Source organism: Curcuma longa, chromosome 18 (assembly GCF_044706935.1).
Source record: "Curcuma longa cultivar G26 ecotype Majalengka, Jawa Barat chromosome 18, ITB_CL_G26_1.1, whole genome shotgun sequence".
In the NCBI taxonomy this organism is placed as follows: domain Eukaryota; kingdom Viridiplantae; phylum Streptophyta; class Magnoliopsida; order Zingiberales; family Zingiberaceae; genus Curcuma; species Curcuma longa.
Genome location: NC_133878.1, coordinates 100,516 through 172,604, shown reverse-complemented (window position 1 = coordinate 172,604; position 72,089 = coordinate 100,516). Strand labels below are relative to the sequence as shown.

The 72,089-nt window shown below is 37.1% G+C and overlaps 4 protein-coding genes and 1 pseudogene across 4 annotated transcripts; 2 read left to right on the top strand and 3 right to left on the bottom strand.

Annotated features, from left to right (window-relative positions):
- Window positions 1-7,403: 7,403 nt before the first annotated feature.
- LOC141812264 (mitochondrial import receptor subunit TOM9-2-like) lies at window positions 7,404-8,058 on the bottom strand. Its single transcript, XM_074700317.1, has one exon. The coding sequence runs from the start codon at window positions 8,046-8,048 to the stop codon at window positions 7,701-7,703; it is 348 nt and encodes a 115-aa protein (XP_074556418.1). The 5' UTR covers window positions 8,049-8,058; the 3' UTR covers window positions 7,404-7,700.
- Window positions 8,059-29,760: 21,702 nt separating this feature from the next.
- On the top strand, window positions 29,761-30,603 carry LOC141812292 (uncharacterized; annotated as a pseudogene).
- Window positions 30,604-35,413: 4,810 nt separating this feature from the next.
- Window positions 35,414-37,569, top strand: LOC141812262 (enolase-like). The gene is made up of 8 exons (XM_074700316.1): window positions 35,414-35,519; window positions 35,633-35,719; window positions 35,808-35,888; window positions 35,964-36,065; window positions 36,147-36,227; window positions 36,300-36,374; window positions 37,039-37,101; window positions 37,183-37,569. The coding sequence occupies exons 2-8, from the start codon at window positions 35,666-35,668 to the stop codon at window positions 37,318-37,320; spliced, it is 594 nt and encodes a 197-aa protein (XP_074556417.1). The 5' UTR covers window positions 35,414-35,519; window positions 35,633-35,665; the 3' UTR covers window positions 37,321-37,569.
- Window positions 37,570-39,175: 1,606 nt separating this feature from the next.
- On the bottom strand, window positions 39,176-43,084 carry LOC141812291 (polygalacturonase ADPG2-like). The gene is made up of 9 exons (XM_074700337.1): window positions 43,073-43,084; window positions 42,830-42,964; window positions 42,425-42,559; window positions 41,491-41,640; window positions 41,256-41,279; window positions 40,881-41,170; window positions 40,652-40,760; window positions 39,528-39,641; window positions 39,176-39,409 (listed from the first exon to the last, which is right to left on the bottom strand). Exons 1-9 carry the CDS (start codon window positions 43,082-43,084, stop codon window positions 39,176-39,178), a joined length of 1,203 nt encoding a protein of 400 aa, XP_074556438.1.
- Window positions 43,085-45,732: 2,648 nt separating this feature from the next.
- On the bottom strand, window positions 45,733-56,288 carry LOC141812220 (U-box domain-containing protein 33-like). Its single transcript, XM_074700266.1, has 8 exons — window positions 55,897-56,288; window positions 53,502-53,626; window positions 53,129-53,250; window positions 52,312-52,416; window positions 49,541-49,964; window positions 48,968-49,108; window positions 46,751-47,281; window positions 45,733-46,659 (listed from the first exon to the last, which is right to left on the bottom strand). Exons 1-8 carry the CDS (start codon window positions 56,180-56,182, stop codon window positions 45,967-45,969), a joined length of 2,427 nt encoding a protein of 808 aa, XP_074556367.1. The 5' UTR covers window positions 56,183-56,288; the 3' UTR covers window positions 45,733-45,966.
- Between the last annotated feature and the right edge of the window lie 15,801 nt (window positions 56,289-72,089).

Sequence of the window (72,089 nt, the reverse complement as noted above, 5' to 3'; positions counted from 1 at the left end):
CATGATTTTTGAGAAATTCATTAAGGGTGATATTGTGTTAACATGAACTCCGATAGATACGAATCAACATCTATCAAAAAATCGAAGAGAGAATATCTCTTAGATAGAGTTCTTCAGAGTAATTAAAAATCTGATGTACTTGATGAGCTATGCGCGACCAAACTTAGCCTATACAGTGAGTAAACTAAGTTGATACATGAGTGATCTCGATATTGAACACTGGAAAGAGATAACGAGAGTACTAAGATACTTGAGGTATACTCATGATTATGAACTGCATTATACAAGTTTATGTTGTAATCGAAGGACACATCGATGTGAATTGGATATCTGATGTGAAAGACTTAAAGTCTACCAGTGGGTATTTGTTCACATTGGGAGGTGTAGCTATTTCGTCGAAATCTTTTAAGTAAATCGTAATAATTAGATCTACGATGGAATATAAGTTTGTAGTCCTTGACAAATGTAATGAAGAGATGAATGACTACAACAATTCTTAGAAGATATCCTAGATGACCAAAATTTATGCTGGAAATTTACATATATTGCAATAGTCAATCGACAATTGGCCGAATATAGAGTCATCTATATAATGGTAAGTCTAGACATATACGTTGCAGACACAATACCATTAGACAACTACTCTCAATAGGAGTACTATTAACTATCTAAAGTCAAAGGATAACCTAGCAGATTTATTAACCAAAGGGTTAAACAGAGTCAGTTACAAACACAACCTATGCGGAATATGTTTGTGCAAAGAACCCAACCTATGCTGATTGGAGATCTTAAGAATTAGGTTCAATGAAACAACCTAATTGCACTAACTTAAGTAGATCCATATGGGAGAATTATCCAATGAATTACTTTTGAGAAATCACCTATATGAGAAAAAATGGAGCTTTTTCAAAGAGAATTGAAAGACATAATTCTTATAACTTTTCACAGAGTCAGGCGTATTCATGAACAAGAGCAAATACACCCATGAAAACTGAGTTGTATCAAAGAAAGTCATGAGTGGGATACATAAATGCTTACATAAACAACGAACAGTTTAAGGACATCACATCTATTAGTCAACTAGTAAGTATACATGTCTTCAAAAGAGAAGGTTCAAAGGGTAAAATGTATTTGTCATATACAAGACTCAACTATTGAATGCTATCATATACCCTATTTCCATTCATATGGAGGATTGTTAAAAAAATGTGAATGAAAAAATAATGAATGGAGAGTCCATTGTGAATGGGTTATTAGTTCCACATTAGGAGTTTTTGACCCGGTCGGGTACATTGTGGCTATGAAGTTGTGAACATAAATGATGTTTATGCACATAGGGGGGGGTGCAAACCCAAGGCAATAATTGGTCATTACTCAGTCATTCAATGCAATCAATGATATGAGCTCTTATATAAGGAGGCTCCTCCTTGGACAGAAAGGCAAATGTATAGAGAAGCAGAGCAACCAAGTAGTGAAAGTTCCATCCATTTTCCCATGTTCTCTTTCTCCCTGTTGGGTTGCTTAATAGGTCTTTCGTGATAGTGCTCAAGTACATGCTCAATTCGCAACGAACAACTAATGCTTGGTTGCCTACGTAATCATGTCATTGTATTATGGTAAACAAACGTCCAACGTAATCTCAAAGCACTGTTGAAGAGGATAAATCTGTTTTAAGGACATTATGTCCAACACAAGCCTCGATAGTGTTCTGCACACCTTCTTGCTCGGCATCATCACCTCTCGTCCAGCAGCCGTGCCTCTCGCCTAGCAGCCCAGCCTGCTCGGTGATCTTGCCTTAACACCTCACTACCTAGCCTTTCGACTCGATAGTTCAGCATAGCTTCGCTCGGCCTCCTGTTGGGAAGCTCTTTGCCCAGACATCTATTTCGGCCCGCTCAGATCATAAGGGAGTTGACCGCTTAGGGCACTCGGGGGGCAGTCCACTCGGGTCACTCAGGAGATAGACCTACTCAGAGGAACTCAACGACTACTAGGGAGGTAGACCCGCTCGGGACACTCAACAACTTGACCTGTTCGAGTCACTCAGCATACTCTAGCAACTCGATTTTCCTAGTAGCTTAGACAACCCAACAGCTCGACTTAACCAGCCCAGCCTCACAGTTTGAGATCATCAGCTCAAATCATCTTAATAGATAAATCTTAAATCTGATTTCAATTTGTAATTGTAATTTAGACTATTCCCTTGTAACTTCGACAACAATCTTGAAAGAAGCAAGATTTGTAATAGTCTTAAAACATAGTAAGATTATCCATTAAATTTCGTAACTTGACTATGAGGCTAAAGCAGTTGATGCCTAGCCATGATCGACTTTGCCAATATAATAATTCTACATGGGTCGCTAATTTTTTTATTTTATATTTTATAATAAAAAAGGAAATATGGGTGCACAAATAAAGCAGTAGACGAGAGAAATAATTGTGAATTGTATGTTATTTGAAGTTCCTTTTCTTGATATTTGTGGAGTGTGAATGAACACCATCAGTCAAGTGATTCCACCTTAATAGTTGACTGGTCCACTATTCTTGAAACCATATTCACAGTGATCGTTATTTCATCTAGTTGACTCAACTCGACCATTAATCGACTGATCATTCTTCAATTGACTTGACTATATTCTAGTCGATTAGTCTAGATCATACTTTCGACATGATCCATTACTTCATGATTGTTTCATATGGATCACATTCAATTTACTTGGATTTTAACTAGTTCTTCCATTGTCTGTCATCATTCAAATACTTTGTATCATTAATTGATTGATCTAGATATCTTTCGACGTTGTTACTTCTAGCATGGAATCAATCAACTCTAAGTCCTCTGCCCTAGTCAAATTCGCTTAAAACTTGCAAAAAAAAAAGTCAAATGACAATTTCTAATTGAATTCAAACATATCGGTCAACTCAGGAGTAGACTCCAGTGATACTAGTCGACTGAGTTCAAAATAGAAACCCTTTTTGTTCTTCTAGCAATATGTTGTCGATTGATCACACAGTCTAATTAGTTGATTGATCTTGCTTGACCTTAAGCAATCTTGTCGACTTCAATGTAGAATCCATGTTCCCTGGTTGAGTTTACGCCTAAGTAGAGAACTTATATATATTAAAAAAAATAGTTCTATTGAACTCTCATCTCACATGTCTTCAAGCGGATTCTACTCTGTCCCTTGAGATCTCCTCAACAAGCCTTCCACCTTTGAGTGTTGCCCCCCCCCCCCCAACCCCCCCCCCCCCCCCCCCCCCATGTAGATCTTGAACTTGCTAAGAGATTCATATTGCTTTATTTTGACTCTGTTAGGGTATTATGACTTGGTAAAGATCAGTCTTAGGTCGGGATACGTAGGGAAGGTGACTTGTCTGGACACGTTGCACAGGCGGAGAAAGGCTCACGATTGACTTGACCGATTAATTGGACCCCATTCGACTCACTTAGAATCCCTACTCGACCACTCATTCATCTATTTGGACATAGCCCTCATCTATCTTGTTTCTCCCTGACGGTTACGGTTTGCCTAACTCCCAGTTCAGCTTCTCATCTTGTCCGAACTAAAGGTATTGACAAGAGTTCTATGACTCACCAAGCTCGTTGCTCCTATACTTTAACCGTGCTTATTCTTCCTTCTCCAAACTGGCCAAATCTCTCAATCAGTCACAATCAAATCTGTCAGAAATGTCACATCATCATCGCCAAAAAATTCTAAGACATAACAATCTAATGATGTGAAGCTATGCCTAGTGAGGGAGCATTCTATTCGTAATGATCGCGACAAGATGTTTTCCATACCTGAGCCATCTCCTGTGACAAGATCTTATCAATATTCTACCTTAATTAATGAAAGATGTCTCATTTGATAAAACCTCACTGCGCATATATTCTCCTTAATTAACGATAAGACAAGCTAATATATTTTGACCCGTCTATATAACCTCCTGATATTGCATGCACAGGTAGGCAATATAAAATGTTAACCCGCTTCTTCTTTCACATTTCTTCTTCTTTCTTTTGACTAACTTAAGTGTCAAGGAGTGGTCGAGCCAAGGACACCCTGACCTTTAATCTCATTGTGTTGGTGTTGGCATTAGCGAAGCTCCTCATCTTCTTCTTCCTCCTGAGGACAACTTGGTGCTGCGTGGCTAGTGACAACGAGGCGATCTCAATCAAACTCTTTTTGAGCAATTAAGGTATTTTAGCCAAAACATTTTAATTAAGAGTGTGAACAAACTAAATCATTACGAACTATTTAGATCTTGATTTAAAGAAAAAAAATTCATTCAATTCATTTGATTAAGCTATCAAATCAAGCTCAAATTTGATTTCGAACTCAAAAACATTATCAAACCGAGCTCAAACTTAATAGTATTTTCAATATTTTTCATAAACTCACGAACATATATATATATATATATATATATATATATATATATATATATATATATATATATATATATATATATATATATATATTAACAAACAAATTCGAACTAAACTCGTTTAACTTTTAAACAAACCATTTTTGAATCGAACTCGAAGCCATTCGTAAACTATTTAATTTCATTATAAACCAAATTCAAATTTAAAAATTAAAATTTAAATCAAACTCGAACCAAACTAGAACTTAGAAAAACAAACTGAGCTCTAGCCTTTATTGTTCGACTCAGTTCGATTACAATCCTAACTTTAATAGCTTTCCAAGGAGACAAAATTAAGATTATAAAACTTTAATACATTTCACATTTCGATCGATCCTAAGGATGAAATGATGTTTTTATGAGATGATTTTGACTTATTTTAGGCTATTAAAGTGTTTTGACTAAAACATTTTGAGTAAAATTATTAAGGACAAATATTTTGAAAGTCAATTTTTGAACGTGCATAAATTGCGCTTTGGGAGAAAGTCACCTATATATTATCAAAAACAGAAAAAAAAAAGAAAGAAAAGCCAAACCTAACCAATCCAGTCATCTTCAACTCTTCACTAAGTCTAGTATGCTTTATAAAATTCATCTATTTTCAAAAGACAAAATTAGATAGTTTTTCCATCTATTAATATGTTTTAGCAGAGGTAAAAACTATCAACTTTGCATTTGAAGCCTCTAACTAGGCCCATGAAGTCTCCCATTAAATCTAGAATTCTTTATAAAATTCATCCACAATCTCATAATAATAAAAGTTAAATTTGTTTTTGTCTATCCAGGTGTTTTGCTCAAAACACCTTAATGGTTGAAAGTGTTTCACTGTCTCCAAGATGCTTCAAAGAATTCAATCATGTCAAATTTAGACAGTTTATATCTATCAAAATATTTTGGCTAAAACACCTTGACAACCGGTTTAAGGATGGTCACATGAAACTTTCCATTTAGTCCAGACTACTTCAAGGAGGCCAGGTATGTCCTCAGATGTCACATTTAGTCATTTGGATTACCATCAAGGCATTTTTAACCAAAGCACCTTGACTACAGATTAGTTTGGACAAGGATTTAAGGACAATTTAAGCAACGAGCCAATTTTAGGTTGTTTTTGTGATAAGTGAATGTGCATTTTAGATAATATCAAACTTTGGATGCGTAAAAAAATAAAATATTATTTATATACCAATGGTCCAGTCCAGTTTTTATGACTATGATTCCAAATACACATGGGTTGAACTCCTCACTCATAATAATTGGTAACCTTCCATTTGATATCCCTTACAATCATACAAGAGAGAAAAGTAATGATAATATGCATTGATATCATAGGACAAAAAACACAAAATAATGCAAACAAGAAACCATAATGGTATCAAAAAGGCAATAGAGTTGCATCACAAAATCTAGTCTCACACAAGGTCAAACTTGTTTACAATGGAACATTACAGCTTTCTTCATTGAGCAAGAACTAAAAGATGTGTCAGTACAGATCTATAGAGATGATATCATTTTTGGATCCATGAATGGGATATGCAAAGAATTTGTAAAGCTTGTTAACTTTAAAATGAGTATGATTGAAGAATTGAACTTCTTCTAGGCCTTTCAAATAAGAGTATCTATAGAGGCAACATTCATCCATCAAAAACGTACACAAGACAATTTTCCTAAACCCTAAAATACCAAATATTTATAATTCTGATCTTCTAGACTATTCCGATATTGGCTTTACAAACTATCCGAGTTGACTTAAATTGTGCCTGAGCTACATTCCAACTATTGAATAATATGTCAGTATTTGGGTGATGTGAAAAGGTAGAATTGAATTGCTCTGTTGATGGCAGAAACAAAATGCATCGATATTTCTAGCCATTGCACAGAGAAGAAAGTCTACAATGACAAATAGTTGCGTCAATTCAATAACTAGAATTAAAGAGTTCAGGAATTTGCATTGTCTACTCTTCAGCTACAACATAATCAATGCATTATGATGCATGCCCTATATAATATGAAATTTTATGCAGTGTTTCACAGGCTGCTCAATTGTTCACCGCACTGGAAGTGAAACATGGAATGTGAGCTCAACAACCAACTTGTGTCTTCTAAACAGCAAATCACATTGAGGATAACATACATTCGAGATACTGGCAACACCGCAGGCTTAATGCTATCATAATTCTAAGAAAAAATAATCTCTTAGTATTATTGTTCAAACCTAGTAAAAGATTACGACGTTTCATATCATAATTTATTCCACAACCATGTCATTCTCAACATTGTATTCAAAAGGTAGACATTTGAATAAAAACAAGATGCGCAGAAAAAAAAATCAAAATATTGTTAATGAGGCTTTTGAATATGTTAAAGAAAATCAATCCAGTCCAAGTAACTAATCAGAAAGCTAAAGTTCTGCCACCAAAATATCTAATCAAAGTGACAAAAAAAAAGTCTAGTAAACCGATCGTTATATGAAAAAAATTAGGCCAACTTGAAACTATACTCTTGGAACAAATCAGTTAGGAGGATCTATAATTTTCAATCAACCTTGAAAGAATCATAAAATAAATAATGGAAGTTATCTGCCCCTAAAAAATCTTCGTAAATTCTAGATTGCTTCTATCAAAGTTATAGGGTATAGTACATGATATCAGTTCAAACAAACAAATATTACAAATCAAGATAATTTTATCTGCAATATAGTACAAAATAAGAGAAAAACAATCTAGTTGAATATGTAAGTTGCAATAGCTAAAAGTAGTCATCAATCAATCTTAAGTAATCAGAACTATGATACCAGATAATACCCTTCTTCTTCTTTTTGTTAATATATAACAATTGGAAGGACATGATGACTTGGTTATGTATAGTGTATAGATATGAAAATTTAAACACCTATCTTTCATCACCAAAAGATGTAAAATGTAAAAGAAGCACAACACATAAGATACTACTAAGTAGTATCTGTTTCTAATACAGGATGCATAGCAATACTGAAACTTGTTAAGAGATCACCAACCATGTTCGATCATTTATGAAATAAGTAATATCATAGAAATTCATCTATCTTGATTCTTGGACACTGTTTCTACCCTCATCAGAAGAAATGACTGAAAAATAGGATAACCCTCAACCATCCTCATGAAATGCAAGATTCAATTCGACAAGAACATCGAAGCAGTTTTAACTCATCAAATTTAATGCGACTACCTTAATAGGAATTCCCACTACCACCGATCTAAGCATCGGATCAGATCGCAACTCTATCAGTCCTTCTCTCACTTGGATGGCGCGGCGGTGGCGTAGAGGGGAGTCGGGGTGGTGGGGGCGCCAAGGAGGGCCGACTGCTGCATCTCCAACTCGTTCAGCTGTTGCTCACGGTCCATCTCAATGATAAGGGGAACTACGAGAACGAGAAAGGTGGTGCCAGCGATCCACGCAGCCTTTCCGGTGCTACGAAGGAGCTTCTTGGTCACGGTGGCAGCCTCGCCGGCGGCGGCCCTACCTCGCGCGACGATCGCAGACTCCGAGACGGAGCTCGACACGCGGGAGAGCAAGCCCTCGCCATTGCCGCTGCCGCCCCGCCGCGGAACCGAACTCCTTCCGCTCGAGGAAGAAGCCGACATTTTTGCGCGAGTGAGCGAAAGAAGAGGAAGCAGATGCCAGCCATGTAAACCCTCAAAATAGGCGGATTCATACTCTTAATGGATAAACAAGTCCGATCCGTTATAGACCATCGCCCGATAAGCATAAATGCATATTAGACATTCTTAATGGACTAATCATGGCATCTTAAATATTTATAATTTCTATCCTTTTTAATCTTAAATATTTTATAATTTCTATCCTTTTATCGTGGATGAAATGAAATTTCTCTTTAATTTATTTTCTTGTTTGTATGAAGATTCTTTTAGAATCGTCAAAGGACTACAAAATGTTAATATATATAGTAGTTTTGACAAAAATATATTTCAAAAAGCCTTCGAAATTTATCCATATTTTAGAATTGTCAAACCATTCTAAATACCCATCTAACAATTTAGGCCAAAATTGTTAAATAGGGTATTTTTGCTCAATTTTGAAGATCCTAAGCGGATAAAATACTAGATGCAATATTTGAACCAATAATGTATTTATTTACATATCTATGTAGATAAAAATGTAAATTACATAAGTTATAAAATTACAATTTTCCTAGGTTAAAAAGTTATAATTTTCATTGTTGCATAGCTCAAAGATATGACTTGTCACTTTTGATTTCATTTACCAATGGTATTCACATTCTTGGTAGGAAGTTCTTAATAATCCTAAATTAAATTCTATAAAATTTTATGAATTCTAAACAGCTTCATGTATCTAGTTAACATTAAAATTTTATAATAGAAATTAAATAAACTAAAAGACTATGGACATGAATACAAGGTATTTATCATCATCTCAGCATCATCCACAAAATCTGAAGATCTTGGAAAGAAGAAATAGTAGAGACAATTCTTTCGTAGAAATTGAGATAACAATACCATACTCTCTTTACCAATGGTAAACTCACAATTAACATCAATTAGCAGAGAGATCTCAAAATTATCTAATCCTACGGGGATCACACCATATATATAATAGTGGGCCTGATTTTATTATCAACCTATCATTGATAATATAATATGGGTAACGAATTCTACACATATAAACTTGCATCCAATAGCATAAACTCACAATTAACATCAATTAGATCACATAATGAGTTTGTTCATAATAACATAAAATTCATGTGTTACAAAATAACATGTAAATCCACCAAATAGAAGATTAAATCTAATAATCTTCCACTTGAATTATATGTGATTTTATATATAACACATAAGTATAATTTTAGTTGAACTTAACCGTGTCAAACTTTACATATAAAAAAAACACCCCTTTAGAATAATTTGGTCAATTAATTCCATTGGTATAGGACTCAAAGGGTTATAATTATCATTACTATAACCCCCAATAGTAATCACAATATCAATTTCATTAATGACATAAATTAGATGTGGATGTGTAGTATAAGAATTTGCATGAAATATGATCTTCACATGCTAATTCTCAATTGGTCCTCCTAATAACCCAAAAGGATCCTAATCATATTTACAAACATCCTATGTTAAACCATGTTGGATTTTCATACCAGTCATCCCTAGTACCCTTTCAAAGGATTCCTCCTTCTGCCAAGGTGACGGATTTCATCTTTTTTAGAATTGAATATGTTATCATATTGCATTTTCATACCAGTCATCCCTAGTACCCTTCTAAAGGATTCCTCCTTCTGCCAAAGTGACGGATTTCATCTTTTGCAGAATTGAATATGTTACCATGTTGCATTTTCATGCCAGCCATCCCTAGTACCCTTCCAAAGGATTCCTCCTTGCGCAATATCAATCCTTGACTTCTACATTGTCGAGCCAATATTACTATTTATAATCAAATAACATGAAGGAAGTTCTTAATAATCCTAAATCAAATTTTAGAAAATTTTATGAATTCGAAAAAGATTCATGTATAGCATCTAGTTAATGTTATAATTTTATAATAGAAATTAAATAAACAAAAAGATGATGGACCTGAATACAACGTATTTACCATCGTCTCAGCGTCGTCCACAATTCTTTCGTAGAAATTGGGATGACAACACCATACACTTTTTACCAATGGTAAGTGAAGAGATCTCAAAATTATCCAATCCTATGGGGATCACACCTTATATATAGTAGTGAGCCCGATTCATTATCAACCTATCATTGATAACATAATACAAATAATGAATTCTACACATATAAACTCGCATCCAATAGCATAAACTTGTAATTAACATCAATTAAATCACATAATGAGTTTGTTCATAATGACATAAAACTCGTGTGTTACAAAATAACATGTAAATCTACCAAATAGAAGATTAAATATAATAATCTTTCACTGGATTACATGTGATTTTGTATATAACATATAAGTATAACTTTAGTTGAACTTAATAATGTCAAACTTTATATATAAAAAATACCCCTTAGAATAATTTGGTCCATTAACACTACAAAAAATCACCGATTTTGCGACGAAATTTTGGGACGAATTATTTTCGCCGCCAATCAGCAACGAATTTTGGGACGAACCAAAGTTTCGTCGCTAATCTGCAACAAAATTTACGATGAACAAATAATTAGTTGCCAATTTAGCAACTTAAAAAATTCATCGTAAAATTCGTTGTAAAAAATAATTCGTTGCTAAATTCGTCGTAAATTTGCAACGAATAATTTATTCATCGCTAATTGGCGACAAAAGATTTTTTCGTTGCAAAAAAACCATCGTATCGGCAACAATTTGGCGACAAATAGCCGATTCGTCGCCAAATTGGCGACGAACACAAAATTCGTCGCCAAATTTGGCGACGAAATAGGTATTCGTCGCCAATTTGGCGACGAATGAACGATTCATCGCCAAATTTGGCGACGAATACCTATTTCGTCGCCAAATTGGCGACGAATACCCGATTCGTCGCCAAAATTGGCGACGAATTTAGCGACGAAACATTTAATTCGTTGCCAAACAGATACAGGAGACAAATGTTGCTATTTTTTGGCGACGAACAGTGTATTCGTCGCCAATTTGGCGACAAATAAACGATTCATCGCCAAATTTGGCGATGAATACCTATTTCGTTGCCAAATTGGCGACGAATAACCTATTTGTCGCCAAAATTGGCGACGAATTTAGCGACGAAATATTTAATTCGTTGCCAAACAGATACAGGAGACAGGCTACACCATTTTCGGTGTTTGACAAAGGGGGAGAGGATGGACTTAAGTTTAGGAATTGGAGAGAGGATGGTTACTAAAGTTTGAAAATTATTCTCCAAAGCAATAAACTTAATTGATGTAGGGGGAAGATCTTGATCTCCTTACATATATGAACTTATCTCTTATTCCCAAAGTAATGAACTTAATTGTTGTAGGAGGAGGATCTTGATCTCCTTACATATATGATATCTTATTCCCAAAGTGATGAACTTAATTGTTGTAGGGGGAGGATCTTGATCTCCTTACTTATATGAAACCGATCAAAACTTAAATCGTGTTGTCAAACAACAAAAAGGGGGAGATTGTTGATGCAGTTTGTCCCGATTGTTGTTTTGATGTTGACACAGATTTAAGTTCATTTTAGTTGGACAAGAATTAAGTTCAATATTTTCAGATTGACCAATGACGGATGAGATCGGAGAGGGTTCGGTAGCTCATTCTCCGGACTAGGTCAGAGAGGGCTCGGTAGCTCGTTCTCTGGACCAGTGGAGTCGGAGAGGACTCGGTAGCTCGTTCTCTAGGTCAGAGAGGGCTTCTCCGGACTAGGTCAGAGAGGGCTCGGTAGCTCGTTCTCTGGACCGGATGGAGTCGGAGAGGGCTCGGTAGCTCGTTCTCCGGACTAGGTCAGAGAGGGCTCGGTAGCTCGTTCTCTGGACCAGATGGAGTGGGAGAGGGCTCGGTAGCTCGTTCTCCAGAATAGGTCAGAGAGGGCTCGGTAGCTCGTTCTCTGTACCGAATTATGGTCGGAGAAGGCTTGGTAGCCTATCTTCGGACCGGATCATTGTCAGAGTAGGCTTGGGAGTCTGTTCTCTGAATACATGATCCAATGTGGTTAGGTCGGGTGAGACCCAAGTTAACCAAGTGATTAGATTGCATGTGATTCAAATTCACTTTGGTGTAATCGATGGGTGAATTGATTAACCAAGGGTTAGTTGGTTAGTCGACCTGATGATCGATTACAGAGCATTCTGTAAGAATTTGAAAAACCCACAGAATACACCATAATCGATTGGGTAATCGATTATGGTCAATGGTAATCGATCTGTTGATCGACTACACGCTTTAACGAGAAATGGAATTAGCGATCGGTAATCGATCACCTGATCGATTACCATGTCTTAATCGATCGGCCGATCGATTAAGATATGTGGTAATCGATCACTGCTTGGACTTGATCGATTACACCGTTTACAGAGAAACGAATTATGACATTTAATCGATGGCCTGATCGATTAAGTCTTTTTCTGATCGTGTTCAGGGGCTTCTGCTCATTTCTGATTTTGCTCATTTCTGATTAGCCCCTGCTCATTTTTGATTTTGCTCATTTCTGTTTCTGATACTCTGATACTGCTTTGCTAATACACCTCTGAGTTTGCAGATGAAGTTTGAACTCGAATGAAGAACAGGGAGAGTCAAGGTTTGGCTTTGTATTGTGGCAGTTTGTCGCACTTTGATTTTCAGGTAAAAAGACAACGGGAGACTGAGCTGCAACAGGAGGATGATCAGTGTGCTGAGAGGAGCGTGGTCCAGCAACTGGAGGAGAGACCTCAGTGGTGCTGGAGAGCTCAGATGGCTCAGCAACTGGCTCAGTGTGCAGTGGACTCAGCGACCGTTGAACAAGCAGAAGAGAGGAGACTAAAAGGAGGAGATGAAGGAGTAGAGAATTAACATAACAAAAAACGAGAAGCAAGGCTGTGTTTGTGCTTGCTGTGCTGTGCTGTCTTCTCTGCTTGGTTCATTGCTCTTCTTTGAAGCTCTCTGCCTGAGGTGATGCAAGGAGCTGGTGCTCTTGCTCTCGGGAAGCTTCTGCTTGAGGTTTTTCTGTGTTGAGGTTGTGCTGTAAGTTCACTATTTTGTTGGCCTCAATCTTCTTCTTATAATCTCTGTACCTAACATATATCCTTGAGATTGGCTGTGGAGAGGTCACTCCACCGAGAAGGAGACATCATCTAGCCGGATTCATCTGGGGTGTGATCTACCGAAGATCAAGGGATCGTCCACCTTACGGACACGCCGAGGAGTAGGGGCAAGTTATCCCCGAACCTCGTATATCCTCGTGTTTGCATTGTTTTCGTTTTATTAGTTATTTTCTTCTATTTTCCGCTGCGTACTAAGTTTTTGTAGGAGAAAACTCGATAGTTCACTTTCTAAATCAGAGGCTATTCACTCCACCCCCTCTTTCTAGCCATCTCCTTCACAAGATCTTCGTTAACATCGAACAAGTTTTCATGTTTAAACTCTCAGATGAAGAAGAACAGATTCTTCTCCTTCTTTCCGGCGGTAGTGAGCAAGGATGATCGATGCTAAAGGTCTGGTGGATCCCTCCTCCCACACGGTCGGTGGCATCACGATCGGAAGAAGCCATGACCGGCGGTGCTGCCAACAATCAGGAGATGCCAAGGCCGGTGGTGCTGCAATCGATCAAAACTCTGCCCGATTAGAGATCTTCATCTCCAAGCTGCCGGCGACAAGGCTGGCGGCTCTGGCAGAGCCCTTGCGCAGATGGGAAGCTAGGCACGTCGGTGAGCACTCGGGAAGAACAGAGCTTCAGCTTGCTCCTTACCGAAAATAGGAATCTACGAAAATCCTCGCTTTTCCGGCCGCCCCTCCAGCAGCGCAGACGGCGTCACACAACGAGGTGAAGGGAGATGCGCACACCGATGAAGAAACGGGGTCGTGGTCGGCGAGATCGCGATTGAGCATGGGTCGATATTGCTGCTGAGCAGGGGAGCCCGGTGTCGCGCCGCGCAGAGAAGCAACTAGGGTCAGCCTCTTCACGTTCGCCGCCACCGCTAGCAAGGGTTTCTCTCCAGCAGCCTTCACGTGCGAGAGAGACGCTAGCAACCCCTTGCTCTAGTTTTTATCACGCAGAAGAAGCAGCAAAGGGGCGGCTTCGTGCAACCCACATGAGCCGGCAAGAAGACCAAACCTAAAGGAAAAACCAAGAAACCCTAAACCGGGTTTAACTACTGTAGCGAACCGAACCAGGTTCATTCTTGGTTCTCTTGGTTCAGCAATCAAACAACCTCCGATTTGATCCAAACCAGTTTTGTTCAATTCATCTTCACAAGATGAAGCTTTTCATTGTATCCGTTTTGCCAAAATCTCTTCCGTCACGAACCAAATCAATTTGGTTCAATTTGACTCAAAATCGAATCATTTGGTTCACTAACCAAACGATCTTTGATTTAAATGAAATTAGTTTCATTCGTTTCGTCTTCGCAAGATAAGTTCCATCATTTTGTCCATTGTCTGGTCCAACCAGACTTTATTTCTCTCGTTCTGAGAATCCAATTTTCAAACTCGTTTTAAGTCCTTCGGAGAACTTGTTGTGCGTGTGACCCAATAGGTTTCCGGTTATGTTGGCCGTCTATAATTAACAATTAATTACGGAACGATCATGAGTGACACCTAGTAGTATATCATGATCCCCAATTGATTAGAAAATCAATGATTGATTCCAGAACATCTTCTAAACCCTTCAGCAGCTCTAGTTAAACGTGTCTCGTTCCTTTCACCATCTTATACCTGCTTGGTTCAGGACATGGTCTATGTGTTGGTCCACACTAGGCTGACTACGTCACACCTAGCGCAAGCTGCTTTCTTGTCCTGTGGATTCAAGTTTCTCGTACACGTATCCAAGAGTTGACATGTAATGCTTTGGCCAAAGATTTTTAGTAACAATCCTGACAAGCGGCCGCAGGATATATATCTCCTTTTTTAAAGAGCGGTGAATCCTCTATGGACTATTTAAACACCTTCGGACACTTCGACTTATACCCAATCATCTTGGGTCCACACCTCCTCGGAGATGCTTACTTAAGATGTCAAAGTATAAGTCTCCATGACCAAGATGACTTGAATACCATAAGTCAAAGGAAAATCGCACTTAAGCTGCATTGAGATCTTCATTGACATATGAATCGAACCATATGAAGTGTTATGGCAGGTCACTCCAATGAACTGGTTACCTTTAACCAGCATCCACGTTTAACTCTCAACATCTAATGTTGACAGTAGTGAGATCAGCTGTTTGGCTAACCAAGGAGTTCAAAACGTGCTAGTCTCGACAGAATCGATAACGTCCGTGCTCATCAATCCTCGACTAGGGATAATTCCAATATATTCATAATTACACGTGTAGAGATGCTCACTAGTTATGATCCAATCACAAATTCTCTCACGCTATGAATCGTATTGCGGACATTCAATATTTGAGTTTAAGATCCAATCAAACACATATGGAATGTGCACTCAAATAGTGAATTGATATTTATCCAATAAATAGTATAACCATAAGGCAATTATCTTAGGACACCCCTCAAATTAACAATAATTTTTTGAATCAGCTTTGTCTTAGAAAGTGGTCATTGTTTCAATACCCAAAAAGGCCTTTGTGCCTCACCACGGCCTGAAAGCTGATCCTTGAAATATATGTTTAAAAAGTCGAACAGTTAAACTTGAATCTAACTCAAGGTTAATCAAATAATAGATACCTGAAAATCTAATTAATAAAATAAAACTGAAAAATTATCTCAGAAAACTTATAGGATTAATTGTGTGATAATCTAGACATAGGTGAGATGAATTAGGTAAAATTTTTTGAATTAATTGATGAATTATAAATCAATTTTAAGTTAACGTTCATTTTACCTTAACTTATTATACCTTAATTAAAATAATTTTACCTTAATTAAAATAATTTTACCTTAAATTAATTTTACCTTAATTAAAATAATTTTACTTTAATTAAATTAATTTTACATTAATAAAATAATTTTATCTTAAATTAATTTTACCTTAATTAAATTAATTTTACCTTAAATTAATTTTACTTTAATTTGCCTTAATAAATTTTTCTTAATTAATCTTAAATCAACTTTAACAAAATTACCAAATCTTTCTTAATTAATCTTAATCAAATTACCAAATTTTTTATTAACTACCTTAACTAAATTAACCAAATTAAATTTTACCTTAAATCCACCTTAACAAGAATTAATCAAAACCTAAGTTAAAATTTAATCAATTAAATCCAACCCAATTAACCCGAAACAGACCCAAAAAATATGGCCCAACCAAGTCCAATCACCTGGAAACTAACATCCAGTCGCCTTAATCGAAAAATCAGAAACCAACCGTAGTTTTCACGTACGCACTCGGGTTTCTGACTCCAGTCGACTAGATCGAAGATCCAGTCTCCTCACACCGCTTCCTTCCAGGTGACTTGATTCGTCTTCCAATCGCTTGGAATGACTTTATAAAAACAGTCGCCTGACCCACACGGTAATCACACAAAATCACCTTTCTACCCCCATTTTCTCCCGTCTCATGACGCCGACAACACTCTAGGTCGTCAGGTTTATTATAATACTACTAAAATACCTAGGTAATCTTTTAAAAACATCCCTAAATTAATTAATTTTATTTTTAGTAGTTAAAATTATAATTTTTTTATGCTTTAGATATATGAAAAGAGGGTGCGAGGCTCGCCTCTCTAGGGCACCCAGTACTGATCTCAGGTTCCCTACAGAGGAACTTAGGATTAGGTTTAACTCATTATCCTTCATTCCATTATATTCTAGGTATATCTATAGGATATTTTTTGCACCATCATGCATTCCCTCGGCGGAGGTCATAGAACATTATGACCTTCATCAACTAGTTTATTGTATTACTCCGATTAACACGAGTCTATATGTCGAGTTGTACAATAACCTAGTTCAAGTCGATGACCTAACCTACTCCACCCGAGTTAGGGGGAGGGACATTACCATCTCACCCACCATCATTAGTACTTTTTTAGGACTCCGCCCATCCCAGTGCCCAATTATATGTTACCCACCCAAGGATGCTCCTTTTGGGGATCCCTACTCCCACATTACATTAGACCTCATGCATATGTATTTCTTCCAGGAGGAGCGGGTTCCTACTGTGGTCCAGTTCTCCTCCATCAGACTTAGGGTACAGGACTATGTCCTGTATAGGATGATAGTTAATTGCATTCTACCCCTGACCAGTAGGAACATCGCTGTGATGCGACCGTTCCATACTTTCCTACTTTATGCATTCATATATAGACTTGATGTAGACATTGGTCTACATATGTTTCATACCATTATTTTTGCATCCTCAGTGACCACCAGCAGGAGAGTTCATATGCCCTACGGTCATATTTTGACTGGGTTATTAGCATCACTAAGGTTTGATATCACCGATGGTGATATCACACCACCTAGTGAATATGACATACTAGGAGTTAGGAATTTTGCATTAGTTGGGGTCAGGTAGATGAAGATGGAGTATTGTCCTAGAGATGAGGGCCCCAGTCTCAGCCTCAGCCCCAGCCACCACCACCAGCGGCCATTGACATGGATGATGATGATGACTTAGATTTAGAGGATCGGAGTTGCTCCAGCTTCTTGCACCTCCACCTTCACTTACTATCGATCAGCGACTGACCTGACTCGAGGAGACCGTCCAAGGTTTCTAGTAGACGGTGTTTAGTCGACTTGATGATCAGGATGCGAGGATGCTAGCCCAGCATGCCGATATGATCGATAGACACACACAGATGATAGATATGCTTAGGACTTGGACTATGGGTCATCCACCACCCCAGTAGACATTTTATTAGGCATGTTCAGACTTGTTGACATTATTATATACATTATGTATATTTTAGTATTTTTTACTTATCTGCATTTTAGTCCTTGAATAGTTTATTTATTTGCAATTTAGTCCTTGGTAGAATAAGAAAAAAATCAATTTTTAAAAACTCATAAATGTTTTTCAAATCTACTATTATATAGTTTTTCAAAAAATTTTAAAAAGCTTTTTTTTTTGAAAAAACCTATTTTCAAAGTTTTTTATTTCAAAAGTAAGCCAAAGAATAATTTAGCCTTAGATTAGAATCTTTCTCCTAAAAAGCATGTACCTATAGATCTAGGTGGAGCATCTCACAAAGCACATTAGTTACCTTGATTGTGATTGTGAAATTTAGAATGGTATGAGATGCATAAGATTCTAGCCTAAGTATCAGATGCTTATGTCAGTGCATCGAATCTTACTTGGATTCTAAACAAAATCTTGAATCAAATTAAGTATTCCTAATCATAAGCTCAATGGAATGATACACTTAAACTTGACCATCTGGGTCAAGCTACTACTTCTTAGTAGTTATCTAAGCGGGAAGTCCAACAAGTCCTGACAAGTCAGATAAATTCTTCCGAGTGGAGTGGGTAAGGGTGTGTTCCCAGAGTGGAATAGTAGACGTCGGTCTAACCCAAGGTTTCATTAGAAACCTGAAGTTAAAATCAATTAACAGTTTGAAAAAATGGTAATCTAATCTATTACTTTGGATTTTAGACTAACTTGTAATGTAGATTGGAGAAGCAAGGATTTTGACTCCAGGCGATTTTATCTGGAATCCAGTTGACCGGACGGTCCAGGCACCTAGAAGGTTGAATCAAGGTGACTCGAGTTTGGATAATCGCAATGAAAGTTAAAGTTCATCCAAATCCTCTACGTCAGCACGGAGTCGACTGGAAGGAGAATCCAAGTGACTGGAAGTGCCGAGTCAACTGCCAAGATGGTGGATCAGCGGTCTGCGTGGAGTTGCCTGAAAGGGGAATCTAGGTGATTGGAATGCCTTATAAAAAGACATCGAATAGAGGCTTCACAAGCTTTCCATAGTAGTCGTCATAATGCCAGAGTCACACCTCAAAGCTTCATCTACCTCTCCGGTTGTGGTAACGATTTACTTGTATTTAATATTAACTATGATAAAGTTTTATCGTATTATTTTTGTAATCGTTACAACTCTTTTCCATAAGGAAAGAGTTATATAGTGGATTTCCATACATAAACGATCAAAGATTGTGGGCTTTGGAGTAGCGGCCAGTGGCTGTAAACCAAGTAAAAAAGAAACCGTGTTCTTTATGCTTGTTATTCTTATTGCTTTCTGTTCCCGTCAAGATCAGCTTCTGGATGCGCGACCTCTCCTCAGCTACACACCGGACGGAAGGTGGATGAAGACGCTGCGGATCGCCGGAACCTGCGAGCACACACACCGTGAGAAGGAAGGCCGGGGTGATCGGCGCGACCACTCCGATGCCTAAGTCAGTCTCTGAAGTGAGGAAGAAAAGAAGTGAGACGAACGTGAAAATGAGAGGGATGGAGAATGCATACCTCGCCCCAGTGGGGGGCTTACCCTATATATATAGGGAAAGGAGGTAGTACCACGGAGAAGGTAAGGTGGGGGTTACTCTATAGGTGAGGTCCGTACGAGCAAGGGAGTGGCGTATTCATGGCGATTGTACTTTCGGGGACAGAAGTGTACTTCGGACGGCGCATCACCATACCTAGTCAGGAACCTGACCATCGTACAAGCGCAGGAAGGGTCGATGAGACCGAAAGGAGGACGTATGTAAGGTCGTCGAGTCAGCACGGCCTAATTCGGAGCGGTCGATAGGATTCGGCTCTATTCCGAGTGGACTTTCGGAGCGGTGTGGAGGCTTCCATCGGCTCACTCGCTAGAAGTTGGCTTGGACACACCCTCCGAACCCATTACGGAAGAGCCTGCCTTGGGGGCTCGGATCGGGCTTGCCCAGAGAGCTATCCGGGGATTCGGATTCGGGTTGCGGGACTCCAGTCGTACGCTTGAGGGCTGTTGACTCGGTTCGGGCGCCCTACGCAATCATATCCGCCTCTGTCTCTTACGGCTGTAACACCAGTCTTCCCACGAGTCTAGTCAAAGGAGACGTGTGTTCGACTGACTAGACCGAGTAGAGTCCGAGTCCGAGTCAAGTTCCGACGACTGATATTCCGGGGATCCGCCGCTCATGCGAAGCCACCACGTGTCGGTGCGACAGTGGCTAGTCCGGACGGCGGGCACGTGGTCAGCATGGTGCGGGTCATTTCCGAGGCATGGGTTAATGAGGCGGGGTGTCCGATGCGACAGACGAATCGCCGCAATAATGATGAAAATCTTGCCTAGGAAATGCAACTCATCGGACGGTCACGGGTCGATCCCGCCTTTTTTCCACTGCTTGATCAGACGGCTCAGAATTAGTAGGGTTCGGTATAAGTAGGCTGAAGAGATAGGCGCGTAGCGCCTACGTCGCCGCGTTCGTTCTTCGTCCTTCGCTAGTCTCCGCCTTCGCCAGTTCTTGTCTCACAGTTTCTTTCCTTCCTTTGAACCAAGTAAGCTTTCCTTCTTCCTTTTCGCCTTTGATTTCTTCTCTTCGTCGCGTTTCCAGAGGATAGTCGTGGGGTTAGGGATGTCGTCCGAAGAATCCGCTGGTCGTTGGTATGAGTCCATATCGAGTGCTTTTACTGCCAAGTCCCGGTCAGAGCTCCGGCTCAAATATGAGATCCTGAGTCAGTATAGGATCGAAGTTCCCAAGCGTCATCATCGACCACACACCCCTTCTCCCGGTTTCCTAACCTTCTTCCAAGGTCAGTTGGAAGGAGGACTCCAATTCCCGATTCCGACTTTCTTTCAGGAAATAGCCGAGTACTTCGAGATTCCTTTGAATCAACTAGCGCCTAACTCATTCCGACTCCTCTGCGAAGTCGTCTTAGTGTTTTGAATGTACCAGATCCCCCTAGATCCCGCTGTCTTTCACTTCTTCTTTTATCCGAAGATGAAGAAGGAAGGCATCTTTTTCTTCAACGCGAAGTCGGGTTTCCCTTTTCTGTGCGAGTACCCGACTTCTAACAAGGGATGGCACCCGAAGTTTTTCTACCTTTCTCCCCCAAGTCCCTTCGAATTCCCGACTGAGTGGCAGGAAGAGCTCCCGGCTCTACCCGTTCTGAAGCCCTATAAGAAGAACAAAGTTTACTTGGAGGCGTCCGAGTCGCTGAAGGGCCTTCAATTTGATGTTAACGAGCTGGTGGGGGAGGAAGGACTTCTCTTCCGAGCCGGCTTGAGTCCTATCGATGCCGAGCTTCCGGCGGCACTCGGTAAGTCGTATCTTTACTCGGGCTTCTGTAATAACTAACCCAGCTTTTCTTTTCCCCTTGGCAGACGACGTTTGGATAGACGCTTCAACCAACAAATTCCTGAAGTGGACTCGGGCGTCGTTGGAGGCACTGGTCACACCCACCAAGTCGACTACCGCTGAAGGAGCCGAATCGGTGGAACCCCTGGCGACGGTAATCCCTGAGGGGGCGGAGCGGCTTCCCGAGATGACGGAGCCTGAGACTTCCATTCGGGAGGGTGATCCCTCGACTGAGGGGCCGGAGGACCTGCGCCCTTCAGCAAAGAAGGGAAAAGAGGTGTCGAGGGAAGGGAGTCGGTCGAAGAAAACTTCTTCGTCTTCCTCCCACTCCAAGAAGAAGCACCACCGCTCTCGCTCACCGCATCATGAGGAGAAGCGGTCCAAGAAATCTAGCCTCATCCGCCATGAAGAGAAACGGCTTAAGAAGTCTCGAGCTTCCAAGGGGCATCCTCCTGCGCTAGGTACTGCGGGCGCCAACATGGGTGGTCCGCTTCTTGAAGCCGAGCCTCTGCTGTAGTCGGCACCGGCCGAAGTGAGGGACGTGGACATGGGCGCGGGAGGGACGGCATCTCCTGGCGTTGGGGCCGAGCCAACGGTAACCGAGCCAACAGTTGTCGCGGAACAGGAGGCGGCATCGGCGGCCGGGGCGACACCTACGGAAACGGTGCCACCGGCTGTGGCTTCGTCGTCGGGGGCCGAGGGACCAACGGGTTCGGGTTCGGCTGGTTCGGGGGCTGCCCGGCCTTTTTCCTCAGGTGCGAACTTTCGATCGATGCAGATGACCCGGGTGGCTGCCGACGAACCTTTCTCCCCAGAAGAGGTGATGGATATGATGAACCGGGTTGGCGCAATACGCAATGCCGATTCGTTCCAAGGGATCAACACCTCCGAGCTGAGTTATCGGGCCAACTTCCACATTTTGTGGGTAAGTGTTCTTTACCTCCCTTGATCTTATCTTTCTTTGTGATTAACCCGGCTTCTGCTTCTCGGACAGTTCTGGGTTGAACACATGGAAATGCACACCCGCCTCCTCTACTTGAACCACCAGTTTTCCGTAATGGACCGGCAGCTGCAAGCGCTGAGGGCTCAGGACGCCGAGCGGCTTCGTGAGCTGATGGAGACTAAAGCGGCTATTACCAAGAGTGCCGATGAAGTCGCGCATTACCGGGCCGAACTGCTAAAGGCCCAAGAGAAGGCGGAGAATCTCGAGCAAAAGACTGCCTCGGCTCGGGCTAAGGATCAGGAAGATCTGAGGCAGGCCCGAGACCAGCTAGCTCAACGGGACAAGGAGCTATCTCGAGTGCTCGAGGAATCGGCCTCCCTGAAGAAGCGGGCGGAGGACTTGGCGGAGGAGAAGAAAACCTTGGAGGGTGAGTTTGCCGCATATAAAGAGGGGGAGCCCGGGCGGGTGCAAGCTGCCAAGGAAGCCTGGCTGGCATCAGAGGAATACTTCAACCAGTTCCAAAAGAAGACTGCCCGAATGCTATAGCACGGCTTCGACGGGGCGTTGAAGCAGGTGCACGAGGCGGGTTTGTTTCCTCCCGACACCTCTCTAGAGTTTCTAGACATAGATAAGGTTTGGTCGGCGCTGCCCGAGTCGGAGAGGACAGGCTGAGAGATGATGTAATCCCCTTTTTGTACTCCTCCAATTTTGAAATCGAATGGAAGTTTTTTGCCTTGTAGTTTATCGTTAACCAGTGTGCTAAGACCATCGAGTGTAGCTCTTGTCTCCAATTTTGGAGTCGGAGTTATCTTCAAGCAATAAGTCTTGGGATCAGAAGTTTGATCCCGACTGTCCCGAGTTGGGGGAGATTGAACCCTGAGAAGGGCGATTACCGAAGGAGCAGGTCCGAGACCTGATAGCTCGATCCCGACAGTGTCCGAGTCGGGAGAGGTTGAACCCTGAGGAGGGCGATTGTTAAAGGAGCAGGTCCAAGACCTGATAGCTCGATCCTGACTGTGTCCGAGTCGAGAGAGGTTGAACCCTGAGGAGGGCAATTGCTGAAGGAGCATGTCCGAGACCTGATAGCTCGATCCCGACTGTGTCCGAGTCGGGAGAGGTTGAACCCTGAGGAGGGCAATTGCTGAAGGAGCAGGTCCGAGACCTGATAGCTCGATCCCGATTGTGTCCGAGTCGGGAGAGGTTGAACTCTGAGGAGGGCAATTACTGAAGGAGCAGGTCCGAGACCTGATAGCTCAATCCTGACTGTGCCAATTAATTCTAATTTCTGTGATTTAATGATTAATTTGATATTAATTGAGTTTGGTTGTTTGTAGGGTCCAAATTGAACCATGATCGAGTCAAATGGGACCGAGTCAAGCAAAAATTGGTCAAATTTGATGGTCCTAAAACTTCATGATCAAGATTAGGGTTCAATTGGAGCTTAATTGGATCAATTGGAGCTAAATCGGCTTAAATTGGGTTGAACTAGGGTTGAATCAAGTTGAATTTGGAGCAGACCCGTTAAGCTAGAGTAGCAGACCCGTTAAAACAGTAGCCCGTTTTAAAGAGGAATGAACAGTGTTTTGACGCGGTTACTGTAGCAGACTGTAGCAGCTTCGTTCTCGCCATTTTCTTCGCTGTTTTCTTTAGGTTTAGCGTAGGATCTTCGGGTTTTTCCATTTCAAATCAATTCCCAGCTTCTAGAGACGACTACGATCTCAGTTTGGTGTTGAAGGAGGCTCGATTTCTTCTGTTGAGGGTTTTCTTCAGAGGTTCGTTGCCGCCGCAGATTCCAGTTGCGATTTTCAGATCCAGGCTGATCGGAGCTATAAATTACACTCGGAGGCGTTCCTCGAGGGTTATTGAAGGTTCCTGAGCTTTAACTTACCAGCGATTTGAAGGATCACAGCTCGATCATCAGATTCTAGATTGTCTCTGTTTTGCAATTCAAGGGCGTTCCCTGTGGCTGATCAGATGCAACTTAGATCCAAGTGAGCTGAGAATTGGAGTTGTTCTCTGGATTTCTGATCATAGACCAGATCTAGTGTGACGGCTAGATTGGATTTGGTTTTGAAAGGGAAGATCCGAAGCTTAGTTGAAGTTTCTATTCTGTTTTGAATTCGTTTCTGATAAATGTTTTAATCTGTTGAATTGGATTTGAATTGTTTGATTTCTGAGATTCAGTTAATCTAGTGATTACATTGGATTTATTGTTGTTACTTTGTTGAATTCAGAAGCTTTAATAGACTTGATCATTTTGAATTTGAATTTTGGCACAAATACAGTTTAGTATCAAGTTACTGTTGCGTATTAGATTCCAATTGGTTTTGTATCAGATTGCTAGATCAATTAGCTTTATGCATGGCTTTTAGATTAACTACCTTTTATAAGATAGATTCAATTGTTGTCTTTTAGTTAATTGCATTAAATCTAATGTTGCTGATTTAGGGTTCTTTAGCTTTAGCTTTTGATTTCCTGCAATCTAAGGATTTTAACTCTTGCATTTCATAATTAGGGAATGATAAGTTTCATTGTTAGCTAGTTTAGGTTTTACATGCATTTTTCATTATCATCTTGAATTTGATTTACATTACCTTTGAAAACACCAAAACCCCCATTTCATATTAAAAACCCAAAAAGAACGACATCTTAGCTTGATTCATACAAACTCTCTACTTGTCCTTGGAAAATACGACTCGTGGCCCCTATATTTCATTTGTTTTGTGAGCTAAGGGTTTTCGATTATAAATTCTAATTTGAGGCTCATTCGTGACACTAGTTTTGGGCTTATCAAATTTTGGCGCCGTTGCCGGGGAATAACTAGTAGAGATTGTTTGAATTGAGCTATTTTCATTTTTCTTTATTTGCTTTGATCATTATTGGTTTGCAACATGTATGGAAATTCATTTTATCAGCAACCATCTTTCCAACAATTTGAACAACCACATTTTTATTTGCAGGAACCTTATCAAGGTTTTCAACAAGTGGATCAACCATTTCAAGCTCAAAATCAGAATTTTCAGGATGGGCAATTTCAACAAGGGTTTCAACAGCCTTTTCATCAATCTCAACAACAAAACAATCAATTTCAGCACCAAAACCAAGTATTTCAGCCTCTAAACAATCAACCACAGAATTTTCAGCAACCCTACAATAATTTCCAGCCAAGTTTTTATCATTCACAGCCTCAACACTCAAATTTCCAGCAACCGCAATTTCAGCCTTCAAACCAGAATTTTCAAGGATTTTCCAGCAATTTTCAGCAGCCTTATGGGAATTTTCAACAGCCCCTAAATCAAGGTTTTCAAGGAGAAAATTTTCAGCAACCTCCCTTGAACTTTCAACCAAGTTTTCAAGATCAAAATGCACCCTTTCAAGCCCAAAATCAATGTCAATCATTATTTTCTCAAAGTGGACAGATTTGTCATCAATTTCAGCAGCCCACTTATTTTGAAGATTCAAATTCAAATCAAGGGAATTATGGGAGTTCTAGTGAGTTGATTCAACAACAAAGGCTTGAGGAGATGATGCAACAAATGCTATTGCAACAACAAGCTCAACAAAGGGCAGCTACAACATTGCAAAATCTTGAGAGGCAATTTGGACAACTTGTAAGTAGCATGAATCAAATTCAAGCTCAAGAATCAAGTCAATTACATTCTCAGACAAGTCCAAATCCTGAAGAAAATTTGAGTGAACTAATTTTGGAGAGTGGGGAGCCTTTTTCAAATGCAAGCACTCAAGAATCAGATTTTCATGAAGAAATTTCAGCAGCTCCATTTTCATCCCAAATCAGCCCTAAATTGGATTTTTTAGCAACTAATTGTGGACCAAGTTCAAGTCCGAGTTCCTCCTCAATTGATCTTGCAAATTCAGTTGAAGAACAAGAGGAAAACAAAATTTCTAAAGACACTACAGCAGTTATACCAATTCAAAAATCAGTCCCTATTTCAGCCCTACAAAATTCATCTCAAGAAGAGGAACTAAAGGTTGATGTCAGTGTGGATGATGTAGAGGATATTTTGGCTACTGAGGCAGCTGATCTGGAGCTTATTTGCATTTGCAGTTGAAGATGATCACATGAGTGTAGGGGATTTTACTGAACCCCAGGGACCACCATTTTTGAGTGATATATTAGAGGATTCAGAAAATAGATATGAGAGTGTAGGGGATTGCACTGAGCCCCAGGGATCACCCATATCTATTGAGCAGTCACAGTTGGAGTTGAAGCCTTTATCAGATAATTTGAAAAATGGTTGTTTGGAAGAAAATCAGAGTCCACAAATTATTATTGCCCAAGATTTCATGTCAGAGCAGGAGGAAAAATTATTTCAAGATCTGAGGCAACAAAAGGAAGTTATAAGGTGGACAATGGTTGATATGATTGGTGTGGAGCCTACCATTTGGGTATATAGAATTTACTTTGAGGAAAATGTGAAATCATTCAGAAAACCACTAAGGAGGCTCAAATTATTAATTTTTGGTCATGTGAAGAAAGATGAATTGGAGCCTACCAGAATGAAGAAGGCATGGATTTATGAAATTATTCTGTATAAGGTGAGGCATAAATGGATCAAAGGAGTATTTCCACCGGCTCAAGGAATCATTTTAAAGAATTAAAGGAGCTAGAGGTGGATGTTTGGATTTCATGATGATATCTACCCGACCTAGAGGGGAGTTTTCTATCTTACACCTTCTTTTCATTGTTAATACCATCTTTTATTTTTCATTTTCATTTTCAGTTTCATATCAGTAATAACATGCCATTTTCATGAGCATTTTGTTTGAAATAAAGGTTTGAAATTCATTTCATGCATTTTTGGGTTTAAGGAATAAATGTATCCCCCTAGTCATTTTTATATCATTTTAGAGGCCTTTGAAAGTGAGTTAAATTTGATTGATTATTCTTGGAATTAAGTTCATGGATGAACACTTTTGAACACTTGAATGACCCTTAGCAATGGAGTCTAGAGTGATGAAATTAAGATAATGTACATTTTCTACCTAGTGAGGTTATACCCTATTGTGTGATGCACTTTTGTGATTGATTACTCTAGAACTTGCTTGTGTTCTTTCAAGGCTAAATTTTCTATGATAGGGTCCACATTTATGAAGGTTATCAACTTGTTTAATCAACCATACATTTTGCTTGATACATTTCATTCTATACCTATACTTCACATCATTTTGTTTTAAATCCTTTTCACTTTAATTTCGATACACCTTTTCTTTTATCTTGGATGTGGATATTTTTGAATGCTATTAATGTTTCTTGCTCGAGATGGTTAAGGATTTAAGTGCGGGGGAAGGATGTTTGGTTGCACTCTATCGGTTAAAGGAGTTGTACAGTTGGTTAATTGAAATAATCTTCATTTGTAATCTTGGGTAACCAACCAAGTTAAGAATGGATGTAAGTTTTGAATTTGTTTCAAAGAGTGAGGAAAGTATCAATAGCTTGGTTGAGTTGGTAAATTTCGGTGGATCTTATGCATTTCAAGTAGTCAGTGAGTATCAAGTTGAGAGTTTTATCAAGTTTGTTGATGGCATCAAGTAAAGGAGAGGAAATAGCAAGGAGCAAGGTATTAAGTAATTCTGATTTGACAGGACTGTTCAGTGCTATTTCTGAGAGTGTGAGACTGTATAGACCTGTTGTGACTTGAATTTTCTGATGCTTTATTGTTGTGATTCTATAAGCTGTAAAATGAAAGGTAATTGTTGTGTGATTAAGTAGGATTTGAGCTGAAAATCCGGCTGCAGATAAACAGTAGTTGCATAAAATTCTTGAGCTAATGCTGAGCTGAAAGGAGTTTCATTACTGATTAAAGTAATGGAAGGAAAGGTCTTGATCTGTAAAACAGATTTAAGGAGAGTTTTTGAATTCTGAAAAATTCAGGTGCTGATTTCTGATAAATACTGGAGTTTGATAAATGCTGGATTTGGCGCAAGATGTTGCTGTTTTGTCTGTTTATTTTAGTTTCTGAGTATTGATGCTGAAAGCTGAATCTGGAGCTGGAAATCTGGTATTGCTGGAATTTGGATATTGCAGAAACTGGTATTGTTTGGTTCTGTCTGAGAAAGAATAAATAGTATAAGATGGCTGTTTTGGCACAAATGGTTTGGCTGAAATCTGTTTTGGGATTGTATCAGCTTGTGAAAACATAGCTGAATCTGAAATATCAACCAAATTAGAAAAATTTCTGGTGAGTTAACAATGCATAACTTTTGTGGATTGTTATGTTCTGAACTGAGATTTGCAGTAGCTAATTTTTGGAGCTGCTAAAACAGAAAAGGAAGATTGTAATGAAGCATTAGGTTAGTCCATTGAGTGTTAAATTGTGAAGATGTTTACAAGCTATTGCAGAGATTATCTTATGGAAGTGTGATATTGAAGTTGAAGGAAATGCAGAATTTGAATAACTGAGTTAGAATTCTGAAAACCTGTTCAGTGCCAAATCTAAACTTTTGAAACCTTATGGACCTGTTGTGACTACAACTTACTGAAGCTATAAAGTGTAAAAGAAACTCTATTGTTGTAAAAGTGATGAAATGTAGAGCTGAGAATCCGGATGAAGCTGTGTAGTATAAATTGGTGCAGGATTTGTGTTGAGTTGATGAAGTTATGAATTATGTTGCTTGGATTTCCTTCAACAAATCATTTGCAGAGAAATTGAAGAAATAGGATTGGCATGGTTACAAGATACTATGACACAGAAACAGCTGGGTTTGTATTCTGTTTAAGCTCAGCAGATGACTTTGAATGGTTATTGGTAATATCAATTAAGTTTCTTGATGGGAATTAAATGGTTTCAGTAAGGAGAGCATATTGAAATAAAATAGAATATCATATCAGTAACCTGCAAATTCTGTTTAAGCTCTAAAGGTTTTGTAGATTTGGTACAAATGGGCTATAAAATGCTGGAATCTGGAAAATGTTGGAATCTGAAAATGCTGGAGCTGGTATGGTTCTGATTTGTCTGAGACAGACAAATGTTTAAGTGTGGGGGAGTTAAGATTGAGAAGAATGGAAGAAATCAGAAGAAAAAAAAAGAAATTGCAGAGAAAAGAAAACAGAAACTGCAGTTTATTTCCAGAAAATCCAGAAAACTGCAAAATTTGTTTTATTTGTTCAGCTGAGTTTTGAATTTTTTCCAGCTACTGGTTTGAATTTTCATCTGAAGAAAAAAGTGAAAAATAAGGCACATGTTGAAGTGTCTATTGTTAATGCATATATTGTGGAGGAAGTAACAACGTTTGCATCATATTATTTTGAGCCTCATGTCCGAAGCAAAAGACAAAGAGCGAAGAGAAATGAAGAAGGACCCATTGATCCCAATTTGATACCCGTTTCAATTTTTAATTACCTTGGTAGGCCAAGTGGGCCATGTAAAGAGAGATACTTAACTAGTCAAGAACGGCTCGCAGCCCACACATATATTTTACTGAATTGTCTAGAAGTAAACCCATATTTTGAGTGAGTATATATTTTATATTATTTTCATTCGGTTGTAAATAATTTTTATTGTTTTATAGGATTTTTTAGAATTTATATTCAGGAATGACAATACAAGAGTTTAATACCTTCTGTGATAAAGAATTTGCACCATGGTTCAAAACATATGTGAGTATAAAACTTTAAATTTGCTCACCATTTAATTCGTCGCTAATTAATTTTGCAATTTGATTTTAGATTTAGGGTAATCAAGCTCACATTGACTCTGAATTATTATTTCATCTTTCATGGGATCCAAAAGTAATGGTACGGACTTGGCCGGTATATTTCATAAACGGATATAATTTTTATACTCAGAAATATGGAATGGGCAAGGCAACAATGAATAGCGGTGTTTGTGTTCAATCCTCCTCAGATGGAGCTGCAAGTAATGATTTTTATGGGTTATTGGATGAAATTATAGAGGTGGAATACCTAGGTCCAGAAATTTGAGTTGTTTTATTTTTGTGTCGTTGGTTTGATCCTGTTAGAGGGATGAAGGTGCATCCACAGTACAATTTGGTTGAAATTAATTATAAGAGATTTTATAAGAGATATGAACCATTTGTGTTGGCACAACAAGCAATTCAAGTATTTTATGCTTCATATCCAAGTTTGAAACGAGACAAAATTGATTGGTGGGTTGTTTGTAAAACAAAAGCAAGGTCAAAAATTGAAGAACGTTGGCAAGAGAATGCATATCAACAAGACGAAGTGGTAAATACATTTCAAACCCATGAATATCATATACCTACATTACGAGATCCCAGCGGAGTAGTGATACCCATAGATATAAGTGAAATTCATCAAAATGAGGATGACGACGACGACGACGACGATGACGATGACGATGAAGATGACGACGACGATGACGATGAAGACGACGACGATGATGATAATTCATGCTGAGTAAGTTAGGTGAAATTTTAAATACAATAAATTTTTATTTTAACATTTAGATAATGGAGTGTAGGTGTATATATTTCATTTTAATCTGTAAATTTCTTTTTATTCTTCATAATATGCAAATTTTGATAGATTCATTTACAATAATTTAACTGTATATTTTATTCTTATAGATCATTTCTCCTGAGTTGTTGGTGCATTGAGCTTGGATACATCATTTATAGATTTGACATCATGGTAAGTTTTTAAGCATTTTAATTATGTAAATAATTTTATCTTTCCTAATATGTTTCCTAATATATTTTTTGACAGTGGCGACGGGGTAGACGCAGTAGTACTCCTTCAGGTGCAGCCCCCTCTACTTCTAGTGCAGCCCCCCTCATTCAGGTGCATCCCCCTCGACTTCTGGTGCAACCCCCCTATTACAGGTGCAGCCTCCTATACTTCTGGTGCAGCGGCTTCAGGTGCAGCCCTCTCAGGTGCAGCCTTCAGGTGCAACCCCCTCGCCTTCTGGTGCAGCTCCCTCTCCAGGACCTTCCGCAGGAGCCATAGCAGGTCCTTCGACCGGACAGGCTGCTGCAGATACACGAGTGTTGATAACCCCACTCGGTGATTCGTAAGTATTTTAAATTATTTATTTTGTAAATTATAGTTTGGTAATTATTTAACATTATTTATTTGATTCTGTATAATAGTTTTACTGATCCTATACGGATTGTTCACGTTATTAATCGAATCATGAACAATCATTGGCGAGGGGATTATATGAGTTTTAGATGCACTCCTGATGCCACCAAGGAGTTGTGGTGGAGCGAATTTAAGGTAAATTATTCATTTAATTATATATATATGATATTATTGTATAATAGTTAATAAATTCATTGTTTTTACTTTTAGCGGGCGTTTACTTAGAATCCGACTCATGAAGTCAAGATTAGATGGATTCTAAAAAAATGCGGTGATCGCATCCGGCATGTCCTAAATCATGCCAAAATAAGGAAGAAAAAATTGGCTTGCATAAGCGATGAGAATTGGGTTAAGATTTCTCAGGTTTGGGAAACAGAAGAAAGCAAAAAAGATAAGTGACCAGAATAACCTTAATCAAGCTTATAATACTGGTGCCTCATCTGCGACGTATGCGGACGGCTCAATCAATATTGATGAGCATACACGTAGATAAGGGTGAATTTGCTGCCACTTCAGGGTTCCCAAAACCCTAATTGTTGCCGTCGAACGGTTCGCCGAAGAAGCTTTTGTGAGATTCTTTGTTGGACGGAGAAGTTGCGAGTGTTTTCGAGATTGTGGTAGATCGTAGAGGTTTTTACCGTGTACCTACGACATTTCCATTTCCTGAAAAGTATTTCAGTGATTTTTTTATGTTCTATATTGTCGAAATCGTGATTTTCGACGATAGAAAAAAAGCCCCGAAAATGATCGCAACGTGTGTTATTACGTGTTTCCGATATAAGGGGTTTCTCTCGTATCGATCGTTACTGCTCGTCGGCAAGTACCGAAGACTGTGACGTGACTTGAGGCTTTGGAAGCCGTTCTGAAGATCACTTCACGTGGATCACCAGTAGAGGCGGGACTCAGAGGAGGACCGTGCGATTGATGCCCTTCCCGCTAAACGTCATACGCCAGGTACGTGTAGAATATTAATTCTGTAAAATTTTAATTTCCTGTTATATCTTGTACTTACTGTTTCCCTACTATGCATGTCCTCCTCTGTCATGACCAACTGCAGCTTCTCGATTTACCTCCTCACAGATAGTCATGGGATCGACCGTGTGGGGTCGCTGGAGTGGTGAATTCCACCTTTTATTGTTTATTTTCATTGCACACATTTTTGAAATGTGAAATACGTGCATTGCATCGAGACGATCCCAATAGTGATATCAGAGCCTGACTATGCAAGGCATACACATAAAATGGTTTTACGTGTTTTGGTTATATGTAAATTTAAATAAGAAAATTTTATAATTTAATTTAGAATTTCTATAGGAAATTCTTGATTTATTAGGAATTTCATATTAGAAAAATTATTTCCTAGTCAAATTAGGATTCTAGTTAAAGGATATTATTTTCTAAAAATAAAATATGTAATTAGATGCGAAAATTATTTCCTAACCTAATTAAAGAATTTCGGTTTATGAAATCAAATTCAACGTATTTTATTAAATAAAATTTATGATAACCATGGCAGAAAATAAGTCATAATTAGGTGCATTAATACCATGTCATGTCATATGTCATGTTTAGTTGCATTAATTATGTCATGTCATTTATTATTATGTCAAGTAAATTAGTTGTTTGCATGAAAAAAGGATAAGACTTAAAAACCCTTATTAAATTATTAAAGTTAACACATTCTGTTAATGTGGTTAGAATTAGAGTTTACTTTTTTGTTTGGGTTGTTGGACTCACTTCAAGCCCCGCCTGAAATTAAACATGTTCGAACCATTAAGATATAATCTCATGATTAACGAGTTGACTTTAACTTGAAGCATTGATTTGTTGGACTCACTCCAAGGTCAATGTGGATAGAGGTGAAGTCGGGTGTTGTATATATGATGTATACCTGTTAATGTGTTAACAACCTGATGTTTATGCAAATATTCAAATAGTTGATAGCATAATATAATAGTTATGTATACGTGATACATAATCGGTATGAAATACCTACCACCGTAGCTAAGAACGGCTTGTTGGACTCACTCCAAGGTTATTCTTATCTATAGTGGATATCATCCCATTTGAAAAAAACTTACAATCTCCTGAATTAGAGTAAGGGCTCTTGAATTCGTATTATATTCACACAACAATAACACTAATGTATTTCTGGATCTCCTAACTCTCACTACTAAAAAATCTCAATTTTGCGGCGGTTTTTAAAACCGCCGCTATTGTATGTTTTCCCAATGGTTTTAAGTAACCGCCGCAAAACCAAATTATTAGCGGCGGTTTATATTTGATTTGCGGTGGTTTAGTGATTCGCGGCAGTTTAAAATTTAATTCGCGGCGGTTTAAATTTGATTTGCGGCGGTTTAGTAAATTTACGGCGGTTTAAAATTTAATTCGCGGCGGTTTAAAATTTAATTCGCGGCGGTTTATAATAACCGCCGTTATTTTCTTTTTTTAATGCGTCTGAACCCTACCCACACCCTGTTAAACCGCGGTCTAAAGCCTCACGCCGCGGTCTAAACCTCACGCAACTTCGCGTACAAACCCTACCCACACTTTGCTCTTCCTCTCCGCCGACCCTTCCTGCGATTGCTTGCCGAGGCTCGTGGCTGCTACGATTGCTTGCCGAGGCTCGTGGTTTCCTGCGATTGCTTGCCGCCGAGGCTTCCTGCGATTGCTTGCCGAGGCTCGTGGCAAGCAATCTCGCCCACACACCACCGTCGATCTCGCCTTCCATGCTTGTTCTCGCCCACACACCACCGTCGCACCCAGTCACATCTAAGGTTTGGTACCATACCACTTAGTTCCTTGATAGAATCATAGTCGTTCTTTTTCTCCGTGCAATTAATTGATAACGTGATTCGATTTTGTCGTAATTTTGAGTTTGTGATGCCATGTTTTACTCATCTTTTTTTTTCTTGCCAGATCCTTCCACTCCTCCAACTACACTATTGTAAAGAGGGATCCTTTTTATTTCGGCGTGTTTTATTGATTATCTTTCTTTTCTTTTGGATGATGCGTGTGTATATAAGTTATCGATTCGGTTCACATTTGAAAGAGCAATGATTTTGAAGCTAGGACCTTGGAAATAGGAGTTGATATTCTTTAACTGTGATATTTGATTAACAAAATCCTCTTCGGATCAATTCCAGTGTATGTCTGAAGGTTATGGAAAGTTTGATGCAAAAGGGTTGTCTCTCTGTAGTCCTTTCGTTATGTTTGTATGGCTTTAGCAATTAGTTCTTTTGCATCTAACTTTGCTCTGCGACTCTCTCCCTCTCTAGGTTCACTCCGTTAAAAAAACAGTTAGCACCTGCTTGTTTTCATGTTTACAAGTATAGGACACAATACTATTTCCCATCTTAGATAAGAGAGCTTAAGTATAATTATACACATTAAAACAAAGATAGTTTTAAATAAAGCACATAGACATCTTTTTAAGTGTGTGTGCACGCTTAAAAACATATACAAATTTTAATAAATTTGTATGAATGGGAAGGCCCTTTTAGAGGTTGGATTAAAGAGTAAGTGCAGAGCTAATGCAATTAATGGTTTGGCTTGATCTACACTTTGATTCAGAAAGAGATTTTCACACAAAACTTTGTCTAAAATCTCTTCGTATAATTTTTGTTGAGTAGAAATATTTAATTGGGTATAACCCAAGTGATGATCTTAAGATCTAGCTAGTGTACTTGCTGTGCCCCTTTTTTTTTGTTGAGTATAATTTTCACTCTGGAACTTGTAGTAAACTTGCTGTGCCCCTTTTTTTTATGCCTTATTTAATGGTCTTTTTTTAGCACCTACTATAGCGTGTTTTTAATTTAATTATCTATTATTGAATTAGATATGGACAAAAGTTGGATTTTGAAGCCGCGAGATACTCCTGAATATATAGATGGATTATTGAAATTTTTGGACTTTGCATTTGCTAATGCATCATCCCTTTCCTTTCAATTCATAGCAGGATTCCTTTCACGACCAATTCATTGGCAGGTTTTTTACACCTTCAGTTTTAATTCGATTGCATTGTTGTCAGTATGTTCTTTTATTGCCTACACAGTGATGAATATCAGCTATTAATATTTGCACATGTTCTCAAAATTCTTTGAATGTTCGACCACATGTTATTTTTTTCTTATTTTTGTATGCCTTTAGTAACATGATAAAAATCTTTATCCATTCTGGATTAGGCTGTTGAGAATGTGAATAAAGTAATTGCTCCAGCATTGATCGGCAAGGTATGCTTAATGTTCTTAGCTTTTTGTCCTTTCTGTATTATATTTTTATTCCCCATTCTATTATTACATTTATACTGTATGTCTATCAAGCATGCATATTTAAATTGTTTCAGGATCCTATTGAGCAAGCACAGATTGATAATTTCATGGTACAACAACTTGATGGTACTCAAAATGAATGGGGTTGGTGCAAACAGAAGGTAAATTGCTCTATCAAGTCATTGTTATTTTATTTTTTTCCTTTAGTTTTTAATAATTCATTATTTTGGTTCCATGTTATTGCTTCAGCTTGGCGCCAACGCCATATTGGCTGTATCACTTGCTGTATGCAAAGCAGGTGCAAGTGTGAAGAAAATTCCACTCTATCAGGTTGGTAAAAGTTTTAGACACCACTCCGAATAGCTTTTAAAATTTTCTGATATTTATTCTTTTTTTGGGATGTAGCACATAGCAAATCTTGCTGGAAACAAGAACTTAGTCTTGCCTGTTCCTGCATTTAATGTTATCAATGGAGGATCACATGCTGGAAATAAGCTTGCTATGCAGGTTAGAACCCTCTGAGATATCAGTTTCACTTCTGTGTATAAGGTAGTTAAGTTACTTATCTCGAGTTTCTTTTCATGACAGGAATTCATGATTCTTCCAGTGGGGGCTTCTTGTTTCAAGGAAGCCATGAAGATGGGTGTAGAAGTTTATCACAATCTGAAGGTTAGTATTGTGTTATGATTGTTTTACTCACTTCTTTAAGAACATCAGGATACAATTTTCTCTTCGTTTTAGGCTGTCATCAAGAAGAAGTATGGACAGGATGCCACTAATGTCGGAGATGAAGGTGGTTTTGCTCCGAACATTCAGGTTTGTCGCTCATATTAATTCTTATGAGACCTCATATTATGTTTATTTGATTTTTATGATAAATATAATATATAATTCCTTGTTTTGAAGTAAGATAATTTTCATGACAAATGTCATAATAAGTAGACCATTGCACATTTGGAATTAAGCTAGCCACTTTTCGCTGGGTTTGATTTTCCACCCAGACCTGTTAGTTTGGCACAGGCTATTGCTCAATTGACATGCTAGCTTGGAACAGGCCAGACGTGGTTCTGGTGAGTTTGGTGTTAGTCTTTCATTGATTAGCTGGTACCGCCCATCCAATCAGATCCTCTGTGAGCTTTTCTCGGTTAGCAGTTGCTTTGATTTTTGACCGTGTAACATGTACCATGTACCAACCAATTGGAATTTGCCAGTGAATTAGCATCTATCCACTCATCAAACAGAAGCTTGGACCTGACACGTGGCTAAGATTGTTCATATGTTCAGCTATATTCTCTTCCTTTGGGTTTTTCTTTAGTCCATGATATAAGTTTTTTACCATTGAATATATTGGAACTTGTAGCCTGCTTGAGTTGGACAATGTCTGACTAAGGTATATATTGGAGATTTTAAATAAAACCTTAAACTACCTTGTCTTTACTCTTTACTCCCTATGGAGTGTGATATTCCTTTGAAATTTCAGGAGAACAAGGAAGGTCTTGAACTTCTGAAGACGGCTATAGCTAAAGCTGGTTACACTGGAAAAGTATGTTGCTGCCATTTGTATATTTATCTATTGAGGGTGCTTAAAGTTCTATTATCTCATTGTGTTTGGGAATTGCTGCAGGTTCTGATTGGCATGGATGTTGCTGCTTCTGAATTCTATAGTGAGAATGATAAGACTTATGATCTCAATTTCAAGGAGGAGGTAAACTTATTTTCCGTTGGTGAATTAGACAAATTTCTTCAAAGGATCCCATCATAGCAAATTTCTGGGAAGGACTCCACATACAACTTCAAAGGATCCCATCATAGCAAATTTCTGGGAAGGACTCCACAGTACTGTAATTCTGTTGGCTGCAACTTGATAAATGATAACAATGTATTATACCTGTTGATAAATGATAACTGTATGTGATTTGATATTTGACAAATTTGATATCCATGTGTAATGAATATTTGTTCACTAGTTTTGCAAGAAATTAATGCAAGTAAAATTTTTAATTTTTTATAATTTTTGGTTTAATTTTTCTATTGTAAAAACTATCGCAGGTTGAAAATTATGTAATTGCACACTAAAAGCTAAAACTGCCGGGAAACTATTTTGCGGCAGTTTTAGCAAACCGCCGGGAAACCATTTTGCGGCAGTTTTAGCAAACCGCCGGGAAACCATTTTGCGGCAGTTTTAGCAAACCGCCGGGAAACCATTTTGCGGCAGTTTTAGCAAACCGCCGGGAAATCAATTCGAACCGCCAAAAAATAAACCGCCGGGAAATCATTTCTAACCGCCGTTAAAAGAACCGCCGGGAAATTATCTCGAACCGCCGCAAAAACAACCGCCGAAAAATCATTTCTAACCGCCACTAAACAAACCGCCGGGAAATATTTCGAACCGCCGCAAAAACAACCGCCGGGAAATCTACTTTAGTGGCGGTTATACCAGCGGTTCTCTAAAACCGCCGCTAAATGGTTTAACGACACCGGTATCAGCGGCGGTTTACCAAACCGCCGGGAAATGATTTTGCGGCGGTTCCAAACCGCCGTCATCAACTTTATCGATATCTTCATCCACTTCATTATTGTCATAAACTGGATCATCGACTATTTTGATGTTATCATCCACATCTTCCTTATAATAAAAAATTTCTTCTTAATCAAAAATGTTCTCTTCCTCCTCCAAGTTTATCAGGTGTTGTATGATTTTTTTTGCATTGGATCGGACTTCTTCTATTTCGGTTTCTTAATAACACTGTCATCCTAGTTACCTGATCCACAAATAGATTATATCGTCCGTCGATCTTTCTAAACTGCTGCTCTATATCACATCAAAAAAGTAATTGATGCATTGCTGTCTTCTCGGTAGCATGATTCCGTAATATCAACTTAGCTCTGATACCATGATGTAATAGATAACTATTGAATTCATTGATTTATACACGAATATTGGAATCAATATTCTAAATCATGTTGATTCGACAGAATACCAGAAAAAAGACAATCAAATATTACGTTTGAAAAAAATGACATAGATTCAAATATTATTGATAAAAACTAAAGCTCTAAAACCAACTAAATAATGATTTAAATAGACTCAAAATCCTAACATTGTAAAGATCAAAATATCTTCAAAATCCTAATCGATAAAAATACTAAAAAGACTAAAGTTTCTCTTCTGCTCCTGCATCAATAACTGAGTATTAAAGTCGGATGCCCTAAGCATTAAGGCTGAATGCTTAGTTGAAGTTTGTAATTGAGCATGAAAGACGAATGCTCAGTTGAAATCAATAACTAAGCATTGAAATCGGATGCTCAATTGAAGTTTATAATTGAACATTAAAACCGAGTACTAGCTCGGTTGAAATTAATAGTTGAGCACCAGAGCAAGGTGCTCGGGGAACATATCTTTTTTTTATTATTATTGCTTGAATAGGGTCGTTCATATATAGCTTGTTTGTTATTCCATTGAAGAATTAATTCTGAAAGAAACATGCCGAAGATTACAACTGATTAGCACGTATAATCTAATTCTCCCAGCTTGAGTGATCAAGTGAAGGTTAAACCAGCAGGCACCATCCATGGTCCAAAAGAAAACCCTAGCTAGCTAGCTAGCTAGCAAGCTTTCACTGGGTCAAGCAAGGGACAGCAGGCGTGACTTGATTCCTTGCAGATCCATTGGCACCGATGCAGTGAGACCGCAGCTCTTCTCCTTCATTTGCAGGCCAGAGATTAACAGTGTCCATGACGATGCCACTACAAGGCACACTTTGGCTGCAATTCAGAGCCACAGCTACTTCTGCCGATGAGCTTCCTGTCACTCCAATATATTTCACATCGCTCACTTCTACTGCTGATGCCTGTACAGCATTAACATCATTAATATAAACGAGATATATAGATATCATAATTAATATTAATTCATTAATTAATTAATTGAGTTAACTTAGTTTTCTTTTTCTTTTTCTACGTACGTACCTGTGCATCGCAGACGCTATGAGGACAGTAGTACTGATCTATAATAATGGGGTAACGAACGTCATTCATGGTAATATTCACAAACGATATGTTCCTCGCGAAGCCAGAAGCTCCCTGCCAAGTTTAAAAAATATAATAATAATATTTATCTGTCATTATAAATTAGTTAAGAGGGCAAGACAGTTAAAATAATAATTAATTATAAATTAGTTAAGAGGATCTTATAATAATAATTTTTATTTTCTTTATAAAAAAAATATAGAACATATATACTTTTAATTTTTGATATAAATGAGTTTAAATGATATTTAATTTATCTTTATTATAATAATACATAAATATCTTTGAAATATGAAACTTTTTAAATATTTCATACTGTCATTATATTTCTAAATTGAGATATTTTGAAATTGATGTTTATATATGACATTACAAAATATCAAAAATATTAGAAAGATTAAAACGACATGGTGTTTATAGGTGGATAAATGTCATTAAAAATGTACTATAAAGATATTTTTATATGTCCTTAAAAGAGCTTTTTGTTTTAGTAGTAGCTGATAAAGATATAGTGCAATTAGAGTGGTCAAACGGATTAATTCATGGTGACACGGGTTAATTTGTCAGAAACTCATCATATAGTGAGATAAACGGGCCAACCTATCAATTTGGCGGGTTGAAAAGTTTCCAACCCAACCCAACTTAAGAAGGGTCGTGCATGGGTTAGACGGATCAACCCATGGGCCAATCAAAAAATAAAAAAAATAAAAAATTTTAAAATTTTAAAATTTGAATTGTAGTTTAAACAGGTCAAGTTGAAAATTTTAAGTTTGTATTGCGGTTTAAACGGATTAACCCATTAATTTATTAAATTTTCTCCTTTAATTTTAAATTTAGAAGAAAAAAAGTAAATTTTCTCAACCCGTGGGCCAACCCACATAGGTCGCGGGCCAATCCATACGGGTCGCGGGCCTAAGCGAGTCGATCCACCTGAACTCATCTTAAAATGAGTTAATAAAATTTCAACTCAATCCGCTTAAATTGTTCGATAGGATGGGTTAATCTGACGGATCTAATCCAAATTGACGGCTCTAAGTGCAATTGATAAAATACTCGATTCTTACCTGCCATGTCTTTATCCTGACTCCATTGGTTGTTTGGGTCAAGGTGCAGTTGGAGACATAGATGTTTGATGCTGTTGCCCTGGACCCGTTTTTGCCCAAGCTCCCAATGCTACAATTAAGCATTGAATTAATGGCTTCAAGGTTAATTAATTGCATGCTTAATTTGAAAGTACTATTACTTAATGGAGATTAACTATATATACTAATTAATTAATTAAGTATACCTTACCTTATTCCATGGCCAGGGCCACATGTTACATTACTAATAGAAATGTCCTCAGCACCTTCGCTCAGTGACACACAGTCATCTCCCGTGCCAATTATGGAGTCTCTGATGCTAACATGTCGACTTTCTTGGACGTGGATGCCGTCGGTGTTGGGGCTGTTGTCCGGGGTGACGATGGTGATGCCGGCGATATCAACTCGCTCGCTCTTCGCCACCGATATGTGCATCATGGTGCTGTTGATCGACCTCAGCCCCCAAATCTGTGCATCGGTGCAACTCAACATTTGTAGACTCTGCAAGCAACATACTAATTCATTAACTTAAGATAGATATATAGCACTTAAGTTCTTTATAGCCAATGTGTTTCAGTCGACTTACATCGGGAGCATCTTCTGAACATTGCTGCAACAACATGACACAAATTAAGTCAATCAAAAACATATATATATATATATATATATATATATATATATATATATATATATATATATATATATATATATATATATATATATATATTCAGTTAATGTCAAGACATACATAATTAACTAGCTTACGACATAGATAATAGATAGATAGATAGATAGATAGATAGATAGATAGAATGGTTTACATTTTGTTCTTTGCACGACCACCAGTTTGTTCCTTGGCCGTCGAGCTCGCCGGAGCCGTAGATTCTTAGGCCGCTGATTTGAATGAAAAGAAGCCAGCTATTGAAATTTTCTTTCCATATTTCATTTGTTCGTTTAAGGTTTCCATCAACCTTTTGGCACAAGAATAACATGTCAGTCTTGCTCAAACATATACGATAGGATATGATATGATATACTATACATGTAGACCTAACGATATATAGATCCATGAACTAGAGTTGATTATACGGTAAAAGATTTGGTTTCGAAAGAATTAATGTAAGTCTTTTAGTCTCGAAACTTGATTCGTCTTAAATAGTGGGTTTTGGAGTACTCAACAAAAGGAATAAATGAAAATGAAATGGGTTTGGATTTGTCCAATTGAGATATCTAAAATATATTACAAATAAAAAGAAAAGGGATAGATTTAGAGTCACTATTTTGTTATACAACTCGTGCTTTAGAGAAATATCAGATAGCTAGCTTCAAATTCAATTCACAAATCAAAATTAATGGAAAAAAAAAAAGCATTGGCCTCCCTTCCCTAACTAGCATTTATGATATTTTTACTTTGGTGGAACTCTCTCTTTTAATAAATGTATGAAGGCAGCTGAGTTTTGGATGTGGAAGAGTGAATTTTAGTGGACTAAGTAAAAAAATTTACATTGGTAATAAAAAAAATTAGATCGGACTTTGGATGTGAAAAAGTAGGTTTTAATAGATTAAATAAAAAATTTATATAAATAAAATTTATTTAAATATAGATGATGATATAGTAAGGGATATAATTTAATGACATATATAAAATGATCTATATAGCCGACTCTATCTAATGGAATAAGACTTAATTATTGTTGTTTAGATTGGATTATAGTTCAGGACAACCCTAAAGAAGATCAATTGTGTATTGCATACCTTTACGTGAATGACATTGTTGCAGGGTCCTTGGAAAACAATACGATCCAACAAAAATGTCTTTGATGTTGGGATGTACAAGGTGGAGGGTACGGTGCTGTTGAGACAAATTACACTCCATGCATTTACAAACGCCTGAAAAAGAAGAAGCAATTAAGAATTTCAAGTATAAAATAAATATATTATTTTATTTATTTATTTCATGAGCATCTAAATTTTTTTCATTTAAAATTTTTATATATTTAATATTATAATTTAATTTCTAAACTCTAAAGATAAACTCCTAAATGATTTAATCGTAAATCAAAAAAATAATAATAAATATTCGACGACATATAGACACACACAATCGTGCATCGCACAACATTTTATATATATATATATATATATTCTTTAATTACGCACTTGAGTGTCATTTGTGTTGCCATCTCCTACGGCTCCAAAGTCTAAGACGTTGTATGTTGGCTCATCAGCCAAAATCTCAGCAGCAGAAGAAGAAGAAACAATAAGAACGATCACAAAGAGACTGATCATAATACCCTGAATCAAAATCAAAATCAAAACACATGAGAAAAATATTGTTTTTTAATTAAAAGAAAAGAATAATAATAAAAATATATATAGAGATAGTTTAGCATTTTTTCTTACTTGTCTAGCCATTGTTTACTGTGATTCTTGAACTATGAAGTTATATATATATAGATAGAACAGTGTCTGGGAAGAGTTAAAAAATTGGAGATTTATTAGACAATTTAAAATAAAAAAACAAAGGAAAGTATGCCAACAATTAGTTTTTCATGGAATTACGTAGTATATAATAATAGACAATCACGTTGCAATTATTAAACTTGTTGTAGAAAATTAGCATAAGAAATCAAATAGTACCTTTAATGGGATTTGAGCATAAACAAAATAAAACGGTATATATTAAATTATTTAAATAAATTTATGTCAGCTTCATAAATACAACCAAAATAATTTTTATACAATTAATCCTATTTTGATTTAATTATAGCAGGTTCGATTAGATGAAAGTTGACAAGTTGTCATGTTAAAAATTAATATTTTTTAAAAAAATTATTAAAGCTTATTTTGGAATAATATAAATGTATTCATTTAGTTATAGCAAATTCAGTCAAAACATGTCTTTATTATTTTTTAACCATTAATATGTTCCTAATTGATCGACCCAATCGGTTCATCATGAAATATTTTTTATCATGAAAATAATTTTTCAATAATTCTTTATAACATTATTTAAAGTATTAACATCATCACAGACAGTGATGGTGTCCTTAATTTTTACTCGCTCTAGCTCCTCCTCTCTAGAAAATTAAATCACCTCTAAAATAGTTGAGATTTGTATGGTAGCCTATAAAGGTAACATGAGTTAGGATTTGATCGACTTTATCGGCACGGCTACTCCGAATACTTAAGTCAGTCATCCAGTAGAAGAGATATATTTAGCATTTGTTAAAACAAGATGAAAAAAAAAAGAGGAAAGAAAGAACTAGAAATAAGATGAGCTTTCGGTGGAGAAGAGTCGCCTCTGCTTCGCAAGAAGAAAATTATACCCATAACCTCTCTTCTCTGATATTTATATAGTTGTTAAGAGGACATCTCCACCTCATAGGCCACACCCCACCATCCTCCTCTTACAGAAGTCATCAAAAGATCAGATCTGACAACCGTTAAGTGGCTCTCCATTTACTAAGTACCATGTATTCCTTGGAAGGAAATCAAGGAACCAAATCTGACATATACTACCTACTTTCCCAATCACCAAGTATCACGTATTCTCCGATAGGCAAATAAGGAACTAGCTCTGACATTGACTATTTGTTCCTCCCTTCAGAAGATATCACATTTCCACTAACAGGCTTACTTAGCACTAAGGTATAATATCCGAGCCTTGAAGCCAAGTACTCTGTTGAAGCTCTTATCTAAATACTGAGGTCATGTACTCAATGGAAATTTATAACTGAGCATTGAGGTCGAGTGCGCGGTTGAAGTCAATATCTGAGCATTGAGGTTCGATGCTTGGTGGAAGTCTATAACTGAGCATTGAGACCAGATGCTCGGTTGAAGTCTATAACTGAGCATTGAAGCCGAGTACTCAGTTGAAGTCTATAATTGAGCATGGAAGCCGGGTGCTCGGTTGAAATCAATAACTAAGTATTGAGGTCGGGTGCTCGATTGAAGTCTATATCTAATGTAGCATATAACTATTGAATCTGTTGATTCTTGCATAAATACTGAAATCAATCTTCTAAATCCTATTGATTCGATAGAATATCAGAAGATAGACAATCAAACTCGACGATTGAGAAGAAACAATGTGGTCGCAAATATTATTGATCAAAAATTAAAAATCTAAAACCAACTAAACAATGATTTGAATAAACTCAAACCCTAACATTGCAAAGATAAAAATACTATCAAAATCCTAACTCGATAAAAATAATAAAAATATTAAAATTGCTCTTTTGTTCCCACATCATTCTCCTCAAAGTATAGATAATTCACCCTCGAATTGCTAGTTATATCATCATTAGAAGCGTTGCTAGAAATGTCAAGTGGTAATCTAAGAGAAAGATCCTCAGAAATTACTCAGCAAAATCTACTAGCAACTGCTGAACTTTGGAATCCTAATCGATCCGCCAATGAGCACGACATCGTGGGCGCTGCTCTTGTCCATCTTCGCGCCCCCAAGCACTTCCCTTCCAAACCTTCATCCATTATAATTTGCATATTGTTAATATCCATATTCTGCATAAAAGTATCAACAATAGGGCTCAATAAACTCACCACTTTCAAATTTAGATTCCTCAACTTGGCCCGACCAATCCGCCTAGCTCAATCCACTTAAGCAAAAACAATTTCCATTGACCATATTTTTCTATTGTATCAACCATCAAAAACTCTAGAAAATATTTTCTGCTGAATAAATGGAATTATTTATATAGATTAAACTTGTAGAATAATAAGGAAAATGAAAAGTCATTTCCAAGTTCAACACAGAATCTTGATTCTAATGCAGATTGGAAGTAACATTTCAAAGGTCTACCTATACTCAATAAACCAAAATGCAGAAATAAAACACTAACTTTCAGCCATTGATGATGACATTCAAACTAGGATTTGATTCTTCCCATTTGATCTTTTGTTAAGATCAGGGACCTATATTTGGAGCTAGTTTATATCCACCTTTATGAGGATAAAACAACCATAGGCAGGAGATGCTTAACATAAACATAGATTAATTAGAGGGAAGTAATCATAACTATGTTGTAACTGCTTTGAATTCACAAGAGGACCCAGAACTTGTGTGGTTTTCTAACACTTGTTATATTCATAGAGGCAATCAATAAACTAGATTTGTGCACCCCGAAACATCTCTACCATAAGGCACATTTGATACAAAGATAAGTCAACTTGCATCATAGATTGGTTTGATATGCAATATAAAGATTAGAGAGACTTCAACTAAATCTTAGATTACAGATGATTCTGATTGCCAGGATCTTTAAGTAGATTCACCTTCATGGCAACTCTGGCAATGAAAGACACTTCATTAAGGGCTCAAGCATTTTCAAGGCCTCGCCTGCATCAGGTCGACTCTTTCTTGTAATCTCTGAGCACCTCAAACCCAAGTGTGCCAGCTGCTCGGCTTCTGAGTAAGGCCAATCTCCTGCTGAAGCATCAAGGACTTCAGAAAGGGACCCCATATCCAACGCTTGCAGCACTGCTCTGTTAATCCCAAATGGTGGTCTCCCTGTCAAAAGGCGCAGAAGAATAATGCCAAAGGAATACACATCGGAGAGCGGTGTAATCTCCCCAGAAGCAAGAAACTCAGGATCCATGTATACAAAAGTTCCCATGGCATGAGTACAGCGATAGAGAGCCATGCTGTCATTGAACTGGAGAAGACGACAGATACCAAAGTCGCCAAGTTTGCTGATGAAGTTTGCATCAAGCAGAATGTTAGTGGGCTTAAGATTCCCATGGACTACACTAAGGCACTTGTTATAATGGAGAAAGTTTAGAGCAGAGCAGATTTCCACAGCAACATGAATTCGGATTTGCCAAGTAAGAGGTGGTGAATTGTCTTTGCAAGTTAGGCGATCTTCTAAGCTTCCATTGGGAAGAAAATCATACACCAGAGCCCAGGCTTCTGGGCATGCTCCCAATAGCTTGACAAGGTTTGGATGCTTCAGCTTACTTAGAACATTAATCTGTATCAAGAAGAAAAAAAACATCAACTAAAGAACTTTACTGAAATATAGTATTTCCCTTATCTGAATTCTGAAATATGCTAAAATTTACCTCTTTATGAAACTCTTTTTGCCCTTGCATGCCTTGAGAATTCAGCTTTTTTATAGCTACTGTTTTCTGCCCAAGTGTTCCCTTGTAGACAATTCCGTAACTACCTTCTCCAATCTTATATGACTCATCAAAGTTATTGGTAGCTTGTTGCAACTCTGAGTAGGAGATGTCACAGAATATATCTGCCCCTTGGATTCTCCTTTCCAACTCTTCTATCTGATGATGTAGCTTTTCAGCTTCTCTTACTGCATTGTCTTTCTCCTTCCGTAGCTCAACATTCTCACTTTGGAGTGTGATGAGAAGATAATGAGCATCTGATAATTTATTCTCAAGGTCCTTTGTCTTGTGTTTGACATCAATAACTTCTTGTTCCAATGCTGCTTTTTGCTCAAGTGTTTTACAAAGTTGTTCAAACATCTCATTTCGCTGTTTCATAATTTCTTCTACTCTTCTTGTTTCTTTTGAGAGCATATCTTCAATATCCTTCCTTTGTTTCATCTCTGTAGTATACAAATGTTCAATTGCTTTGATCTGTGGTAAGTACAATACATTCACATCAAGAAAAAAAATTTCATAATCCTCGATAAAATGAGACACCTTTACTCAAGAGGAAGAGATGCCAAATTACCTCCACAAACTAAAAAAGAGAACATACATCCAACCAGATATAAAAGAAAACAATGCAATGAAACTACGCGTAATTGTTGTATTTTCAGAATAACAACAAAGAGAAGAAGGTTCATACTGACAGAGCAGTTTCTGTTTAATTTATGTTCACCAGATGATCAATATCATCATCAAGCCATGCCCACTTCAACTATTTGGCATTAGTTAGATGAATCTTATATCTCCATTCAGCTATATACATTTGTGTCATTATTAATATTCAAATCAACTAAACCATTTTCTATTATTAACTAATATTTTATTGAGTCTCCCTTCAACACTTTGTACTTTCCACTCTAATTGAGTCAACATTTAAAATTTCTTTGACGTCTTTAAACATGTCCATCTTATCTCAACATATTTGCTATAATTTTACATCTATTGATTTTTGAAGGATGTTAGAACTATCTATTTTACTTTTTCAAAAAGATCAAATTCATCTTAGTATTTAATCTCTATTATATTATAATTTTGTCTTTGTTATATTCTAACAGTCCAACCGTGTGACCATAGAGTGAGTTCTCATAAATATTTTATCTTAATCTATGGGGTACACAATAAGGTTTAAATATCGAGCCGTGCCGAGGTTTCGGTCCCGGACTGAAACAATACAGTTTCGATACCGTATCGTACCGCACCGGTATAGTTTCGGTATTTTTAATATACAAAATATATTAATTAAAATAAAAAATTTAATCTAAATATTTAAAAATAAAAAATAAAATATTTAAAAATAATAATAAGATAATTTTATGAGTTTTAATAAAGCCTATTTAAATTATCCCCCATTATAGTTAAGAATTGATTATTAAAATTTTAATTAAACTCTAAGTTCAAAAAGCCTAAAATCGCGAGTCACGCATGACCCGCGCGCTTACCGGCCGCGTGCGAAGGCGTCGTCGGGCCTGCGCGACACCTCCGTTGGCGTCGCCAAGCCCGGGCGGTGCCTCTGGTGGCATCGCCAGGCCCGGGCAGCGCCTCCGGTAGCGTCACCAAGGCCGTGCGACGCCTCATGAGGCGTCTCCCGGCCGGAACCGTTGTGCCGGTGCCGGTCCGTTGGCGGAACGAAATTTTTCGCCAATATCGCGCAATACAAATCGAAATTTCAATCCATGCACAACAATCACAAAATACTCCTAAATATTTTCTTCATTTACACCATTCTTTTATTTTATTAGTGATATCTCTATCAGTATCTCCTTATTGAAAAATCTATTCGAGATATCTAAAACTTTTACAAGAATTAGAATCTTGTCTTTATCCTCCACTATTCTGTCAATTCTTCTCTTATTGCTACATTTACTATTTCAATTTCAATTCTACTTAAACCCCTTTAGTTTCTAATGTTTTTCTATACAATTCAAGCTTCGAATTTAATTTATTCACTAGATAATGCATCTTCAAAACAGATTTCATTGAACAAAAAAATTGTCTCTGGTAGTCTAAAAATATCAAGGTATATCAACTACTTCAGTATGGCCAAATAACTAGGTTATAGTAATCAATGCAATATTAAAGCGGAAAACAAAAGGTCAATAAGATGAATGATACCTTCTCAGCAGCACCATGCAAATCTCGAACAGCTTTTTGATGCCTAAGAGCTTCTTCTTTAGCTGCATGAGTCAAGTTATTTGCCTCTACAACAGCATGTCGTAGATCTTTGTACAATTCATCATTTAGCGTGGCACCATCCTGGGAAAAAAGGGATGCCATTTTAAACTTTTTCTATTGCATGAATGATTAGTACCTTCTTTTACTGGAAAGAACTTTAGCTGTTTATTTCACATTTTTGATAAAACATGTTGCTATTAAATTGCAGGTGAAAAGGACTTGAGCTGGTTTTTTTTTAAAAAAAAAGTTTGAAGTGAAAATTACAAAACCTCATGTTGAATGTAACATTGATTGAAACTTTACCTAATGCATTGGGTTATGCTATCCTAAAGCAACATCAAAACAAGATACAGGATCACAACCCAAAATTTCATGGAAAGGAGAAACAAGATCTGAAAATAGATACCTTAAGCACCCGAGAAATGAATCTGAAAGAACATTTCTATTCCTAAGATGCCATATCTTCCTCAAATTTTACAAAGATGAAAGTACATTCATAAAAAAAATATGTACCATATTACTATTTGATGTTGAAAATTGAAGTTGAACTTCAGAACCATGTGAAGATGCAAGAACAAATGATCCCGCATTTTTCTGATCCTTCGCAATGCTTATTGAACTGCTGGTGCATGGTATCTCATCACTCACAGAACTCCTAAAGCTCCTTGAAACCCCATCAAACAAATCAATGACTATACCATCTCTACTGCCTGAACTATATTCAGTGTAGCTGTCGCAAGGTAGATCCATCATTGGCGAACCAGGAATAGTTGATACTGATGGTTGACTAAGTTCCTCTTGTGCAGAGTCAGGAATGAAATTTAGATGACCATGAGTAGGTGATGTGGTGGGATTTGAGTTACCAGATGGCTGGGTAGTCGCACTTAGAATGACTCTGCTTGTTAGTACATTACCATCTGCAATGGGACTAGCTTCCCTGTTGAAGGAATTTCAAACATGAATTTTGGGGAACACAAAAGGAACGAAAGACTTCATACTATACACTAAACAGAACTTAGAAGACTAAAGTAGTACAGAGTTAAGGATGCAAAAAAAATTAAATTAAATTAAATCTATCATATCCAAAAGGACATCTAATTTATGAAAGTCTTAATGTCAAACAATCGGGATATCATCAAAACTCTTGTAAATTGTAAACAAGGTCTAACAATAGCCTATAGTTTCATCAAAAGACAGAAAAAGAAAGAAGAAACTCGTTAGCCAATGATTAAAACTGGAATACCCAACCACATTACTATTGTTATGAAGTCAACCAACAAAATTTAGAATTGTTTCAGTACAAGTTTCTTTTTAACATATAGCATGAGTTTATATATCATTTATACTTCATTTAAAGTAAACTCAGACTCGAACAGGAAGAATAAGCCATGGCAGGGATTAAGGTGACTCCTTTTTATCAGCTGCAAAGATCGCGCTCTTAAAGCCCTTAAAGAGCTTATACTTAAGAAAACCTGAAGTTAACTTATGCCTCAAAATGAAAGCCCTTAAAGAGGTAGTCATCCTTATATGAAGATAAATGATGTTTAATGCTAGTATATAAGAAATGTGCTGAAGTTATAACAACTTTGGAACCATTCAAAGTTATGGACACGCATCAAAAAACTCTAGAACATGAAAATGGATTACAGGCATTTTCTATTTTCTAAAAAATAGTTTTTTTTAATAAAAAGACTCTAGAACATGAAATTGGATTACTTATGATGTTTGAAGTCAGATTTGTTTGTTTTTGAGAGAAACCAAATATGAACTAGGAAAACACAACCAGAAAATATTAATTTCTTGTGAAATGTGTTTGGATGAGCATATTATAATTCTGGAATGACTTTTCCTCTGAGGGATGGGAGCAGGATATGGAGACAAGCCTTAATTAGTATGTTAACCATAACAATACAATATGAAGGGGTATTTTTCAACTTCAAACACCCAAAGGGTTAGACTTCTTGAGGGAGAAAACAAAAGCACTACTGGGCAACTCAATATACAAACAAAATCAGAAAATATTAGATTGTAGAATTTATAAAGAAATGCAGGGTACAACTTGCATAACACACTCCTTACATTCCAAATTAGATTGGCGACATAGACTGTGTACTGTCATTGATCTATTGACTTCTATTTAAGTCAAGATCACTAATTTAGATAAATTGTAATTCTATTTCTTATTTTGGAGCAATCAACCTGTATTCATTCCTGTGCATGAATGAATGTAACAATTATCTTCAAGATTTATTCTTGCTTCATTTGATCTAATATTCAACAAGAAGGGAATATTAATGAAGTTATCATTTATAGAATAAAGAATGGGTGGTCCATTTATTGGATGGTCAAAATGGAGAGGAGCATCTAGAATCTAGATTCTTGTGTGATGACCATGTTCCCTTTAAGTTGCAAGAAAAAATTTATAAAAATATGTCATACTTTATGGATTTATAGTGTTCAAAGGTTAGGGCCCTTGAGATCGGTTCCCATGTTAGGGTGGCAGGCTCCGAAACAAGTGAGCTACTTATAAATCTTCTTTCGGGCTTTTCAATTCAGTAGCAGTTTTCCACAGCTCTTTGGTTGTCAGGAAGTCCCTAGGCGCACCCCGACCGGTTGGATTCAAAATGGGGAAGATCAAACAGGATAAAAAATTAATGTGGTAGAGACAAGAATATTAAAAAATGGATGTATGGAATTACTAGAAAGTACAAAACAAAAAACTAGTATCCAAGAGAAATTAAGTGTAGCTCCAATAGATGACAAAGTAAGAGAATATAGACCTTGTATGAATATGGTGACTATTAGAATTTAGAATAGGAACGAGTAGAGTGATGCCTAAGAAAATACTATTCAAGGCAAAAAAAAACTAATTAATCTGAATGTTATTATTCATATAACCTTGTTCAAATGGTGGGATAAGATTCATGCAGCCAATCACAAAATAATTGGAATAGACACTGCTTATTAATGATGATGATGGGGATGCATAATTTTTTAATCATATCAAACTAGAGAATGAATTCAAAGGGATAGGAGGAAAAAGTGCCTAAGAATATGATAACCATAATGTGTCATTTCAAAGCAAGGCATTCTGTATTTTTATTCTTTGATTAAATACAAGTCAAACTGCATTAACCAAACTGTTCAATATTTGGTCAATAGACTAACATTGGTCTACTTTCTAGAGGACAAAATATTAGAAAGCCATCCAATAGAAAAGGTTTTCAATAAGATAAACAGCCATAATCTGAATCTAAGATTCTTTCATAGAATCCTGGTTATACCTTGTGCAAATCAGGTTCCCTTTGCAAACAAACCAGAGCTTACATGATGGATCAGCCTGCTTCTGTACAATGAGTGCTTTCTTTGATCTTGGCTCCCTCATTTTCCTGCCGTCCAAAGCCTTAGATTAACATGGAACTAAAGTGATTTTCATCATTCATTGGGGAAAAGTTTGGGTTGGATGCACCCACCAAAAACAACACAGTTCATGTGATGGCCAAAATATCATTTGATAGCATATCTAAGCAAGGGGGAATTTATCTAGTATATATTTAAACGAAATAAGATGCTGCTGGTTCATAAACTTCGGGAACTTCATTTAAATTTGCTATCCCATATTATTTTACAATATTCCAATGAGTATTGTGTGAATCAACAAACACCACCTTGCAAGGCTAAATACTCTTTGGTCACCGATAGCAAAGTAGTACTATGAGGAAAAGGTGAAAAGCACCCCGTCAGGGAGTGAGCTCCCAAGCAGTGGAAGGATAATACGATTTCTAACTGCATGCCTGTTGAAGAATGAGCCGACCACTCATAGGCAGTGGCTTAGTTAAGGGAACCCACTAGAGTCATAGTGAAAGCGAGTCTTCATAGGGCGATTGTCACTATTTATGGACCCAAACCTAGGTGATTTATCCATGACCAGGATGAAGCTTGGGTGAAACTAAGTGGAATGCGAATCGACTGATGTAGTGCTAGAATCATAAAGATTTTATTCAAACAATTATAGCTATAGTCCAAAATAGATAGCACATCAAAGAACCTTATCATTATCTTCATGAAGTCATAGGACATGAAGGTATAGAGAGACTGTACCTTGAATAATTTTTATCTGCTGCAGCTCCCATAACAAGGTTGGTTATCTTATGTTGAGCAATAAGTTGTACTAGCCCTGGACCAACATCATCTGCCTCAATCACCAGTTTTTCAGCTTGCACCTGAAGAAAGTATTTCATGCATGATTTACCATCAACAATCTCTTGTATCTTATTGACCACTAAATCAAGAAGCTATCCAATTGAGTGATAGATTTTGAGTTTAAGGAAATGAAATTTCCAAGGCAATATAATATATTATTGGATTTAGACTAAATTGGGAACATGCTCACAAATTATCTCTGAATCGTGACAATACAGTACATGAGAAAATGGAAAAAGAAGAGCAGCAATCTTTTAGTGGAAGAATAAACCTCCTTCAGGGCAGAGCATCTTTGAACATATTTGTTTAATGCCTTTTCCATCTTTCCCTTCTCAGACTGTCGGAATGCATATACCTCCTGTTCCCTCAGTTGTTGTGCTGGAATCCAAGCTCCCACTAGAACAATGTTCATATCAATTATTAGTATCGAGGTAACACCATGTATAGCCGCAACACGTTCAAAAAGAACAAGATCCTCATGGTAAGAACCAGCTTCTTTTCATTATGGGCAAATTGAACTTTTTTCTACTTGCAATAAGAGGATGAATATTCTAGAGTTCAAATCCCAATAGGGGCGAATATTCTAAGTATGCATAAGTTGTGTTGAGGATTTACTCGGTAGGCAAACCAAAGAAAGGTCGTCTATCTTCAGGATTAGTCGGATGAAGCCCGGACACCTATGTATTACTATATTGACTACAACTCTAGGACACATAAGCTAGATAACATGTAAAATTACTTAAATGACTGAGTCCACTACAAGACAAAAAAGGAGATATGCTAATTAATTTATGGGCAGAGGGATTAAATAATCTCCCTATAGGATCAGGTAGCATTATCAGTTGGCTTAGTTGCATATGAGCTTAATTAAGATGGAGTTATTGTATTAGATAATTTTAGTCTATGTAGGAGTGAAATAGGCCAAGAGCAGCCGCACTATTATGGGACATCACTTTGAAGTACCAAATTATGGAGTAGAAATGGATCTCCTTGAGGTGAAGATTTGTTGGGTTTCAACATCATTTACTGAGGCACTAGGTCCATCATAGAAAGCTTTGTTACCACTTATTTAAAGGCTTTTATGCCTTGCGAATAGTGTTTGGCTACATTAAGTTTATCCTAACTTCCTTAAGAGTCATGATATAGCTAGAGAGACATGTGGACACTGTGGCAGTTAGGTTGGGAGGAATTTCTTCTTGGTGAGGGTGCATTAGGTGTTTGAGTGCATGTGAGGCAAGGTTTTTATCATACATATTTAAGAGGTATTTATCATTTTTTTATTATTGAATAAATTACTAGAACACTCTTATATTCCATGTATCCTACTTTTCTCAAAAAATCTTCACTTTAATAAGCCAATGATGAACTAAAGCAGAGATTTTGAAGAAATGGGAGGTGGATACATGGAATATAAGTAAATTAATTTTCGTTAGAGGGGTGTCCGCATAATTACCCAAAATTAGTTTCTCTATTTGAATTAGGCATAAGTCAAACTAGGAATATGTGTTTGCATTGTGTGTTGTGAGTGCATGCCATATGTGCTGCAAGTGGAGGTTGATTTTAATGTGCATTATGTATTCATTGAATTGCTTCAACCAAAGGTTTCTGTATTTTTTGATGTATTGAGTGCTGACCTTCAAGAAGAATTGAAAAGACATTTTGGGTTTTGATCTATGAGGAGAATTGAGAAACAGTCTTAGGGAGACTCAAATACCAATAGATTGTGGGGACACGCATTGACATTTGGGAGTATTTGGGATCACCCAAACTAGGGATAATATCATCCAAACCATACGTAACCTATTGATTCAGGTTAACATTGGTCAATTTGAAGTCACTTTTGTACTATAAAAGAATCAAGGTTGAAGCCACTCCTAAAGGATGATCCGAAAGAGGATACAAACTTTGAGAGGAATCAAGTAATCTTGTTTGAATCAACCAAAGGTGAGAAGAGAAAACTATTAGAAGGGAAATGATCAAATGGTGTGATGGCACTGGCAATTGAATATCCACTTCTTTAGCAAAATGTGGGATTCATCACCCTAGCGGTCCCACACGGTTAGCCCCACGACCATCTGTGAGGAGGTAAATCGGGAAGCTACAGTTGGCCACTATGGGGGAGGCAATTGAATATCCAAAACAATCACACTAGTGTAGCAATTGATTCATAAAGAGAAGTGTTATCTATCCCTAAAAGGAACCGAAAATGAGTAAGCATCCTGTTAGCAACCTCCCATTTTAAATGGGGTTTCATAAATCTCCTCAAAACTCCAAGATCCAAGGCCAAGCATATATAAGATTACATACATTTAAACCACCTAAACCCCATACTATTTGCATTGTCTCACTTTGTTTCCCCATTTATCCATTTCTTTTACGTCAGTTTGAAATCATGAATAAACATAATGACTCGGTGAATCAACTTATCCATTGTTCTTATAAATAATAATTAATAATAAAAGAAAAAAAAACTTTATCCTCAATATCAAAGTTATACAGATACTAGAAGTGTGTAAAAAGAAAGAAAACAACAAGAAGAACTAGCATTTCTTTTCTTCAAGTAAAAGAGATTTGCTTATCAATCTCCCTCTTTGTTCACGACATCGAATAAGCATTTTAATTTTAAAAAAAAATTGCGGAAAATGGAAACTTGGTAGCAGACTTACACAGGGGAATCAACTTGGCGGGGACATTGACGTGGACGATGACGATTTTCTTCGTCTTCAGGGTGTTCTTAATCACCCACACTAGGTTTTCCTTTCCCAGCTTGAAGTCCCTTCCCACCGCCACATGAATCTTGTCCTCCTCATTCTCACCGCCCCCTTCGTTCTTCAATCTCGAGCCATCCGTCATTTCCCGATCATCGTCGATCTCCTTCAGGCTACTCCGGCTCCCCGAGTAGGTGGAGAATCCGGCGCTGCTCCCGCTCCTCGGTCTAGACTGCCTCTCCATCTGCAGGGAACGGGAACCCCAGCGCCGGGGAACCGAGGACAACCAATAGCTAAAGGTGGGAGCTTTACTCCTCCTTCACTCTCTGCTGCTTTTATTCTTCCCATGAGCGCAGAAATGAGACGGCTTGCAGCATGCCGCGCCTCCAGTTAGAGGGAGAGCACCAACAAGAGATTTCAACTCTTGGCTATTATTAGCTTCCAGTCAAGCTCCAGGGAAATATTCAACCTGCCCCTTCAAAGTTTAGTGATTTTTAAAAATACTGAGGCGATAAAGGTATTATTGAGAAAAGTTATTGAAATGGATAAGAGTCGAACTTTAACGAAATTAAAGTAATTTTTTTTTTTGTCGTAGTCAACTGTAATTTCTTGATTTACTTTTTCATAGATGATCGTGAAATCGATTGTATGGGACCGTTGGGATCATGAATTCCAAAAAAAAAAAAAGAGTAAGTGAAATGCTTTCGTTCTTGATTTTAAAATGCTTTCGTTGAAATAGATAAGAGTCGAATCTTAACGAAACTGAAGTAATATTTTCTTCTGTTGTGGTCAACTATAATTTTTTGATTTAATATCTTCATAGATGATCGTGAAATCGATTGTATGAACCGTTGGGATGACATTTATTCCAAAAAACAAAAAAAAAGTAAGTGAATAACTTTTAGAAGAGAAATCTTAATCGTCTTCAACAATTTTATGCACAATTCTTTGGTTTTAATCTTTGTACCTATGACTATTGTTTAGAAAGATATGAACCATCGACATGTCGACACATTTATTTAATCTCCAACAATAATAAAACAATTCAAATCTCAAGTAGAATAGATTAGTCCATGAAGACTTAATAATGATGTGAGAATTTATTTATTATTATTATTATTATTATTATTATTATTATTATATATCAGGTTAATTGTATATATATAACTGTATATATCTATTAGTTAACATAATTATAGATAACCTTTTAAGATAAAATTTTAATCTGGTATATAAATATACCTCATCTTCTAATAAAAAAATATTATATTTTTTTCTTCTCAAATATCATGGTATCATAGCATTAGTGATTCAAATTAGGATTTCATCTCCACTGTTGCTACTCGATCATTTTTCACTTGTTCGTGTGCGACAAAGCCAACCACTGTCGCCTTTCTTCCCTTGTTCGTCAACACATCCCGCGAATCCCCCTCAAGTTTGCCTTAGATGCTTGCACACCAACCCGACGAGCTCTCGGCCCCACTCTTGTTTGGCCGCCCCTTGTCGGTCTCTGAACTCACCACGCTTCGACTGGTGCTCATTTAAGAATGAGTGGTTTCCTCAACTGCTATACGAGACTCGCATTGCCTGTCTGATTGTTGCCCTTCCTTCCTCAGTACTGTGATCACTACATCACATCGCTACCTCCATCTGTAACACAGAAGATAAAAGAAAACAATAACAACAAAGAGCAACAAGGTGAGAATCAGTTCTGCTTTTCTCAACTCCTATAGCAACACCTACTCGTGTCGTCCCATGCGTCGAGCAACAACAATCACTGCCCTTCTTGACCATCAATTCGCCGCCCATCAGCAGCTGCATCTTGGTCTTCCTTAGGATTCTTTTTTTATTTGACTTCATTTGGGATAAATTCTTATAGTTGAAAATAAGTCTTTTATTATGATGATGTGATGTCTGTGATGTCTAAAATCACAAACCATAAATTGAATAGTTCGAACTATTTGGACTGGAACAAGATTGTTCATCTTTATCTCTGGCATATTGATAAAGATGGTCATTTGACTGATGATCCTCCTAAAGATGATTCAAAGCAAACATAACTTAAAGATGATGTTCACTTGTTCTTTATATTCAGAATTGTATTGATAGGAAAATAATTGGTTTGATCAATCACTGTGAATTTGTTAAAGAACTAATGATTATAAAAAAGCTGCTTGTCACAATAGACTCCCGTCACAAATTTGTGACGGAAATCTGCACCGTTCGATTTTAAAGTTAACATTAAATTCAAGCCGTAGATTAAATGGGTGATTTGCTTTAGGGTTTAAGGTTTAGGGTTTAGGGGTTTAGCGATCGGCCGTTGATTTTAAAATCGAACGGTCCAGATTTCTGTCACAAATTTGTGACGGGAGTCTATTGCGACAAGGATCCCAACTGAATGATTATTTGAAATTTTTGTACTCTGGAAAAAGAAATCTCTCCCATATATATGAGGTTTGCAAAGCCTTTTACCATGTGAAAAACAAGATCAATCTCTAATTAATTATTTTATGACATTCAAGAAAATATATGAGTGACAACACTCATTTTTATAGTTCATTTTGGCTCTAATACTTGATGTTTTTGCTCCTCTCGTTGTGTAACTATTGAGTATTAACACATTTTATGAGTAGAAACTCATTTCAAATTATATTGCTTATTCCTACAGATATAGAGTTGAATCTAACATTTTTATATGTTTTTGTAGGATACTTAAAGAGCCATGAAGTTGAATCAAGTTGGAGCACATTTTGATGTGTTTAGAGATCACTTGAAGTGTTTTAGAGGCTCCCAGGGTCGTGCCTCACCTCTCCAGACCGTGCCTCATAAGGCACGGTCGTGCCTCACCTTGCCAAGGTCGTGCCTCATCGTTCCAGGGTTCAAAACACGACTATGCCTCAGCTGGACTGCTCTGCAGACTAAAAGTAAAACAGTCATAACTTTTAGATCAGATGGAACCACAGGGCGTGCCACCTATCAAAATGAATATAACCAATATCTATAACTTTGCTTCAGGGTGCGCCAAAGGATTCCTTCTCTAAGCCATACTAAAAGGCATGACAATGCCTCTTTTACATAATGCTTCCTACTCTGGCCCGTGTCTATTCTACAGAAGGGTACCCTCTCTAGGCCGTGCCTATTTTACAAAAGAATGCCTTCTCCAGGCCGTGCCTCATAAGGCATGGCCGTGTCCCATATGCCAAGGCCGTGCCTCACTTTTCCAGGGCCTAAACACGGTCATGTCTCATCTGGATAGTTCTGCAGACTAAAAGTAAAACAGACATAACTTTTAGCTCTGATGGAACCACTGGTTGTGCCACCTACCAAAATAAAGATAACTTCAAGATCTACAACTTTTCTTCAGGGTGTGAAGAAGGATTCCTCCTCTATGCGATGCTAAAAGATATGGTCATGCCTTACTTGCAGAAATCCCCCTATTCTGGGTCATGCCTATAAGGCACGACCGTGCCTATTCTACAGAGAGGTGCTTGCTCTTGGCCGTGCCTAAGAGGCACGGTCGTGCCTCTTTTGCAGAGGCGTGCCTTGTCTAGGCCATGCCTTGAGACACGACCATGTCGCGGGGCTGTTTTGAGGGGTATAAAAGTTGAATTTTATGAAGGAAAAACATTCTTCCCTTTGGACTTGCCCTAGCCGCCACCTTCATCTTTTCACCGCCATCTCATCCATCATCCATCCACCAGAAAGAAGTCAAAGGGATTTCTGTCTTCAATCTGACCATCTTCCATCCACTGAGGAGTCAACGGGATTTCCTTCTCCTCCATATCATTTCACCTGCCGCTTCATCTACGGAGATTGCATCAGAGTTGGGGATTCCTTCCTTCACCGCATCCTTTCGTGGAGTTTTTGTCGCCTCGCATCCACCTCCGGCCAAGGACATAGGGAGAATCATTAGATTAACTCTATTTACCATTTCTGAACATAAATTAGATTTTTGGCATGTCAAGTATTTGATTAAATTCCCCTTATAGTTTTGGATGTTGATTGTCTTTCTCTTGTTTACTTGTTGATGCACTTATTTACTTGATGCACTTTTCTACTTTGTTAATGCAATTTATTCTTAATGCTTAGTGTTCTTTCCATTGTTTAGAATTAGAACTCAAGACAACAACCCCCCATCCAATCTAAAAAGAAAATTCAAATCCCCATTGCAATAACCACTAGAATTACCGCACACCATCTACAATCGTTGGGAGATGACTCGAGTTACCTTATACTACCTTAGTTAAGGGATTCGGTATAATTAAGTTGGTGTGCTCATTTACAATGACAATCAGAGCTAGACATCAATGAGGAGTTTCATATGTTGCTACCCTTTAGCCCTAATGTGAAGGTTCTGTAGGATCGGGTTGGACCAGCTAGAGGGGGGTGAATAGACGGTTAAGAGAATTAGCACTCGTCTTTAAGAAAAACTTGGTTGCAACTGGATCGTTGCTTCTAAGGCAATTAACGCTCAATAAAAAAATTCCTTTAGGCGGAGAAACCTTTACAATTGTAGCACACAGACTTAGAGAGAAGATTACAATTCTAAAACTCTAAGTCTATTTATAGCACAAGAGAATAGATCTAGATCGTTGATCGTAGATGAACTTTCTCTTGACCGTTGATCCGTTGATGCGATCCAAACCGTTGATCGAAGATAATCTTAAATCTCAAACATTGATTTAAGCCATGCAATGTTCAAACATGAATTAGAGATAAAAGGATAAATTTTATCCTTTTCTTTAATCCAACGTTCATGCATGCTGTAACACCCGCAATTTCCCTACGATAATTCCTGGATATTTATGAATGATAGCATAGACATGAGATCTTTAGTAAATAGTACTTATACTTATACTAAAGGGTTAGAACCTTAAACATAGACCAAGGATAGGGTTAGTCCTAATGGGTCTATAGGTTAATGTTTTATGTGGGTGTTTGCCAAAAGAAAAGAAAAGAAAAAGAAAAGGAGGTGCTAGGGATTGAACCATAGACCTCATGCAAGGTGGCAAACTCAAATGGAGCATGTTAGCCATAAGTGCTAGCAAGTAATTGTTAAGAAAATGATAAAGGAAATGTTATTTATAGGTTAAGGCATGGGAGAGGATTAAGCACCAAAGCATGCTTCCGAGGTTACTAACTGGTGCAGGTCCAGAGCTGAAGAGGTTGTGGTTATCAAGCTATACAATAACAAAGTCTTTAATAGTGTCCACTGAGATGCTCTTGTTTAAGATCACACTCTTCAAGTTTTTCTCTTGGATCTCTTGGCTCTATTGCATCTCAAGGCTCAGTAATATATAGGAGGAACTGATTAAACATACTAAGATTGATTAAACCTAACTCACCACAAGTTGGTTAACCAACATTTCTGAAAATTCCTACGTTCATGCTATGGAATGACAATGCTCTCTAATAGTAAGACTGAACTAATATACATATATACAAACACGAGAAAATCCAAAGTTAAGATCAGTTCACTACAAAAAAGCTACGCCCATAAGCACAAGTCTTCTAGTATGGTTTCTTATTCAACAAAAATAAAATATAAAATAGCTAAGAAGTTATCCAACACCAAGGCAACAAATCTTCTATATGGTTTCTTCTTCAACAAAAATAAACAGAAAATAGCTAAGAAGGATCCAACACCAAGGCAACAATTGTCTCAATATTACAGTTCAATAGATTATCTAATCACATGCTATGGTCAGTCGACTGATGGGCTTCAACGGCTACAGAATCTGCATTAATTGCTGCATTAATTAGCCCAACGTTTGAATTCCAGTCGACTGCTCCTAGGCCAGTCAATTGGTGCCAGTCGACTGCCTTCCTCTGGCTCGACTGATCTTTCTGTGTATGACTTATTCTGCCATCAGTCGACTGAAATTACAGTCTAGTCGACTGATACTCTGATCAGTCGACTGAAAATGCAGTCCAGTCGACTGATACTCTGATCAGTCAACGGAATCACAATTCCAGTTGACTTACCAAGCTGAAAACTCCCCTTTCAGCTCCTTCTTCAGCCCTTAGCCTTGACACAAGCCTTCAAACGCCTTCCACAAGCCTCGTGCCCTTTCTTGCACTAGCTTTGAGACGTTTCCCTCAGCTTCGTCGTGCTAAGTCCTTTGCCAAGAGGCCTCACCTCCGGGACTTCACCTTTGCCAAGAGGTCGCGCCTCCGGGACTTCATCTTTTGCCAAGTCTGCCAACCTGGACTTTCCTGTAAACTCAATTCACACACGTTAGATCACCAACATTGCCTAACTTAAACATGTTTTAGCCAAACATTAAAATCCAATAGTGCTTGGGGCAAGATTGCACCAACAAAGTGTAATCCAAACTAGACTAGAGGAGTTGATTTGATCAATTTTGGGAGATTAGAAGTCAAGTTTGACTTGACTTGAGAAGGAGAATTTTTGGGAGTCAAGTTTGACTTGACTTTGTGCCATGTCATCATAAATGTTGACTTGACTTTTTATCATGTCATCATCCATGTTGACTTGACTTATACCATCTCATGGTCAAAGCTTGACTTGACCAATTGACTTTGAGTTGAGGTGGCATAAGTGGTGGCCAATGATGATGCTCCACATCATCAAGGGGTGCCACCTCATGGAGGTTATAAATGAGGTTTGTAACTCATGACATTATTTGACATTTAATGGGATTAACACCACATAATGTGGCCGGCCACTCTTAGAGAGGGGTGATGCTTGTTTTTCCCATTCTAGCTCTAATTATCTTCTTCTTCTCCTTGGTTCTCTTGGTGATTCTCCTCTTCCCCTCTCCTCTTGACCGAAACTTGCAAGAGTGGTAGCACACTCAAGTTTTGGTTCCATCCCTCTTGCTCGTGTGGATACGTATAGAAAGGAGGCACTTGACTCCTTCGAGATCCAACATTGTGAAAGGTTTTGCAGGATACGCGAAGGGCACACATCAAGGGTAAGAGCTCTAAACATGTAGATCTAGAGTAGATCTAAGTAGAAAACAAATTTATGATTTTCGCACAGATCCGGTGATATGCTCTTGGGGTTTTCCGCAACGCAAAAAGGCAGTTTTTGCGGCCCGATTTGCTAACAAATTTGAGACGAAATTATAAATAAATTTTTATAAACAAAAATAAATACAGATTATAAACAGAATTCAAAATCGTATAATTTTTGTCACAAAATTTGTTTAAAATTTCATAACAAATAGAGACAGAAAATAATCCGTTTCAAATTTATATAAATTATTTTAAACTAAAATAAAATCTATTTCAGATTTAGATAAATTAGCGACGGATTTACTACAAAATTTCTAATCCGTTCCACTTTAATAAAATATGATATTTGAAAAAAAATTGAGACAGAATTTAAAATGAATTTAAGACAAAATTATAAATAAATTTTTATAAATAAAAATAAATATAAATTATAAACAGAATTTGAAACCATATAATTTCTGTCATAAAATCGTTTAAAATTTTATAACAAATAGAGACCGAAAATAATCCGTTTCAAATTTATATAAATTATTTTAAACTAAAATAAAATCTATTCAGATTTAGATAAATTAGTGACAGATTTGTTATAAAATTACTAATCCATTTCACTTTAATAAAATATGATATTTAAAAAAAAATTGAGACATAATCTGAAATGAATTTGAGATGAAATTGCAAATAAATTTTTATAAATAAAAATAAATACAAATTATAAACAGAATTTAAAATGGTATAATTTCTGTCAAAAAATTTATTTAAAATTTCATAACAAATTGAAATAGAAAATAATCTATTTCAAATTTATAAAAATTATTTTAAACTAAAATAAAATCTATTTCAGATTTAGATAAATTATTGACGGATTTGCTATAAAATTACTAATCCATTTCATTTTAGTAAAATATGATATTTGAAAAAAATTGAAACGAAATTTGAAATGAATTTGAAACGAAATTACAAATATATTTGTATAAACAAAAATAAATACAGATTATAAATAGAATTTGAAATGGTATAATTTTTATCAAAAGATTCATTTAAAATTTTATAAAAAATTGAAACAGAAAATAATCCATTTCAAATTTAGATAAATTATTTTAAACTAAAATAAAATATATTTCAGATTTAGATAAATTAGTGACAGACTTGAAATAATATTACTAATCCGTTTCACTTTAATAAAATATTATATTTAAAAATAATTGAGATGAAATTTGAAATGAATTTGAGAGAAAATTGCAAATAAATTTTTATAAAGAAAAATAAATACAGATTACAAATAAAATTTGAAACCGTATAATTTCTATCACAAAATTCATTAAACTTTAATGAAAAATTGAGATAAAAAATAATCTATTTTAAATTTATATAAATTATTTTAAATTAAAATAAAATCGATTTCATATTTATATAAATCAGAGACACATGGAATTACTAATCTATTTTATTTTAATAAAATATAATATTTCATAAAAAATTGAGACAAAATTTGAAATAAATTTGAGACGGAATTGTGATTAAATTTATACAAACATAAAGAAATACAACTTATAAATAGAATTGGACCTCGTATAATTTTTGTCATAAAATTTATTTAAAATTGAATTAAAAAATTAAGATAGAAAATAATCCATTCTAAGTTTATATAAATTAGTGACAAATATTTTGAATGGAAATAAAAATTAATTTCAGATTTATATAAATTAGAGGCAAATTTACTATGAAATTTTTAATCTGTTTCGCTTTAATAAACTATAATATTTGAGAAAAATATTTAAGATAAATTTTTTAAAAAAAATTATATATAAATTTTCATAAACAAAAAAATGAAATTTTGAGATAGTTTGCTTTGAAAAAATCTATTTAAAATTTAATGAAAATTTAAGTTAGATAAAAAATATTTTAAATTTATATAAATTAGAGAGATTTTTTTCTAAAATTTATTTTAGATTTATATTTTATTATGAAATTACTAATCTCTTTTTTAATAAATTATAATATTTGAAAAGAAATTAAAGGTACAATTTGAAATGAATTTGAACATATAATTTTTTTATAAATAAAAATATATTTTAAATTTTAGTAAATTATTATAAAATTATTAATTTGTTTTACTTAAATAAAATATATCTAAAATAAAATTATATTTGCAAAAAGTTTAAATAAAATATTTTCTTTTAAATTTAAAAAAATTAAAATGAAATTTATTAGATAATTTTTTTTTAATAAAATTAAATATTAAAAAAATTAAAAATCTATTCTCTATTAATCTGTTATCTTCTTTTCGCGTATTTTTCCGACCCTAAGCTAATCTCTACCTTTTTTTCTCCTCTATCGCCTGCAACCATATCTTGTTATTGAGATCATCTCGCGCAAGACCTTGCCCACTACAACGACTGTTGATTTGACCACGTGTGTGACTAATATGATGATAACCTCAATTTGACACTTATTTTGATTTATTATTTGATATTTTTAATCCTCTCGTATAATCAATTGTTGATTTATTTTTAATCTATTTTAAATTTATATAAATTAGTGATAAATTATGTAAATGAAAATAAAATCTATTTTAAATTTATATAAATCAGAGATAATTAGATAAAGTAGTTATGAAAATATTTACTATGAAATTATAAACTATAATCTCTTTTAATATAACTTAATTGCTTCGATCCAACGGACCTGATCTAATCCCTTGGGCGTGTGGTTTATTGAACCATCTCTGGTTCACCTCGTGAACCGGTTCTTCCTTCCAAAGAGAATTAAAACTGAACCGGAGAGATCTCGTCCATCGGATGCGACTTAATCTCATCCAACGGTTCTAATCTATTCTCTTCTATTCCTCATTATTTATTTCGATCCAACGGATGCAACTTGATCTAATCCCATGGATACAAGCTGATCTCATCCATTAACTCATCCTACGGTCGAGAACTAATCTCATCCAACGGTCGAGATTAAATCTTATCCGACGGCTGAGAACTAATCTCATCCGTTTGATTGCATCCTTTTGAAGATGTCTTTAGGTTGCAGTGGGGACCTCGAGGAGGTATTGGATCTGGCCTTCTGATGGGTTTCGGATCCCATATTCAACCCTGAATATACACCTACATCCATCAACAACGATCCATTCCACTAGAGGATCATTATTGCACTACCAATCCAATCCCCAAATTACGTTATGGGTTCCTTTTTATTATTTTATGCATTGCTCCCCGTGTTTAAGATATCGTATGTCCGTCAATTATCTGAGTTCACTGACAACTCAATAATCGACATCTAAGACCTTGAATAGTACCACTCAACCTTATTGTCAGCCGGACCAAGTCCATTTGCAAAATTTGACTTGACAATCCTTATGAGCTCTCCAAGGGGACATCATCAACCCTACTGGGACACCGATTTCTTTTATAATCAATGGCGCACCGTATAGATAGTAACATCACCCAACTTACCGAGAATATTTGATCTGACGGAAAGATCTCACCCTTTGGTAAATCAAAGCAATAATTACTAAGTATAGGTGCCCATTTATTACATCGGGATTAAAAGTGCATAATTATAATAACAGAGGTCTTGTTCAATTTACGAGTCAGTGTAAATCGAACAACCTCAATGGTCCTACTCAATACACACAAAGTGCACTAGTGTAATTCTACAGTCAAGACAGACAGTCACCGAATTACACTACAACCGTTCTCGATGGTTTGTCCAAAGCCATCTTGGTTGTGAGCCTTAGTTTATAATTAACAAGGGACCGATAATCATGGTCTTCTGTGTCTCACAGACACCAAGTTATCTACAATGTAAATTAAGAGAACTTTATTGCAAAATACACTATTGCAATCATTTGACCAAAACATGATACTTTATTTCATAAATGTTTATATACAAAAGAGCTAGTCTTTTTAGTATACTTCCTAACATAAATGACCCGCCGGATCTTCAAGTGGGTTTCAGCGGAAGGAGATTATGGAGAAGAAGTGTTATCGTTTTGGATCTGGTAGTCACCAGGTTGTAGATTGTCCATCTGATCAGGTTGTTTGCTATTATTGTAAACAACTTGGTCATATGATCGGTGATTGCACTCGGAGAGCTCAGCTGGAGCTCACGGATACTTCCACTTCTAGAGGACGATCCACACAACCGTGACAACCAAGGGTACCAGTGAGATATAGAGCACCTCAGCAGCAGTGATCTCTATCATCTTCAGGACAGATGTATCAGATACAGGGGAAAGAGTATATAGTATTACTAGTAGCTCCTCAGCTAGAGATCTGTTATGTGGCGATTTCGATGCAGCAACAGCCACTCGCAGCACCGACTTCATATAGCATGCCTTCTCACTATATCAGACAATATCTGTACCTTAGAGACAGTACCCTAATAGGGGTACTCGGTGACAGAGGGTATGACGTTTGGATCATATGACTGGGGTGCCCTGTGACAGAGGATGAACCTTTAACCAGACTTTCTGCCGTCACCTTTACTGGAGGACCACCACATAGGACTTCAAGGGCAAATGCCAACGTAGCCTGATGAGGTCAAGTTGGTATCTTAGTTAGCATCCCTACAAAGTGGTAAACATGGAGAGTGAGGGAGTAAACATGGATTAGGAACATTACCTAGCATTGATATGAATCTAAAATCCTAGACTTATCCATCTCATCCCATAAATTCCCAAGCTAATCAATCTCTCCCTACCATACCCACAATCCTCAACCTTTTCGCTTCCTTTAGAGTCTAGACAACTAGCCTTGTGACATCACTATAGCTATTAACAGTCCCTGTGGATTCGATCTTTTTATTACTTGACAACCGCCGTATAATTGCGGTTGCTATCATGAAGTCAGTTTATACGATTATCCACATGTCCATTGAGTCTTCAAGTGGTATTCCATTTTACCCTTCTAGTAAATGAAGTCCTCTCCAGAGAATAGGGGAGGTCTAAAGGTGTTGTATCCTTCCTGATGGGCCATCTCAAAAATCTTGCACAAAAATAAATAAAATAATTATTCCAAGACTTGATCTTGGATTAGTAGTGTGGGAACAATCTAAAATTTGAAAAAAAATTAAAGCGATAAAAAAATTAGCTCGATTAGTGGTTGCACTAATTTCGAGCCTCCCTTGCTCTCATACCGATTGTAGGATCGAAGTGGACGCTAGAGGGGGTGAATAGCCCTTGTCTCTTTTTCAAATATTTAAAAAATTCATAATTCAAATATCAAAGTATAGCGGAAGATTTTGTCAAACACAAGTAAATACACATTTGTTTTTACTTGGTTTATAATCACTGACTGCTACTCTAAGGCCCACAATTCTTGATCGCTTATATTGAGCAATTCACTATTAAACTCTTTCTTATGAGAAAGAGTCTCACCTTTACAAAGGATGTAGGATCAGTAACACTTTACTGTCCTAGTAATTTCAGTACAGAATAGACGAAAACAAAAATCAAAGTTACCGACAAGAAGAGTTAGCAAGGCCGTACAATTGTCAATGTAGCGTTCCAGCGTCACAACAACGTCTCGGGAGCGTAATTCGTGTGTAGATTGTCGTGGACTGAGTATGAATGGATGCTCTAGGGTTTCCCCTCATAACTTCTTTTATTGACTAATCTAGGGACCAGGAACTCCTTTTAAGTGCGTCCATGTTAGCTCATCGATTCACTCTCAATGCTGACTTAACTTCTCCAAGTGCCTGAAATGCTGACGTGGAGGTTGCCATATCAGCTTTGATTCCGTCATGCCTTATCCTTCTCTGAATGCTTGGAAGTTGAGGTGTCTCCAGCCACTCTTAACTTGCCACCTCATCTGCCTCACTAGTTTGAAAAGATCTCTTTTGGGCACTTAGACCGTCTGATCGCTCAGATCCATAAGGGCGCTCAGAATCCAAAGTTCCGGCCCCTTAATTTCCTATATCACAGAGTTAGCATAATACATATTACAAGAAATTAAACAGTTTTACAACTATCTGGTCTTGACTTTTAGATTTCTAGTAAAATCATAGGTCAGACCAACACCTACAATTCTAAGGGAATGCGTCCTCACCTACTCTTCTCATGAGAGTTTACCTTTTGCCAACCATCTGGTTCTCTAGACCTAGTTGGACTTTTGCTCAACATCCAATCCTCCACCCCTAGGACTTCCCTCCGATGTTCGGTCCTCGTTGACCCATCAGTTCGCTAGACGTTCAGTCCATTGACCCGCCTAGACTTCCTGCCTGATACTCTGATCTGTCAAATTTTCCTACCCAGTCCACCTGACTAGGACTTCCTTGTCCGATCCTACAGACTAGGACTTCCTTTCTCAGCCTCAACTAGACTTTCCTTATGCTACCTACACACTCAACTCATCTTGTTAGTTTACCATATAACATTAACTTGAACCCTTGTCATGATTAAAATATTAGTTCGATTATCTAGTACTCCCTACACCAATAATAAGACCCATAAGAGATTGTAGAGAATATTATATTTTGGTTTTTGTTTTTATGCATGTAACATCTTGTATGATGTTGTGTCTACCTTGCTAGTGGGTGAGTGCTTGAAAAATATGAATGAAAAAAGTGGTGGATGGAAGAAACTTATTGTGAATGGGATATTAGTTCCATATTAAGAGTTGAGTGGCTTAAAAGTTGGTTTATAATGAATCACAACACTTGAAATTGTGAACATATATGAGAAGAGACTCTCTCTCACGCATGTGTCTACATGGGGGTGCAAATCTAGGACCCAAATTACCTAAATCCAAGTTACTCGTGTGTGAGCACGACCTACGCATATGTTCCCTTCTGATCGTTGGCGAGGAGATGTCCATAGCCCACCACGGTTAGGTTATGGTGGCCACCACTACCGTGGTGGGCTAGGGTTTGATGATGAGGCCCCCACTGGAAAAAAAGAAATTTTGTTATGTTTTGGTAACTTTTAGAATCTATAAAAGGAACCAAAGGGTGTCATCTCAAGGATCGAGGGGTTCTCGGAAGAAAAGCCCCATCGTGGGGTTCTCATGATAGGAGATCCCAAAAGAAAGCCATCTTCTAAGAGATCCAAGGAGTGAGAGATTTCGATCGTCAAGGAGCACGTGGAGATCATCCTAAAGTGTCATCAACATCTACAAACTAAGTTTTTTTGCACTTCTCTTTGTTTTAAGTTGTAGTCAGCTTTTGATCATGTCTTTGGCTTGTTTCTTCATCGTGATAAAGTAGTCTCCTAAATTCTAGGATTAGGAAGTAACCAAACATTGATTTGATAATTGTATGTTGCTATTCAACTCTTTTATCATATGATGTGTTCATCCTTGATTTAGTTGTTAGTATGCATAATGTGTTAATATGATCTAATAGACATTAGCATAGATCTTAGGGTGGGAGGAAGAATCAAAAGGTGAACTTCAATCATGGACCTATAATAACTAGACTTGAAGGATTGTTAATGAAAGTAATTCAAACTCTCTCGAGAATACCATTGACTATCACAGAGTGTAAAGGGTTTATACTAGTTTGGCTACCACAGAAGTAGGGGTCGTGTTAGGGTAAATACATTGATGTATTCTTGAAAGAGAGCATCAGATACCTTAGGATAGACCACCTTCAAACTTGATTGACATTGAGGGATATTACCAACTACGTTATCAATAATCATCGTGGTGAAACCAAAGTCCTCGAATTACCACAATGAACTAGTTTTCTCCCTGTCTTTTAATTCTGTTTTCTTAGTACAATTGTTTTCACAATAATTCTTCCAATTTTGATTCGTCTAGATAGCCTCTTACTTCTCATAAACTAGTACTCAACTTCACAATCCCTGAGAATGATAATTTTACTATTAGATGACGATCGTTCACTTGCGATTACCACACGTTAGATGCTCAACATGTGATGCCCCCCTTCGTAGTGATTAAAAAGATTCCAATCAATCATGGGAAGAAGCTAGAAAAGTTCATTGGGTTGAGCTTCAAGTGGTGGTAGTAGAAGACACTTTTTTACCTAACCATGTTAATTCTAGCCCGATTCTTGACGAAGGAACCTCCCAAGTCAGCTAAAGATGCTATTGATGTCCAGACCATCAACATAGTAGAAGAATGAAACCATTTAGAGTTCCTTTGTTGAAACCACATTCTTAACTACTTTGTTGACTCGTTGTATATTGTGTACAACATGAAGAGAACGACTAAGGAACTGTGAAAGTTCCTAAATAAAAAATATAAGAGAGAGGATGAGGGGACCAAAAATTTTATTATGGGTCAATTCCATGAACTTCAAGTGAATCTACACAAGATTCACTCAGAATACATGGTGTTGAATGAAACCATCAAAGTACCCACTATCATTAAGAAGCTGTCACTTGAATGGAAGGATTTCAAGAACTACTTGAAGCACAAGTGGAAGGATATGAATATCGAGGAACTTATTGTTAGACTCCAAATCGAGGAAGACAACTGGAGCTCCAATAGAAAGATGTTCACTTTAGCAACTATTAAAGCCAATGTGATCGAGCACGGTTAAAACACAAAATGGAAGAATCCAAAATGTTCCAAAGTGGGAGCCAGAGTAGGTGTAAGCAAGAAAAAATTATCTAGGAAGTGCTTCAACTATGACCCAGTTGGTCACAAATCATTGAAATGCAAAAAGCCAAAGAAGAAGCAAGAGGCCAACCTGAACGAGAGACTAGACATGGATCTCCATGTCATGGTCTTCGAAGTGAACTTGATAGGCTCAAACCCACAACAACGGTGAATCGATGTCGATGCCACCAAACATGTGTGATACCACAAGGAGCTTCTCCATAACTTTGAAGAAGTCAAAGATGAGAAAAAGCTATTCATGGGGAACTCAACAACCTTAGACATCAATGGCTGAGGCAAAAGTGGTGGACAAGGAGCTAACTTTGAAAAATGTGTTGTATGTTTTCGAAAATTCTAAAGTCACGTTGCAAGAGATGGCTGTCTGAAAATTTTTGTCAGCTCTCCCCTGTAACAATTCAACATTTCCTGAATACATATTAACATACAGGACCACACGGCCGCTCTACAATACAATATATGTATCCAACAAGGCTACACTACATACATAAGGGCCCACATGGCCACAACCACATATACAACACATGCATCAACTATGTAACAACGAAAATCTCAAAGCACATCGATAGTGCTCACAACAACATC

Bases quoted from the DNA above. Each gene is read 5' to 3' on its own strand.
- LOC141812264 (XM_074700317.1), bottom strand. From the start codon at position 8,048: ATGTCGGCTTCTTCCTCGAGCGGAAGGAGTTCGGTTCCGCGGCGGGGC.
- LOC141812262 (XM_074700316.1), top strand. From the start codon at position 35,666: ATGGTACAACAACTTGATGGTACTCAAAATGAATGGGGTTGGTGCAAA. The intron at 35,720-35,807 runs GTAAATTGCTCT...TTATTGCTTCAG, and splicing joins GGGGTTGGTGCAAACAGAAG to CTTGGCGCCAACGCCATATT. The intron at 36,066-36,146 runs GTTAGAACCCTC...TTTTCATGACAG, and splicing joins GAAATAAGCTTGCTATGCAG to GAATTCATGATTCTTCCAGT.
- LOC141812291 (XM_074700337.1), bottom strand. The intron at 42,560-42,829 runs GTGCGTAATTAA...CTTCTTTTTCAG, and splicing joins GCAACACAAATGACACTCAA to GCGTTTGTAAATGCATGGAG. The intron at 39,410-39,527 runs GTACGTACGTAG...AATGCTGTACAG, and splicing joins ATAGCGTCTGCGATGCACAG to GCATCAGCAGTAGAAGTGAG.
- LOC141812220 (XM_074700266.1), bottom strand. From the start codon at position 56,182: ATGGAGAGGCAGTCTAGACCGAGGAGCGGGAGCAGCGCCGGATTCTCC. The intron at 47,282-48,967 runs GTATCATTCATC...TACTTACCACAG, and splicing joins TGCATGGTGCTGCTGAGAAG to ATCAAAGCAATTGAACATTT. The intron at 46,660-46,750 runs GTAAATTTTAGC...TTCTTGATACAG, and splicing joins AAAAAGAGTTTCATAAAGAG to ATTAATGTTCTAAGTAAGCT.